The sequence below is a fragment of the Physcomitrium patens genome, chromosome 8, assembly GCF_059467195.1.
Source record: "Physcomitrium patens ecotype Gransden chromosome 8, ASM5946719v1, whole genome shotgun sequence".
NCBI classification, from domain to species: Eukaryota; Viridiplantae; Streptophyta; class Bryopsida; order Funariales; family Funariaceae; genus Physcomitrium; species Physcomitrium patens.
Genome location: NC_143417.1, coordinates 9,771,834 through 9,842,786, shown reverse-complemented (window position 1 = coordinate 9,842,786; position 70,953 = coordinate 9,771,834). Strand labels below are relative to the sequence as shown.

Here is a 70,953-nt window from a genome sequence, read left to right as displayed (position 1 = left end):
CATTACTCCTGATTCTAAAGACAAGTTCCATGAGGAGCGGTCTTCATATGTTGAGGAAGTTTAAGATGCGGTAAATTATATTTGCTACATACTCCGATCTTTGCTCTCTTTGAAGATGGTTGATAGGTCATCTCAACCATCTTTTGTGTCTCCTATCAGGGTGAGAAGATTACCTTGTTATTTAGTTATTGTTGAGGCTTTTGTAACTTCCTTCAAATAAAATATTTGGAACACCATCAGAAGTTGTTCCTACTTCTAATAAAATCACTAAACATCGAGAGTCTCTTCCAAGGTCGTGATATCAAACACATTGTATCTCACCATCTATTCAAGGAAGGATATGTCGTTCTTGAGGATCTTCATCTCGATTTCATCATCTTGAAGATTATGACAATTGCAATGTCTCGTCTGGTACGTCCACAAATGAAAGTTCTTGAGTTGAATCTGCTAGTTGTTGGTACTCCATCTCATTACAAATACACAGAAGCTACAATGAAAGATAGAAGGTAGAATGTTATTTTTCTTTAAACTTATTTCTTTTATAGTAAAGGTTTGCTATTCTTCATCTTGGTTTTAATGGATGTTGTTGATGAAAGACTTCAACTTTCTTTGCTGTATTTAGTAGATTCTTTGATGGCTCCCATGTGCGTTCACTAGTATCATATCTGCACCAATGAACAAGATATTCCAACCTATTTTGGCGCCACCTTGAATCTAAGACTTCTTCCACCTCAAACTCTTGGTTATTATCTACTTCTATAGGAGGAGGTGGCATTTGTCTTCTTCTCAAGATATTCACTGTCTTATATGGCTCCAAAAGAGACACGTGAAATATAGGATGGATCTTCATAAACTCCAGTAGATGTAATCGATAGGCAACATGATTGATTTGTTCACAAATAGAAAAAGGTCCCAGCCTACGATAATCTAGTTTATCACAAGGATGAGTAGTCTTGATATTATAACGAAGTAACCATGCCTTATCATCCATATTAGATTATGGTTGTTCCTTGTAATAGGCATCTGCATTCGTCTTTTGTCGTTCTTGAGCTTCCTTTAATTGTATCTTTATTGTTGTATGTAGCTCTGACAAGCGATTCGCTAAATCTTCTGCCATAAGTTTATCAATTTTTGAAAAGTCAAAAGTATCAAGATGTAGATGGTAATCATAATTGACAAAAAAGGTGATTGTTAAGTAAAAGAATGTATCGAATTATTATATGCAAACTCTGCCAATGACAAAAGAGTTGTCCAATCATCTTGATGACAATTGATGGTACATCTCAAATATTGCTCTAAAACTTGAATTATCCGTTTTGTTTGTCCATCAATTTGAGGATGAAAAATTGAAAAAAGCTTTATATCCACGTTTAGAATCTTGAATAGGGTTCTTCAAAATCTTGATACAAATTGAGTCTCCCTATTCGATATAATATCCTTTGATAATCCATGATAACAATAGATATTGTTAATGAAAAGCTTAGCTATTTCTTCACTTATGATAGATTTTGTACATGGTATAAAATATACCATCTTAGTAAAACGATCTACTATCATGAATATAGAGTCATAAGAACTTGAGATTGGAAGATCTATGATGAAATTCATAGAAACAAAAGACCATGGTTGTTTTGGAATGGATAACGAGTGAAGAAGTTCGTAAGGTCGATGACGAGGAGTTTTTGAACTTGAGCAAACATCATAAGATTGTACAAAATCTTTGACTGCCTTCCACATTTGTCACCACCAAAAATCCCTAGATATTAGTTTCAAAGTTTTATTGTATTCAAAATATCCTACTGCTGGAGAGTCATGACGAGCTTGAAGAACATGTAATCGAGCTTCACCTTCCGAAACATAGAAGCGTCTTTTGAAATGTAATAGATTATTTTTGAATTCAAACTTAGAAGTATCATGGGACTTAGAGGAAGTATCTTTGATATCTTAAGCAAGAGGATCAGAGGACATGCTTGATTGAATTTTCTTCACAAATATTGAATCAATAGTCAATATTGATTTTATAGCTCAAAGATGAAAATACTTGGACTTCAAGAAAATTGATCTTTGTTGATCAAAAGATGTATCTCTTTCTTTTGGTGCAAGATAAGAATGTCTAGAAAGAATATTCGATAGACCTTGTTATTTTTCGGGTCGATAATTGAACTTAAAATTGAATCTAGATACGACATGCTCCAACAAGCTTGACAACGATTGAAGATACATACTGATATGAAGTACTCGAGGTTCTTATGGTCTGTATATATGGTAATTGGACTTAAAGTACCTTCTAGATAATGATGCCATTCTTGAAATGAATCCACGATTGTAAGGAGCTCTTTGTCATGGATCTCATAATTAATCTTGGTTGCTGAAATTTTCTCTAATAAAAAGCTATTGGATGGAGTTTGTCATCTGTTCACATTTGTGACAACATGACACCTATAGCAAAATTTGACGCGTTTGTTTCCATAAAAAATGCCTTAGAGAAGTCAATACAATATAAGATTGGTGCAGAAATAAACTCGTTCTTTAAAGCATCAAATGATACTTTTGCTTCTTTATTCCACTCAAGTTTGTCTTTACAAATCAAATATATAAGTAGAGCTACAACTTGAAAAAAATTCTTGATCAAAATATGATAATAATTAGCAAAGGCCAAAAAGTATTGCACATCTCGTATTATTCTTGAAAACTTCCAATCTATGATAGTTTAACCTTCTTGGGATCTATCATAAGGCCTTCGTTGAAAATGATGTACTCTAAAAAGTCAACTTGAGTAGTGTGGAATATACACTTTTCTAACTTGGCATATAATTTTGCATCTCTAAGTTTCTATAATATGCGACGAACATGAAGTTCATATTCTTCTGTGTTCTTAGAGTAGATAAGAATGTCATCTAAATATCAAATAACAAAATCATCTAAAAACTCATGAAAAACATCATTCATAAGATGTTGAAAAGTGGCTCGTATATTTGTGAGTCTAAAAGGCATGACATTATATTCAAAATATCCATACCTAATTCAAAAAATAATCTTCCATTCATCTCCTTCTTTGATACGAACTAAGTTATATGTTCCTCATAGATTTATTTTGGTATAGATCTTTACTTGATTGAGTTGGTCAAGAAGTCCTGAAATCAAAGGCAAAGGATACCTATTTTTGATGGTGATCTTGTTGAATCTTTGATAATCTATACACATTTGTACAGATCCGTCTTTTTTCTTTATAAATAAGATAGGAGCCCCGGTTGGAAATTTAGAATGGCGTATGAAGTTCTTCGCCAAATTCTCATCAATGTACTCTTTTAATGCAACCAACTCATTATGTGATAAGCTATAGATTGGTCCGAATGGTGGTTGAGCTCCTTCTTACAGATCAATTGAACAATTATAAGGTCAATGCTCAAGAAGAATATCTGCATTCTTCTTTTCAAAAACATCTTAGAATTTTTGATATTAGTTAGGAATACCACTCGACATTATTTCACCATTAGAAATGAGTGTAGCATATATAGCAAAAGATGATCCTTCTTTTGCAGCATGCATAAAAGCTTTTCTACCTACTAATAAAAGTTTGGACATAGTGGACTTACGTACATCTATTTTACTAATATGATCTTGGATTATACTATCAAGAAAGTTAAGGTTACGAAAAATCCAATCTATTTGAGGGTTATATTTTTCTAGCCATGATAATCCTAAAATAACTAGATTAGAGGGAAATTTTATTATATTAAATATTACTATGCTATTATGATCTTTAATTGCTACATCTAAAGGAATAGTTTCATGGATAACATTTCCAGAAGACAATGAATGATCATCTATGACTTCTATATGTACGGATTTAACTTTCTTCACTAAAGGTATTTTTTGATTTTTGGCAAAATCTTCATCTATAAAATATGTTGAGGCTCTTAAATCTAACAAAGCGAAGACTTTGTGATTATTAGGTCCGAAATATACTTCTATTATAAAATAAGGTGAGGGATCTGAGAAGAGGATAGGACCTTTACTGGGTGTTACACATGATTCTAGTCGCTGTTGTGTTGTAATACAAATATATGGTAAAAGATGATAATATAGATCTTATAATAGAAGAGTCAAGTTAAAAGATAAAGTAGAAAAATATGGATAAAAGATAGGGAGGTAGTAAAACCTTTAGTAGTAATGCTTTTTTTTTTGAAAAGTGACTTCTATTTACTTCGTATGACTATAAATAAGGCAAAACAAAATAGATTGGAAAAATAAATGATATAAGCATCTTTAGAAAGAAGTTAAGAGTAAATTCTAGTAAAATTTACTTAGAAAAACTAGATATTGATATCCAAAGAAGACTGATTATAAACTAGAGTCGAAATTAGACCCTGAGGCACAAAATCAAGTCTTGACGACGATTCTAGGATTCTTTGGCAAATCAAAGAATGAGATTTGAGAGAAAACCGAATACAATTTCTACGAACATTAGTTTTGGACAATTTGGAGTTGTTATGACTTTGTAAGAACTTTACAAAGTCAAGATTGTTTTCGGATGACTTAGGTTTTATGAAATAAAATAGGATTGTTGTTTCTAGTAATTTTAAGAGTTTTGTAATAGATCTATGGGTAAAAATTTGTAGATTAATGTTCATTGTTGTGCTTAATATGTATTGTAAATCTTAGCTCGATCTAACGATTGAATTGTTGGATTATTGAGGTTTAAGTGAGTCAAGATCTCAGAAAGTAGAATTTTAGGTCTAGTGAGGATTTTTAAGATTTCTTGCAATTTACTAATTCAATTGGAGTGAAATTTATGTGAGAGGATATTAGACTTGTTTTTCTATGTGTATGAGAATTTTGAGATCAATCGAATGGTGAAAAGGAGAGATATTGGCTTTGAGAGATTAGCATCATAGTTAGAAAAGGAGGCCAGCCAATACCTAAGCACGTTTTTGAAGTTATTGTCTATTTTGTAATTCTGATTATTTTCAAAAAAAATTGTGCTTATAATTAATTTATTTTTAAAGAAGTATGCAAAATTTGAATTAAGTTTAACAGTTCATTCATTAGTTATTGAGGTTTAAATCTGTTATAGAAATTACTAGGGTTTGTTTTAGAATTAGGATTTTGTTTAGAATTTAGGATTTGATTTAGGGTTAGGATTTGGTTAGGATTTGTTTTAGAATTAGGATTTGATTTAGAATTAGGATTTGATTTAAGATTTAGGGTTTAGGATTTGATTTAGGGTTTAAGGTTTTCTTAGGATTTGATCAAGATTTGCTTTAGGATTTAGGATTTTATTTGAGTTTGTTTAGGATTTAAGATTTAATAAGTTTTTGGCCTAAAGTTTGAATGAAGTCCAATAAGATTTCAACTAAGATTAAATTAAGATTGAATTGAGATGTATTTGAGATATGTTTTTAATCATTTTAATATTTCTTTAAGATTTCTTATTATTTCTTTGGAACTCCTTTGAGGTTTCTTTGAATTTGATTAAAGCTTGTTTAACATTGTTAGCGTTTTATTAGAATTAAGATTTTGTTGTTGCAATTTCCATTCTACCTTCCACAGCCAGGTGCTCGGAGCATTTTCAAGTAAGACTTCACGTATTACAACATATTTGGTGAATCCGATGTGAAAAGCTTGAGGTGGAAGATATTTGATTATCTTGGATTATTTGAACTATGGAAAAAAAAAAAAAAAAAAAAAAAAAAAAAAAATGAAAGAAGAGCTTCGAGTGGTTCGTGAATTAGAGCTTTTGAATTTTTGGAGCTTTGGATACTATCTTAATATACAATGGCAATATTTGGATTATCATGAAGTATTATAAGGCTTTATAGATATGTTGGAGCATTCTCAAGTAAGATTTCATGTATTATGACACCGCATGGTCCCTATTATATTTAGAGAAATTCATTTTCCGACACATTATCTTCTTTGGTAATTGTGCTCCTTATTTTTTAATTACGTTGCTTCTTTAGACAATATTGAGTAGTGTGCTTAGCTTCTCTACAATATAAACACAACCCCTCTTAGCGACGTCGAATCTTTTCTTGCTTTGTGAGAGGTTTAAAATGTATCATATCAATTTGCATTGGTTCTAGTATTGACGAATATGTTTCAAAAAACTTGGAAGTTACTGCCATTACTTGACTTGTTCCTCTCCAACCAAATCTTTGTTCTTGATGCCTTTCAAATGAATGATTATCGCATGCAATGACTTGAGTAATAAATTATTCTAAAGATTCTACTTTTGGCATTGTTTATAATAAATCTTTAACGCTATCCTTTAATCCATATCAAAATTGGTTGATAAGTGCTTCATCGTTCCAATCCATACCACAAGCGAGGTTTTAGAATTTGGCACCATATATAGTGGCTGATCGTGATCCTTGCCATAAGGATAAAAACTTGGTCTCTATTACTTGTTCTCAATCACTTTCTCCAAATGTGGCTGTAAACACTTCTAGGAATGAATTCAAATCATAAAAGAATCGTGAATCTTTTTCCATTAAAGGTATAAATCAAGAGAGAGTACTTCTTGATAGTATTGTGCCTATGAATCCGACTTGGGTAAATCCATTAGGATATTGGAAATGATGCAACCTTAGATAGAGCTTGAGTTGTTGCAAAAATCGTCAAATTTTTTTATCTTGTTCCATCAAACTTCTCAGGCATACTAATCCTTGTCCCTGTCATACTTGTAAAAGCAAAACTCCCTGGATTTGGTTGTGATCTTGATCTACTTGCTTCTTTCAACTGCACAACTTCTTATCGCAGACTCTGAACTTCTTCCATAGGCATAGGCATAGTACTTCTATGATTATTGTTGGAAATACATGAGATTTCTACTCTTAGAGTATTGACAAGCTTATAAAGATCTGCCATAGGTGCAAATCTATTCTCACTTTCGTTGAGAGTAGCATCTATAATCTTTCCTTCCATAGACAACTCAAATAAATTCAAAAGTCAAATTAAAGGAGGATAATCTGCAACCTCTAAAAATAAATCCCACAAAGAGGGATAATCCACTCTCTTTAAGAAAAAGATCAGTGTTAGAAAACAAGATTTTTTGTTTAAAAGTGGATAGTCTACAACCTTCAAAATACAACAATAGAAGTAGGATAATCCACTCACTTTTGAAACAAGACAAAAACAATATGTTAGCACTCTTGTCAAACTGTCAAAGACATGAATCTCAAACAAAGAGAATCCTCAATACACTCTTCTATCACTAAAGAGAACTAAAAAGTCACTCAAAAGGTGATGTAATATTAACTAGATTGGCTATTGCCAAAAAATAAGAAGATTAGAAAGTCTTGAAATAAGACTAAGACTAGAAAGGCATTGACAAGAGTGAAGAAGGCTTCACTCTTGTCTCCATATATACTATCTAACTAAGAGCTACATGGCGATGTCCAATAGGACCTCCAACATGTGTTGACTTTACTAGCCACATGACTTATCTTGCAAGGCAAATTATCTATGTATGCGCCACATAGTTAGCTTGTTCCACAAGCTACTATATAGAGATTACTTGTTCCACAAGCTACTAATACATGGTTAGCTTTTTGACCAAGTTTCTAACCTACAAATACATCTAAAATCAAAACCACGTCAATGAAGCTTCTAGAAATCTTCTCTAGAAGATTTTATGAAATTATTCTATATTTACATACTTTTACTTAATCATATAAATAACTATTGAGATAAATGTATATGTCCATGACAGTGCATGTTACAATAAATCTATAGTATTTAACCTCTTTTCTTCTAGTAATGCTTTTTTAGGCTAAGAAAACCTTCATAACTATAAGAAAAAATATCCTAAGAAACTATTCTACGAACCAAAAGTGAAAAGAAGAACCTTAGACAATGTTGTAAATTCATTCTTATAATTAAAGGTGATTGAAGAAAATAATTCCAAAATTGAGTCAATAGACCTAAGCTTATTTAAAATGTAATGTCTCTCTTGTTACTACAATTTTTAAGCTCAAATTTAGAATGATAATAGCCAACTTGGTTGTGCATTTCATCTAATTTTTGATTTGGCAAAAATATTAATATTCTTTTAGATATGGCTTCTCAATTTTTTTTGTTTTATTAATTGACTTTGTTTTGAGAGTCAATGTATACATTCTGACATATGTTTGATTGTATTTTTTATATCTATTTTAAAATAAAAGCTTCCTCTACTAATATTATTTCTTACATAATAGTATGTTTGATGTCCATATAAAGTAGTTCTAGCAATGATTTAAATTCGTATTTATGTGGATATATCTAAAGAAATATATTTTGATTATATGACTAGACAAACAATTTATCTTTACTTATACAATGTCATTTATTTATATGGTCCTTGTTTTAATGTGAATAAAAAAGCCAACATAACTATGTGCATAACTTATAGGAGATGACTCACCTAGTAATAATTATATAGATTGCATCTTGTTTTTTTCTTCAAAAAGACATGAATACATAAGACATTGTTTTAACTTCTTCTAATGACGTTAGTATTATACTCTCCACATTAAAATGCTTATTCTTCACAAATATTTGACTATGTCTTCTTCCAATGTCATTAGCATTATACTCTCCATATTAAAACTCTTATTCTTCACAAATATTCGATTGTCTCTTCTTCCGAAAGTATATTTTTTCTCAATTTAAAGAAATACATACTCAAATAAAAAATTTAAATAATAAAATAATAAAAAAAATTTAACCACCACTTTAATTCTATATACACCACTTCTACTTTTGCACTAGTACTCTTACAATCAAGCAGATCTAAAGTAATTCTAGATTAAGCTAAAAATATCCCTACTTATTCAAATCTATAAAATATAGAATATTATACTTTTTTCTACTACAACTAATTTGTTTACTTTATCAATGAGTTGGATATTTTCAATTTTTGTGAATTTTCAAGAGTTTGTGAGTTAGTTTGGATGCAAGAGCTCAGAGAGATTGGATTTTTTTATTTTTTTCATATATTTTTATTTTTTTGTATAGTTAGGTAGAAGTTTTCTAAGTTTTATTTATAAAAGTGTCAATTAAGTGAATTACATGATCTTTATACTTTAAAGTCTACTTTAAAAAGCTATGATATAAAAGCCTTACTAAGGTCTCTACTATCTTAAGTAAAACACTTCTATAAAAATCTTATTCTTTGTATATTGTATAGAATGAAAAGAAGCTATGAAATTGACCAATTTTATTTTTACTAATAGTCTAGATATGTTAGCCTATATCTTGATTTTAACAATTATGAAAATATAAATTATTGTTTGTTATTTATTATATTTATGTTTATGAATTAATAATATAATTTTTTAGATTATTGTAAAGATTGATTCTTAAGGTGGATCTATTTCAAATCCTCAAAAATAACACTATTTACACTAGATAAAATAGAAGGTGCATTCTACCTCAAACTTTCTTCTTAAGATATTTAAATTGATTTTTTGAAGTAAAAAGACATCAAGTGACACTTTTCAATATGTACCTATCAAAGGATTTAAAAGTTGTCACCCCTCGTTGGCTTTTCTAAATATAAAGACTTTACATAAAAAGTATTTTCTACTATTTTAATAATTTTAAGACAAATGCATCAAACATACAATCCAAAACTATGTAAGAATCCAAAATTTAAATCATCTAATATAAGCACACACACACACACACACACACACATATATATATATATATCTGTATATATATACTTATAAATATAATTTTTACATGCATGTTTTTATTTATTTTATATTCTTTTTAATATCTACGAAAGAATTGGCCTTTAGGTTTTCTTATTGTATTTTTTTTTTATTTGAATGTTTTCAAAAATATTATTTAAAGACTACATCACAAAGAACGTTATTTATTTTAAATTTGCTTTAACAACATAATGTCCACCCATACAACATGGTTTGATGGTCACAAGCAAAGCCTGGTTTTCAAGCTTTCGTGTTCGAACGTGCACAAACACATAAAATAACCATGTGGAAATGGTTTGAATATGCAGTTTACAGAAATGAGAAATCCAGGAAACACCCAGTTTTTTCATGAACGGAGATCCAAAGTCATCTATGTATTAAGAGTGCGAATTCCTAGTGCAACACCAACAATAGTACAACCTGAGGAACTTGGTTTGAAAGCCAGTATTACGAACTGTAGTTCAGTAACTACAATTAGACAAGACAAGGCATACAGTTGGACGTACAAGCAATCCTGCAATGTGGTAGACATTCTGTGAACAATAGTATAATATATTGTGAATAAAATGCAGATGCCCAGAAGCAACACTGCAAATTCTACCAGCAGCGAGAATGATCCGTTAGCAAGAGTAAGCCAAGAGCTACCGTTAGATGAGATACATATTGACTAAGTGGTGCTCGAAGAACTGGAAACTGTAGTCAAGCAATACATATGAACAATGCCGTCTTGTCAGTCAGCTTTCATAGGTGAAGGTTCAGTGGAAGGAAAGGAAAAGCACGGATGAGGACTAGAAAGTTGAGCATTGCGAAGAAACCCAAAAAACTCTGGTTAAGTTGCACATTTGACCATGTTGCTATCAACTACAAGCCATGCAAAATCGAAGTCTTCAGATTGAACTTCGGCAGATTCAGACATGTCCTCTCACCATTCTAGAAGTTGTCAAACGTGCTCACTTCATGCAGATTGTGTACAGACCTGTGAGTAGGCATCTCATTCACGATTATGTGCATATGCACCCAGCACTTTCAGATTCCACGTCCTGATCCGGCATAGCATAGGGGGCGATCTCAAACTATTCGGGAACGGATGACTAATTGATACAGATATTTCGAATTAAGCCGTAGTGCTGTAGACAATCACGTGATCTTGCCTTGCAGAACAAGCGATGCCCGCGTTATAACACGTGCACAACGGAATATTTCATGCTGCACTGCCGCCCACTTCGCTGTGTTTGCAGTATCGTTGCTGCTTTCTGTGGCCTGGTGAAAAGCGTCCCAGATGCCTGGGAAAGAAAGCGACCCATAGTTGTTGTTTGCAACACGTCCATATACCTGAAAACAACATATAATGAATAAGATGCAGTCTTCGAAGTACAAATTTCCATTGCCCTGTCGAGAACTTCAATGACCAATTTCAGTAGTTAAGTGAACCCGTTCTCACTGCCAACATATGAAAATGTTACAGTCGTGGACCATTTAAGCCCATTCCATTCTAACTACTTCCTGAACACTTAGGTTCCAAGTGAGGAGGAATACCAGATGCTTGTACCAAGATGCACCAGAAAGTCCATCACTGTCGAGAAACGCACGCTCTGCCCGCAGTAAGCGGTCGTTGAGTCCGCGCCGACGATACAGAATCCCCGAAGACAGTCCTGATTGCATTTGCATCCCTTCCTGCTTTAAGGCCTACACAAAAGTAAAATGTCGTGATCAAAGCGTCGCACCTTCTGTGATACAATTTTACGAAACTACAACCCGGACACCGCACCATATCCAAAATATAGTTGTGTCTCTAACTACAAGGCATGAATGCAAAATTACCTCGACTTCCTGAGCCAATTGGTGAGTCGAGGCTTGTAGGCCCTTGATAGACGAGAAAAGAGGTGCAATAGAAACACTTTCTGGAGCATTCGAAGATAAAAACTCAGAGTTTATTTCAAGGGCATATGAATGAAGCTCTTTCGCATAAGCCTCATACTTCATAGGCAGGATTTCGTCATCCGCAAGCCGCAAGGCTAATAATCCCCACACACTTGTCACTGCATAATGAAAATGCCACACCAGCTTCCCAATCTCATTTTCATGTATAAACCCCGCAGTTAAAGTGAACCAAAAAGTACAATTTGCAAGAGTTGTTGAATCAAGCGTGTTGCCGATGATCTTAAATGCACCAAATAAAATGAAGGGAATTCTCTTACCAGCCACGTGACGATGAAACAATGGATCACCGAACTTGGTCATCCAATTGTAGTTGTCAAAGGTACTATGGTACACAGGATAATCTGCACGTTTACACAACACGGGCTAAAGCCCTAAGAACACTAAGACAGTAGGATCATGCCAAAACTTAGAACATGTGATTGTCCAGAAAAGAAGTGAGTTGAGATATATCACGGAATACGTTTCAAACTGAAGATACTTACCAGCAGCAAAGAAAATATCCGTAGATGGCACGCCTGCATGCTGTAAAAAGGCTGCAAAATCTGAGCCCCCGCCACCTAACCTATCAATCTGAAACACGCATCTTCTTGTCAGGCTTCACATTTCAAAAGAGAAACCGAGCTCTACTTCTGAGAACAAGGGTTTGTACCAAATTGCTTTTGTTCTGTGCAAGTACCAAGCTACAGATGGTAATGAAGAATGAAGCCACGGCAACAGGACCCCAAATCAGTAGTAATGAAAATGAGAGATCTTAAGTGGGAAGTACGATCAGGATCCTCTCATTATCAAAACATACATATTCTACCATCCCCATAGTATCTATGCCTCAGATTCAACATGAAGTAAACAATTAGAAATAACTCAGTAGAAATTCACGTACAAAGGGGTTACTCTTGTTGCTTGAGACCACCCATGACTCGTACAAGCTCTGGTCGTCGTCATCTGGGTCTGTCACCTGGCGAACCATATGATCACAAATTGATAAATATAAAGAATTTCAGAAACAAACCACAATGAAGTATATATTGTTGCACTAGAAACACCATGGACAATTTGAACATGACAATTACTGCTTTCACAGGTAGCAGGACAACGGATTGTGACAAGCTAAGTAATCCGACAAAACTCTGTGATGCTACCGCTGCAATAAACACTTTTCACCACATAAGCTATTCGGTTTCTCATTCAGTGCCGAGATCTGCAAGCAGGTATACACTGAAACGATCATCCATACTTTGCACAAACCTGCTTTGTAATTTCTATTAGTAGGTCGTCAAGCTGCGGAGAGGCTGCTGCATTAAAACCTGGCCCAGCCACAGCGCAATCTACATTCATGTATGCAACTGCGCTCGCATCGAGAACATCAATGTTTTGCTCCACCCATTCAGTTGACCCTATCTGTCGACACCGTTCAATCCTGGTCAAAATTTAGTTCAATATTGTTCACTATTTTTATGGATATTGAATGCTGATTCATAATATTATGAGGATGACAATAACGCAAATGCAAGGGACATGGTAGGTTTCAACAAGAGCAGGACAGTGCAGACCATGCTGTATTCTTCAGCATCCCAGCTGCACAGCACAATGCTCCTATGAGGACGCCAACCTTGCTCCATAAGCTTTCCAAATCCCCTGGCCAGCTGCACATATTTCACGCTACTGATAAGGCAAAAATTGCTTTATCTTAACTAACAGTGCAACACACTAGCATACAATACCCGTCCTTAGAGACAAACTCCAAACGTTAAGGGTCAGGTGTAATCTGAAACAATCATGCAACCATAGCATCTCACAACTGCGTGCATCCAACACGCGTCTGATAGAAGGGCTTACTCATTACCTCTAAGAGTGTCGCTGTGCCACTGTTCGGATCCACAGCTCCAAACGTCCATGCGTCGCGGTGATTACCGAGCAGTACCAACCTGAACCATCAAATACGGTTCTATCAACATCACTGCACCAACGAAAATTGACTGCAGACATTGCAGTTCAGTCATGAACCACCAGATTCGATATATAAGTCTAAAAGAAAAAAAACGAATTAAGTTAATATCTACAGCCCCACTGATATTTGTTTACCACGGGGAATGTTATGAAAGAGAGAAAATTGTGCACATTCAAGACCTGTCGGGCTCTTGTGACCCCACGATTGTAGCAAAAACATTACGAATGGGAGTCACCGTCTGGTTGGCCTGCATACAACAGCCGGCCCAATAGAACTAGTCGTATTCAGTGAATGCATACCACCTGGGAACTGAAAAAAGAATGATAAAGATTTCAAGAAAAAGTCATTGTCGTTGCATTAAATATGGTCTATAACTGCCCGCCGATTTCACGATATAGAGAAAAGTAAGAACAAGTTAAGATGGTGATTTCAAGTAAGGGATGATTCACATTGCAATACACGCGAGTACTTTACCACATACGAGAGGTCAAGTCTCCCTGGACCACGGCCCAACTTGTATTCTGATAACTCAAGACCTCCTTGCCACTCAATCGGAGCTACCGGACCACCCAAGGACCTTAAAATTGGGAGAGCATCTTCGGCAGAGATTGGCATTGATGGGATTCGAGGCAACTGGGCAGCAGGGTCATCCACAGATAATCTTTCAGCGCCTGATTCGCTCGCCCAACCTGGCGTCTGGGGGTCACCAATTCCTCTAAACACGGAGCCTCGCTGCACACCACTTGGAGGTAACCATTGCGAAGAAGGATAGTACCCTTGAGTAGCGTTGTTTCCATAATCCAGAGGATCAGAGTAAATCACAACTGCGACAGCTCCTGCTTGTGCTGCATTCTCAACAATGTCCCCGCGATATATCTTAGCATATTTCGCAATAACGATAGCCCCCTCAACCTTTAAACCGAGCTGGGCAAGTTTCTGGAAATCCTCTCGACGCCCGTAGTTGGCATACACGACCTCAGCGGAAGCATTTCCCGACGGGGCGTATGCATGAAAAGTTGGGATAATATTTGACCTATTGCTGTATGGATCACCAGCAACAGCTTTTTCTTTCAGAGAGAATTTAATTGGTTCATGGTCCGGCTGTGTGAGCACCAACAATCGATGCAAAGGGTAAGTCAATAGTACGTCGTAATCCTTGTGATGCGCATCCAGGCCATAGGCCTTAAAAGTATACTCTACATACTCAGCTGTCTTGAAATTCTCCGCAGTACCGGCCACATGAGGTTCCTTGGTGATTTCCTTCAAGTGATTACTGATGCTGTTGTTGTCAATGGACTGAACAAACATATGTTGCCAACTCTCCTTCTGCAACACACAGATCAGGACCACTAAGATTAACATTCTAACAATACAACTGATCACTTTCAAACACACACCAGTCGTCATATTTTGCAATTGTATCTTGTCCAAAAGAATTATACCTCGACACTGTCTCAACAAAGAGTTCTATTCCTAAACCTTTTAGGAAAACATGTATGGGAAACTGGATTCGGGTAGCTACCAAATGCCGCACAATTGAGAGGGCGCCGCAATCCACGCGGCCGACTGCCAAGATCTTCTTTTAACTATATGTAGGGCTGAAAGAGCTACTGTGGAGAATCTTTCGTATTGACCGATTACCAGACTACTGATGCTCATGCATCATGCCTTTCGACTTGACAGAAAGTTCATATCCTCGTCCGTCTATACCAGTATAGTACTGGTGCCAGAGAACGTCTACTCTCACATGTTTACTTATGATTAACAAAGATTGAAGTCATGGAATAAAAGGACTTACATGAGAAGGGGCTGGCCGGAAATCCAGGAATAAATGCATAACAAGGACGATAAGCACAGTCATTGCTAGGGCGGCCGCCAAACAGAAGGCTCCATTCCTGCAGGCTTTGAATGAACCGCACGTGGGAGGCGAGGGAGATCTGTCCGTCCGCAAAGGCGCCGCCTCTCCGCCATCGTCATCTTCACCTGATCCTGATGATCGACTCAACCGCTGCAGCGGTCCAGGCAGTGTCCGGAGCACCAAGCACTGCACCCACCAGCTGAGCGGCTGCATTGCGGTGGCCGATTTCAGGAGCCTTTACTTATGCACTTCAACCTAGAGGGTGGGCGCACACGAAAGAGAAGCTACTACGGAAAGCAATCGAAACTTTTAAATTCATGAGGCGATTTCGTGCTAAATTGACTCCTACTTCGCAGAATGAATTATCAAGAGGAATTCTTACGAGGATTGGACACACTCAGAGTGGAAAATTACAGGGGAAATATTTGCAAGCGCATTGGGCGCTGAAACTGTGCCAAGCTACAAGGAGCGGAACTACAATTTCACCAATTTCTGCTGGTCGGACCATCCACGATTAGACATCTCGAGTGAGGAGGAATTCGATAACAATCACTGAAGAGCCGAAATACCCCTAGGTACGTTAAGGTTGCTCCTCCTCCACCCACTGAAATCAGAAAGAAACATCCCTCGACCGCGAAAAGTCCTGGAAGAAAAAAGCAAAAAACACAAAAAACAAAAAAAAAAAAAAAAAAAAAAAAAAAAAAAAAAAGGTATTGGAGAGCTATTCAGAGGTGATGCAATAGGTTTACTCTGTTGTCATACTCCTCCCACGCGAAGTGGTAAGCCCCATGTCAGTTTAACACTCTTCGTTTCAAAAATGAACAGCTTTAGCAAAAAGAACGCAACCGACGCTGATCGTGGCGACCACCTTGATCAAAAGAAGCTACCGATAAACACACTTCACACAGACATAGCAGCACTACCAACACCGGATGGTTATCCACTAACTTCCTGGTACGAATCCAGAAACCAGTAAACCGCGTTGAAAATTCGCCCCAACATCTTCAGCAAGAATATCCACACCTCCAAAACAACTCCAAACTGCACCGACCACACACACGAACCGCATCGACGTTAACACCAATGCAGCTGGGGTAGCAGCAGCAGCAAGGAGCCGCTCTCGCCTAACACCGAAAGCGCAAAACAGTCCGCAAAATATGGCTAATTAAATCCACATGCTTCTCTGATCACCATTACGGCAACCTTGAAATGAATCACCTCGCTCGCCGTAACTCCAAAAGAGTGAAACACATGATCCTCCAGTGTAGTGTCGACATACGCAACTCCTAGCTGTCCATTGACGCCGTAGGACGACGATGACGACGATGACGACGATGCGATTGCGATTGACGATGCTTTGTTTTTCTCTCTCTCACTCATCCTCTCCCTCTCTCCCAATCACTCTTCTTGTTGGGCATGGAGACAGACGCGCACCTCACCATCCTCCCCTTTCACTTTCTATTTTTGTAATCCTTTACCCCCTCGTCGATTCTTCCAATTCTCCAGAACTCCCTGAAACTTTCGAAATTTCGGTAAAAACAAATCCGCCAAGATGACGGGGGGCCCAGCTTTTCTTCCGCAGAGACGGGACCCACTGACGCCTCCAGAGAGAAGAAAAACAAAAAAACTACGAAAATTAAAAACACAAAAACAAAAACAAAACAAAGTCCTGAGAAATTCACCACAACGCCTGCGCAGCAACGGAGATCGTTCTGCAGGCTAGGACACAGAGAATCGTGAGGGGATTCCCCTCCAGTAGCATTCGGCACCGAAATGGGCACGGCCTTCAATAGCAGCCAAACTGGGGGCGATTCAGTTAGGAGTTATGAGTGGCACAGATTTGACTTGGACACTGTAAAATATCATACAAATGGGCTGCGATCATGTCAGAGATTATGCTGCTGGCTTGGCAAAGACGGCAATTTAACAGCTTTCGGCACTGAAGTGGCCCCCCCCCCCCCCCCGCCTCAATTCCATCTAACTAAGCTTGTGCCCTCTCGTCGATCCGTCTTATCCCTCCTCGCCTACGCCCCCCCTCGTATATATATATTGTTTTGTTACTATGTCTCAAAGTTGACGTGCTTATTTACTTTTAAGTATCTTGCACTTATAAGTATATTGTAGTAGAATAATGTTTATGAGGTTTTTGCTTTTGATATCTGTAATGTAAACCTTGTGACATAGCCTTTTAAAACAGTTGTTGAAATCTTTATTCTAACATCTCTAAGTCCTAAATAAAAATCACGTTATGTACTTTCTTTGTACCACTTATATTTATATGTATGTCTTCAAAATATTTTATTAAGGGTAAGAGCCCTAATTTGGAAAGTAATTTGTATTTTATATCTATAAGGAAAATATCATGGTTGCATAAGCATATGTAAAGACTATTCTGATTATTACTTTTTTCTTTACCTCACCAAAAAAATAATATCAATTTCATTTTAAGAAATAAGTCATTTTAAAAGAATCCACAAATTTCTCCTTCTTTTTCCTTCTTTCTTTATTCCTTTTTTTAAAATAAAAAATTGTATAATTTTATATCAAACATATCTTATTGTAGTTTTCTTTGCAATTGTTTGAATATCCTTTTCGGTGCCTTAAAAGTGATTTTAAAACTTTACTATTCTCTCCTTTGATAACAAGGCCTTACATAGCTTACTACAATGTGTAAAAAGTTTATAAAAGGTCTACATGGGATATAGTTCCATTAAGATCTTTATAGCAAGAATTTTTCCAAGACATTTGGAGTCTCAAATCATTAGCAAACCTTGGCCCGTTTTGAGGAATTTAAGGAAGAAAGAATCTTCTTGTAAATTTTTGAAAAGGATTTGATTGCTCATTCCAATATTCTAGAGAAATCCCAAGGGAATATATATATATATATATATATTGTGTGGACAAGCAATCCAAATGTATAAACTCTAATCATTACTCACTCACATAAAAAAACATCTCACATAAACTTAAATTAGAAATATAATACAATGAATTGAAGATAAAAATGCAATCTTGACTTTTAAAAGGACTTGTTTGGGTATACAATTCATCATTTTTATTATTTTTCTCATACATAACATCCAACCTTTTTACATGCACAAATACAACAAAATGCTTTACACAATAATGGTTGATTAAATATAAATCGTCTACAATTGAACTTTATCAATTCTAAACCCATGTCATTACAAAAGAAATAATATTGTATCGATTATGAAAATAATAATAACATCAATAATAATAATAATAATAATAATAATTTGATAGTGCATTCACATTGCGCATTGTACATAGATGGGATGCACACAAAAAGGAGGCCATTTTCTTAGGTGCCAAAATCACAACGTAATATTGTTCGAGCTTACCAAGTTGCCTTGTCACGCACATCCAAATACAGACCCATCCATTCGCACATTCATCCACATTTATTCATCCATAAATGTCCTTCCGAGGAATCATTGGAAGCATGTGTGCGTGGGAGCATATCCATCTGGGGATGGGGCCTTTCAAATAGTGTGGGGAGCTGCTGTGTTAGGGTACAATGGGTACCACCATGTTAGCGCACTCTAGTTGGCTCCCTTGTCCAGCCCATCCATAAATATGCTCAATTCTCGCTTCCAACAATGATCCAACACATGGAACACATAATTGTTGTACAATTTGTTAATAAAATAAAAGAGGTGGCTCCTTTGAGTGTATCGTTAGTATTTGTTAGGTAACACTAATTCTTTTAAAGTAAAGAATGAAAGTAAGAAAGTAAGAAAGTTGGAATTGACTATGGTTGCTTGCAACCCAACTACGTCATGAGAGTGGGTATTTGATTCAGAAGAATAAACAGCATTTTGCTTCATTTCAAAAGTGAAAAATTCATGGAGGTTTTTGATAGAGTATGGTAAAACAAAAAAAAAGTTTTTAATAAAGAGAAATAAAAATACTAGTTGCATTGAACATTTCACAATCCAACCAAGATTCAACTAAAGGTCCAATTGTCATATGATTTTGTTGCCATTATTCTTTTTCTTATTCTTTTTCTTATTCTGTACCTGTATTGGCAATTAATGACCAATTAATGGTTTATTTATTGATTTATTTTAAGTTTCTGAAATAGCACAAATGCATTTGTGAATAATTTTGTTTTTCTATAATTTAAAATGGATTACAGATTGCAGATATTTTAACAAAATTAAATTCTCTAACTGAATAAGAAGTAATCCAATTTCAACAAATATCTAGTTATCTAATATCATATCATTTTGTTTTCCATCCCCCACTTGACTAAACAACCAAGTGATAAAAATTCTTTTGCTTTTCAAATGACTTCTTAGCAGTAAAAAATGTGACACAAAGTAATTTTATATTTAAGATTGATTGTTAAGTAATTGTGTCTATAATAGAATATTTAATTTAAAAAATTGTAAAAACCCTTACTAAAAAAAACCTTTGAAATTCTCCCTCTTATGTCACTTTTACAATCTCTTGCTTCAAAATATGCTCACTAATCTAGCACATTTCTTTGTTGTGTGTAATTAAAACTTTGGGTGGTGTAAAATTTTGAGTTTGTGATATATATATCTATATATATATATATATATATATAATTGGAAGTAGTTATGGTATACAAGTCTTTAACAATCTAAAAAGCCAACAAATTTCTTTAAATTTAATTTTTGCATTTGTTTTTGAAGAGTTAATTATTATTCATTTTGTATGTATAATTTTTGTTAAACATATTTTAATTAAAAAGTTAAGTATGATTTTTAAAAGAGGACAAAGACGCAATTAAATAATATTAACAATTCTAGATATTAGCACAATGAATATTTTGGAATTAGTGTAGAGACTTTGCTGGAGACACTTTGAGAGATAGTTAGGAATTAAGTGTTAAGAATATTTTGGAATATTTTGGACCAACTTCAAAGTGTTTTGTTAGTCAATGTTGCTTGTGACAAATAGCTAAAGATCTTATTAACAATGTCACATGGTAGATGTGATCTTAATTTTAAAATACATTGAATTCAATCATTTAATTTTATGTCCTAACATTGATAAATTTCTTCACTTACTGATTTGTTTTGACTATTGACTATTATGGATAAAAAATTAAAAATAACATTTTGTAATTAAAAAGATAACTATTGTGTATAATAGCAAATTTTGTTCTACATTAGTATATACGATTTTTTTTTCTTTTCATTTTTTATAGTTTTATACTTTTATTGTGGACAAAAATAATATCATATTATTTTTATATACAATAATATGGCTAAATATTCAATATAGTATCAAACATAGGAAATTGTAACTTAATGTTTGTGTGTTGTTTTGAAAAGGTATGTAAGGCTAGAATTATTTACTATTGCTTCCTATGCAATTTTCTTATTTTAATATCTATAGAGTTATATTTTATACCAAAAACATTATTTTTTTAATTTTAAGATACAATTATTTTAAAATTTTGAAATGTACTTGTGTATATTAACAAAATTTGTTTTAAAGAAATAAAGAATTTTTTACCTTAATAGAAAATCAATTACAATGTATTATAAAAAATCATATTACATAATAAATAGTTATTTTTTTCTTAAAGTAGAATTTTTGACAAGTCAAGTATGTAATTATATCTAAGAAAAATACTTTTAAAAATTTCTCTAATGGCAATAAAAGTTTATCATAAAATTTATAAATTAGGTTGCTACAACATATGACTAAATTATAATAATGGTATTGAAAAAATCCATTTAAAATAATTATATATGCATAAGATGATATATATATATATATATATATATATATATATATATATATATAATATTATCTACAATTAATAGACCTAGTAGTCATATATAATAAAAATTATTCTTTATGACTATAAGATTAGTATTCTAACTACAAAACTAAACATACATTTATTTTGTTGATGATTGTAAAAATACTTTTCGATGTCTTTGAACTGAATAAAGATTTTTTTTTTCTTCTTGAATCTTTGTTGTGAAAACAAATCTATATGATTGACATGTTTTAATAGTTTGTATATTCCAATTGTGCTTATATAAGCAATGCATAGACATTAATAGTATTAATGTTGGTCTTATAACTATGTAAATTATTATTGTTTGTCTCTTATGCATCTTTGTTGTATATAATATGGAAAAATGGCCTAAAATTATGAATTTTTTCCTAAGTATATATTTTGAATAAAAATGAATACACTTGGTCATATAAAAATTACTATTATTATTATTATTATTATTATTATTATTTTAATGCTAGTCCATGCTAAGCCTACTAATAAATCTTTTGTAATTTTAAAACTCTATTTTGTAACTTAATTAATTATTTTTTAATTATTATTGAAGTTATAGCTTATAAGATAAATTTAAAAATTAAATTCTTTATATAAATGATTTAACAAGTCAATCAATAGGTTTCTATATCTTAACATTGTACAATAGAAACTTATTTGTACCAATATAATTATTTTTTTAGAAGAATTATTTAATATTATTTAAATATTTATTTAACTTTCATATTTTTTTTTCTAGGAATTCTAAAATTTCGTGAGATTTTTTTTTTAAATATAGAAGTCATGTTAATAGAATATCATTTTTATATCTTTTATGCTTAGTTTAATGAATTTACTCTTAAAAATAATACTCTAGGCTATATTAGAAACTATGTTTGTATAAATTGAAAAAGTATATATTGATAAGCAATTTAATTTTATTATCATCCTAATATCAAATATCTAAATACCAAAAAAGATCTTTATAATATATGATATAACTTAAATATAACTATGTTGCATAAATTCTAAATTTAAGATATGATATCTTCAATGTTAAAAGACCAAATTCAAGAATATTACTATTAATAGTTCATTATTATCTTTTCAGTAAAATAATTCTTAAATGTTTGAATTAGTGTGTTTATGTGGTGTATGCACAATAAAAGCATTAAATATCAAACTTAGGTCACTATACATCAAGGTCAATTTTAAAGTCAATGATATCAAGTATTAAACATTGAAGGATATTGACAATGTTTTCAGGATAATAAAAAGAATATTTTTTTTTTCTTGTGGTTAATTTTTATGTACATTCATTTAGAATTATTATCTAATTTTGATTAATCAACTAAGGTTACTGTCCTAAATCTTATAGAATTTATATAATTATATTTGGATAATTTATTAATCACACAATGAAGTCTTTTATGCTTCTTATTACTTATAGATTACATCATTAATGAATATTATAGCTAATATGTATTAAAAGGCTATTTATGTATGTATGTATGTATGTATGTATGTATGTATGTATATATATAAACCATATATATATATATATATATATATATATATATATAAATAAACCATGTATATATACCATTTTAAAGTTATAAATGTGAAATATTATTTTACTTGTATTACAATTTTAATGGGTTTGTTTAGTAGTCTTTTACATGTTTATAAGCTTTAGATTTTAAAAACATTTCTAATAAGTTTATACAAGTTCTTTTAAATAAATACAATGCTAGCATTAGTTTGGTAAATTATTGCTATCAAAGAGTCCATAGAAGTTTCATCTAGCTAACTTACTAGGTTTGAAGCTAAGTTTACCAAATCAATAAGCACCATAATAGGTAAGACACTTCATCTTATATATCAAAAAAGAAGAAATCACAAGTATATTTGGAATAATATAATAATGTAATCGAAAAAATAAAATAAAAATAACTACAAAAATTTATATCATAAGTAAAATACTTGGAGATACTAAAAATATTTTTAAAATTTTTAATAATAGAATTGATAAAGAAAATGAATAAATTCACATTTCAAGTGAAAAACTTGAAGATGGGTGATAAAATGCCAAATTTGTTTAAAAGACAACACTTTCTTGTTTTGTCAATAGTGATGTTTTGATGGGAATCCAATAATTTACACAATACACCAACTGATTTCTATCAAAACTACTTTAAATATAGTATTATCTTGTACTAAGTCCTATTCTATGTCCAAAGTGCTTAAGCCTTTGGTTGAATATATTATATAGTTGTTTTATTGTAAATCCATGCTCCATCTTTTGAAACAATGAAGCTCAAACCATTCTAGACCTACCTAGCACAAGCACCATGCACAAATAGAAGCGACCTTTATGTGAAGTGTTTACCATAAAGCAGTTACAGTCAATGATTGAAGGGGCAAAATTAACCCCAATATAGACACATCATGTCCATTCTACCCCAATACCCTAGAGACTGTCTTGTATAGGTTCTGTGATTGTCTAAAGGCAATGCATACATGGCAGTGGTGTGGCTTTCTTCTTCAAGCTTTAGAAAGGAAGCCAAGTACTCCAGTGAATCCATTCACATTTGGTTAGCGGCAATGCTTATTCTCCAAATCTCTACCTAAATGATTTGGAGAATTTAATATCATTTGGATATTATTACAAGGGATTATCTTGTAGGAGCTTTGGCTTGAATGAAACATAATGGTCTTTAACACCAAAGAATGGTCTTTGGAAGAAACTACATTCAGGATATGACAACATCTATAGGATTATAATTCCATTGAATGGAATCAATTAATCATAGTGACGAAGTTCCACCAGAATTCATTTTTGAACACTTTAATGACACATGGGGAAAAAACCAAGACACGTGGCACAAGTTGAACTTTTGCTGAATTATAGTTGCAACTCTTGAAAATTGAAACTAGCAGTTCCGTAAACAGAAAGAGAACTTATAGAGTGTGTGCATGAAATCTATTAGTGGGACCTGTGGTTGGGTCGCTTGGGCCCAGTTTCAGTGAACTATCTGGCACAGATTCCTATACCTCTCTATAGATCCTACACTACAACTTGGACAAAAAAATTGAAAAGAACACATCGGACCAAGTTGATTCATTCAAACCAAGGGCACAAAATTTGAAGAACGATACTGGTAGATATTCTACTTGAAGGTAGATATAGGTGCCACTATGGTGTGAGAATCAGTTCATCCCACCAGTCCAGTCACTAGAGTACAACATTCTCGGAGCACATCAACTGAAGGACTACAGAAGAAAGGGACTTCGCGGTGGAAATCTTGTCCTCTCATATCATTCTAGAAGAATTCAATGTAAATGTACGTAGACAAATCGAGAATCACAAATCCCTATCTCAGTATTGACCACAAGATTATGTACAATTGCGAGTCATGAACCGAAAGATTCGAAGTTATACAAGGGGGCTTTTGGCAGCAGAAACATTCCTTGGTTAACCCAGAAGGAATACTGGTGTAAATATAGCCTCAGTAATGGAACCATGACCCCTTCAATGGAAGTATTTACATAGCTTTAGCGTTAAGGTTTAGCCTTTCAGAATGTTAAAACACTGCTAAAAAGGGCCCGAAGGTGCCTTCCTTGACACACTCAAATTTGGTGCTTTGCATTAAACCTGGGCCAGGCATATTGTACCTTTCCTGAGTTAACTGCACAGTGTACTAGGTACATTACAACTTGACAACCTCTTCCAGAAACAAAGTAGATTTCGATGGGAGCACAAATAACTGCATCTGGTCTGCTGTTGATTCTACATCATGAATGTGAGGTTTGAGACATGCGCGTCTCTGCAATGGCAAGTGCCGATTGCCCCCTCTCCACAAGTGCTTGTAGCGATCGAATACGATCCACCAATGGCCTAGTTTCCTTTTGGGCGGTTGAAATCAACTGGTTCGCTGTTTGAAGCACATTGCTCAACTGGAACAATATTCACCGATAAAAAAACACTCATCAGATTCATGAACGATTCACATAAGAATTTATCAAGTGCGGCAAATAATGTGTTATCAAGAAAAACCAACAGCTCACAATGTGTAACGTAGGAGGCTCTGCGTCCCGCCATACCTCATCATCCTTGGTACGATAACCGTGGCACCAATTTGTGCGAACCAAGTATAGTAAGATAGAGTGGCAGAAAAACACGCTCAGGTTAAGAAAATGTCTTACTCAAAACAAAATTCATATTTCTAAGAAACATTGATTTACAGAAAACAGCACCTAAATCACAACATACAATCCGTTAGTTCATGTGCGTGCACCTGTTCGGAGAAGCCAATCCACTCATTTCCTCCTTCAGACAGTGCCTTAATCAGATCAGCGTAAGCTTTCTGCACAAGGAAGAAGAAGGATGAATTAATAACCCCATGGCGATCTCTGGTCTCAAAACACGTCATACTCCAATTGCGTGTACCAAGCGAGTAATATTTGTCCACATGTACACCAATGACTTCATTTTAGACAATCACAATGTCATAGAAAAAGCTATCCAAGGTCAAAAAAATACTACTCTTGCAAAACCTTTACAAATTAATAACACTCTGAGCGACAGACTCTGCAACAAGAAAGAGTGCATCTGAGCAGTAGTTAAGGAAACAAGTTGACCTCAAAGGCATCCACCAGATTAAGATTTTCGAACTGAGTCGAGCCCGTGCCTGAAGGCCACACAACATTTGAAGAATTACAGGGAGAAGTGGCGCAAGACACACAAACTCATACAACGTTTATTCTTGTACGAGTCAAGTGTCTCTAAAGCATATTGGTGAGATTAGAAGGCGACAACACTGTTTTTTGTCAACTTGTTGAGTGACACGAGAAAACTTAAATCAATTGTTACCAAACTGCAAAACTTTAGTCCTAACCATTCAATTCTGGAAACACTTTGCTGTCCTTGAAAGTGATTGCAAATGGTGAGACCTATAAGAAATTAAGAAATCCTCGATGAAACCCACAAATAACAACAAGGAAAAACATTGTTAAAACCCACAAATAACAACAAGGAAAATAAACGAAGACATCATTTTATCTAAAGCAGAAAAAGGATCATAGGAGTACCTAATCCCCTAGATGGAGACCCCGCCTTGGTTGACAACAGGGGATCACTCAAATAGAACAACCGTCGTAACTGTGCGATTTTTTTCCGCTTAATCGTAGTTGGAGAATCAGGCTCCTCAGCGTCTGGCGGTGGCGCAGGCCGCCGATCTGATAGATCTCGTAACATGTCTCCAAATGATAGTATCGGCTTCCCGGAGGCGGGTACCAGAGCTGCCATTGCCTACACTAGCAAACCATAGTCAGTCTAATCCCTCCACATTCCAATTGTATCGTCACAATTGACACAGAATCAGAGACCCAATCGTAAGTGGACAGTGCAACAATCACAAGAGAGATTTGTGTTTACAAGTATCTGCTTAACCAACACTCCTTCTACAACACCCATTCTCAATCAAAATACCCACAACACGAAAAACCCACAAATTCATTCAAAACCTCTGCGAGAAACTGAAAAAGAATTCGGCAAAAGAAAGAATATGGAGCAGCAACCTTCACATACCTGAGAAACTCAACAGAAATCCACAAACCCTAATTGTGAAAAATCATACAGACCCAATTCAGGTGCTGATTGACAAGCACTGTACAATAGGGCACATGTTTGTTTATGTGCGGGCGCTTGTGCACGTGTTTTTGCAATGGGAGAAATATGTGTGTGGGGGTGTATATATATATATATATATATACAGCCATGGCTGTTCTTGTTGAAAGTCTTGGTCTTAATGAGTTTTTTTTCAATATCTTCATTGCAAAAATTTGCACCACATTGAATTGAATTGAATTGAATTGTATTTTTTTTCTTTTTCTTTTTCTTTTTCTTTCTGTTTGATAATAAATTGGTTAATGTTTTCAAGATTGATGTTGAAGAATGGTACAAATTGACAAATTCACTTGTACTTAGTTGAAGAAAATGTGCAAAAGTTGATGATTGATTTCTTTTTTATTAGTTGAAGGATATATGACCAAATTTTGGAGTTGACACTGTCATTTTTGGCATTTTAAGAGGTGAATGAATGTACAAAATGGTAACCCACTTGCATGCAAGTGTAGAATTTGAGATTATTTTGAAGATTGGCTTAAGTTTGCTTCTTATCAAATATATTTTAAGGACCATTTTCAAAAGATTAATGTTTTTTGATTGAAGCCTAGCATCTCCTTTGCATGATTCAATTTATATAATTTAAAAAATAAATTGTATTTTTTAAAAATAAAGTAATGCTAGGTGGTATATTTAGTTGCTATGGACTTTATTTTTGGTAATCGAAATACTCTAGATCTATTGGTTTAAAAAAAATTATAGTATTTATAATTAAGGGTTTTATTAGATTTAATTTTTGCTAGTTTTACTTGTTTTACTCAATATTGTTGTTGCACCTCAACATCTAATATAATAATTAAAAGTTGTTTAAGAACATGTAATTATTTTATATATGAAACACATGACAATAAGCAATAAAAAATCACATTTGTAAAGGAATTTAAGTATATGTATATATATATATATATATATATATATATATAATGACTATAACTCAAACTTTGAAATTTGTTAAAAAAATATTAAAAATATAAATCCATATAACAATTAATGAATTAGGTTGATTGTTCATTCAATTTAAATAAATAAAAAATTATTCAAATTCTCCTAAACAAGTAAATTAAATTAAATTCCATTTAAAAAAAATCTCAACTTTGCTGAAATTGTTTTGTATGTTTGTTTTGAAGCTATTAATTGGCACTTGTATACATATTTAAATTAAAACAATACAAACTACAAATATAAAACTCAAATTATAATAATCAAATCATAACAATCTAGGCTTGAAGTGGGATTAGAAATATTTTGAGTTTTAACAATTAGTTAAGATATATTTGCATTGTCAATGATAGAAAACCAAGTGTTCCCAATTAGCAAGCTCCCAATCTTACAACAAAATCTTAAAAGTCATTTGCAAACAAATTTATTTTATGCAGCTACTCTAAAGTTTTGTATCAATGGGGTCTATCCAAAAACTAAGACAAACCTAACTAGCTATTTTTTTAGTAGTGGAGAGCAACCGAACTTTCTCTTTGCCGAATTCAAGAGTTTCTTGATCACCATCATCATAGTCCACACAGAATTGTGTAGAAAATACAGCCACTATGGTACCTTTGTACCTGAAAAACTCAAACAAATAATGTGTTGACTAATTAGAATAAATTTAGTGTAGAAAAAATGGTGCCAGTACTGTTGGGCGAGAATGGAAATAAAATTATAACCTTTCTATGCGACAATGAACAATGACGCACTAGATCTAAACCTTGAACTAGCTAAGCATGCATCAAGATACCAACACTTGATGATTTAAACATCTAAACCAAAATCTAACCATGTAAAAACACATACCAAATATTGTCAATGGGCCAAAAAACTTCAACACGCTTTGAAATTGCATCTGTGCCTAGACGTTGTAAAATCCAACTGTCGTCATCGGTGGCATCTCCAATCGCAAGTCGCCTTTGTGTGGAACCTTCGGCATTTCTTTGTGGTGTTGCAGTGCGCTTTTTCTTCGAAGTCTGATGGGCCTTTATTGCTAACTCTCCATCATGTTCACTTGCCTTGTTATCTTTGCTTGTTGTAGGTATGACAACCTCCCTAGCAGGTTGTTTCTTAATTTTTAATCGTAAACGCCTTGTAACGGGACTATCACTTCCTGGAGAGCTATGCAAGAGCAAACCTTCTGACTTCTTCTCTGGTAAATCCGTCACTTTAAGTCGCTTTCGAGGAGCCTCTGAAAGATCATCATTATCAATATTGTCTTCTACATCACGTGACTTTTCTTGGTGCACTGTTTGAAAATCTGTAGACGGTATTATTGAATTGTGAGGAAGAATTTGACGAACAAAAGAGAGCCCATATTGCAATGTTGAGCAATGACGACTCTTACATTAAACTTAAGCCCGAGGATTTTCCATGTTCTTTACACAAAAAAACCTGTACACATTTAAAGAGATCATAAAGATAATTCAAATTGCATCTGTAATACCGGGAACAGATGAAATGATTTGAGCGAGTGTGTTACCTTCAGAAGTTTGCACTTTGTTAGAAGTTTGAGCAATCTCTGGTACAGGATTTTGTGCAGAGGAAAGATCCTTATTCATGCGTCCATGACGCCACGCACTAGTGTCCATATCACGATATTTAGAGCTTGGTATACGCCGCCTCCGGACACTATCAGAGTGTCCAACCCAATGCAATGGAGAACTACCTGTTGATTCACAATGCAATATTCAAAAAATTAATAAGAGCTAAACGACTATACAGCGACATTTGCTACAACCAAAACTGAAAATTACTTTTTAAATCAATAAAAGAATAAAAAAGAGAGATGAAATTTGTGAAGTAATGCAAGTTGAACCCACATTGGCCTGGTTGAGACTCTTGAGCATCCTCAGAGTTATCTGTAGCACCAACTTCAAGTTGAGGCTCCAGCCTGCTGGCTGCTTCTAAGCATAACCACCATGACCCCATTGTAAGTTAAAACCAAGAACTTATTTGTGAAGGTTCTACTAAACAAAGACACCTCCACACGTGCCAGACGCATGCTAGTCTCCTTTTTGCATATGTTAAATGTAAAAGTTATGAATGTTGATCCTCTAGCCCCCCTTAAATTTCAGTCAATAAAAATTTCAAACAAAACTACAATAAGTTGTCAGATTCCACACCTTGTTATCAAATAATTCATTTTTTTAGAGCAATAGTAGAATCAACAACTTGTTTGTAATTTTCTGTATAACATTTAAGAGATAAAATAATAATTATTAAAATATAATGTTATATGTATCCATATGAGTGGTATATGACAGCCATATTCATGTCGCATGGAAATATTTAGAGCAGATTAATCGCTTTTAGATATTAAAATATTGGATAACATCGCTTTCGTGCTTTCCTCTAAAAACCAATTACTCAAACATCATCATATTTAAACTACATGAATTTTCAATGAACTCATCCCAAATCTTATATTAATGTGGAACAAGGAGTAGTCAAGATGGCACTAGTCAAACTTTATCTGATGAGTTATCAATTCCAAAACCCTCTTTCGTTAAATTTCTTAGTATAAGCGATACCTTTCAACATACAGTAGCAATCTACAGTAGCAATATACATACAACTTCATTTTTTTTTTTCTTTTTTAGTTTTAATTAGATATAGTATATACAAACAAACGTGATTTTGGTTTGCAAATACAGTGATGACTAAGAAGTTTGGTTCCTTCATGTTGTAATCTTTAATCCCATGTTTTCTTATGTAATTAACTGTTCTCAATAAGTGTTACAAACTTACAACTCTATACGATTGTTGTGACTCTTTATCTATTATGAGAATTCTTTACTCCCGCACATTGCGAAGGTTTACATTTACTAAGGTCATGGAAAGGCTAAAACGGCAAGATGCACGCTTGGTATGCATTCGAGTACCTTCAATCCTTGCCAACTTTGAATCGAGGTCGGCCTCTATCCTTGCCACTTTGATAGATGCGCGTTCTCTTGTACTCTTGCCATTAAATACATGAAAACCTTCTTGCGCCAAAGGTATCTCGGTGCTAGTAGTTGGAACTTCGCTTTTATCTTCTCTACCAGCGACCTCTTGACCATTTGATATTTTCACCTTCTTAGCCTTCCCTGAATCATCCTGTATAGTAAGATTCTTGGCACTGTCCAGATCACCAGCTTTTGAACTCCGTCTCCTTTTGGTGGAGGAGCTTTTCTCCTTTGAACTGTCGCTCTTCCTCTTCTTATCTTTGAGAGACTCCAACCCAATGTGAACATCAGGGGGAGGAACCATTTTCTTCATCTCATCTGCGTCCTTGTCCTCAGCACTTAAGGTGGACACAAGATCTTTGTTTGGGAGTGTCTTCTCTAGTCCATCTCCACCTACGCCAAAACACTCCAATGTGAGCTCATTAATTGATCAAGAACCACCACTCCAGGCAGACGAGGAAGAAACAATCTCGAGCTCCAAGTCATAAAAAACGCCAGCCTCTAGTATTTGAGAAGAATCAACATCTTACTAGTGGAACCCTTCTTGAACTTCTTCGTGAGGATAGTGGTTTTTTTTGAATCTACAGCTGACAGAGTAAGGATCGGTTTGTCAGACACTCCATCCACTTTACTTGGTGTACTCTTGGGTTTTGAGCCATCTTTGATTGCTGCCCTTTTTGGCGTTTTATTGTTCTTAGTCAGACTCTCAGTTCCAAGTGGCGCCTTCTTTACTTTCTTCTTGGCTGATCTTTTCGAAGCTTCTTCTACTTCACTACTATCACGCTCACGATCCTCTTCGTCAGAAGATGGATAAGCCTTCAATATTTCCTCTGGAGACGGTAAACCTGCAGCAGCTCGAATTTCTGCTATTTGTGTAGCATCTCTGATATCCTTTCTTCTCCAAATCTCTACTGCAGCATCGTCTAAATCTGCGACCTAAACGTTTATAATTATAAATTAAAAGTTATAACATCCACGTCTTTGCAGGTAAAAAAACAAATAAGCATGATTCACATGATAGCATATGCAATTAAACAGATTTTTATCAAAGTATTTTGACAAAAGCTAATGTCTAGTAATGATGATTTGGTTATATCTTCTAGTAAGGCCGAACATATTAGACAGAGAGAACAAACCTTGTAACATTCACCCCGACAAGAAGCACATTTGTAACGAAGTTGAGAATTCACTTGAAATTCTTGGTACTTTTCATCACTGTCAGCATACAAAAGCAAGGATAATTATTTGTTTGGATCCAGCACCTACATATGCTGGCCTTTACAAAGGCCACACTCAAATTCTAAGAGCCACCAACAGGATAATAACAATAACAGTTGACACTACTCGCTTGATGGAAAGTTACGACGATCCACACCAAATACTTTTAGAGATATGATGTGATGGCCCCTTGGCAATGCATTCCTATTGTCTTCATAATAACATAACAGCTTAGATTGAAAATCACCAGGCAAACCAGTTCTAATGCTAGTCATAGTGATAAGTGAAATAGATTAAGTAAAGCACAAAAAGAGAATATTTCACCTGATCCCATCACACTCACAGTGTACCCAATGTTCACAAACATCACAACAGACCATAGGTGCTGGTTCTGAATCCCGGTAAACCTGTTCACAGAAAGTACACCGTCATAATCAGTTTATAATGAGTATCAGAGACATTTTTGCTGATGCGTGTACCATAAGCCATGCACAAACACGATTAGTCTCACAATTTTGGTGTCATGTGCCCATTGCTGTAGCACATAAGAAGTGATAAAAGTAAGAACCTAAGTACTAACTATTCTCTTTTCTCTTCCATGCGGGTGCAGGGTAAGTAAGAGTACAACGGAATATCACACAGATATTGCCAAGAAAAGGTTTCATCTGGACAGAAAGTTAGCAAACAAAACAGTACACAATTAACAATCACGAAGACGTCAAAAAATTAAACTATCGTCTCATTAGCACTCGGAAAGCAGAGCCTGCCAAACACTGAACTTATTCTCACTCAAGGCCCACCTAAGAGGTTGGCCAGAGAGCTTCATTGAGAAGCTCACCTTTAAGCAAATCGGGCAATATTTTCCTCTTGTAAAGAGTCTTCCACATGCATCGCATAAGGAATAAGACAAGAACCACCTGGCACATCACAAGCCAGCCAAATGAGGTTCTAAAAATGGTGCAATGCTCCATACCACAGTAGTAAACCATGCTATGGAGAACACACTCGATTATCAGAATCAGAAGTGAGCATTCTGCCTAGGACGTCCAATTCATGTTGAGGTAACACCTATGGGAAAATCTATGAGCTCTGAGCTACTTCATAATGCGAGTGCTAGAAAGAGCGTGTGAGAAATCTAATTAATAGCTCACTTAGAACTCACGCCGCCTCCAGGCACGGTGGTGTTGCAACTTGTGCATCGGACATGTTTGGGGCAAACAAAGGGCCCTTTTGGGACATGCTGCAATCACCAATGTGAGTGAGAATGAGATTAAAATCATACCTTGACAGCTTGAGTAGAATACCATTCATAATGTGAAGCGAGGAAGATAACTCAGCATTAGAGCAAACGTACTCTTGCTTTCCTAGAGCGATTTAGTTGTTTTTAGTAACAAAGATATAAATACAAAGAAAGATCGAGAAGTTTTTCGCACCATAATACCTTGAGAGGAGGGTGCAAGCAACTGGAATGGTATGCATGATCACATCTCTTACAGAACATTAACTTGTTTGAGTCTCCTGATCGCAAACAAACCTGCGGAAAGGGTTGATCGCGAACAAACCCGCAGGGTTTATCAAGACAAATTGCAAGATAACTAGCAACCACATTTCATAAAAAAAAAAAAATGATACTAAGTAAGGACAGAGCATAATGATTTCACCTCGCAAGAATGTGGCCAAGAACAAATAACCAACAGTCAACGGATGTAGAACGTAAAAACGTAAAAACGCCACAATAACAGTTATTTACCCCGTTCACAATATCCAAAAGCCAGTCTCCATGCTCACCTCACAGACGCGACAGGAACCACACATCCATGAAGCCCAGTTGAATAGATCTGACAGCCAAACCACACAAAGAACAAATTATGGATCCTCTAAAAGGATAACTCTAAACGAAAAATACTAAATGTGTGAGGATAAATACACAAGGATAATAACTCTATATTTATCGCTTAAGAGCGTTTCGAAAATGGCGTATATTACTAGAACGATTCTACAAACAACACACGGCTCACCCCTATGTTCAGCCCAATACTTAGTGCATTTGCGGTGATATTGTTTCCTACATGCCTGGCATGATAACATGCGCCCTGCCTTATCACTGCCAATAGCTTCACCACAACCGCAAAGTCCACACACAACCTGTGGGAACAATGACTCGAAATGCCCCTCCTCATTGAATTCTTCATCTGAGCCACCACGTACTGGCATTCCAGCCCGTTCTCGGTCCGCCCAACCATTGGCTGATGCCTCTCTAGATGCATGCTGCCGCACTTGTTGTCAGGATAAATTTGTGAGGACGACTTGAAAGTAAGGAGGTGTTACGCATAAATAACGCCATAAGAATCAAACATATTTGAACACAAGTGGAGTTGAAAATCAGTTTTTAAAATAAATAAAAATAGGCCCGCTTAAGCCTCAACACAGCGACAGTACCTTTCACACAATTTGAATTGTGAAAGTAAGAGCGTACCTGTCGCGATGCATACTTAGCAGCTTCAAGCTTCTTACTGTGGCTGCCTTTTATAGAAGAGTCTGCCGGACCAACTATGGAAAATGTCGCCTTTCTACGAGTGCCAGCGCGTTTAGTTACGCCATCATCCCCACTATCATCAAGTTGCTCAATCGTTGGCTCCTCTAAGTTCTTCTTAGGTTGGTTGGGCAAGGGTGGAACCGTAATTTCAACGTACTCCGGACCTCCGCCAAGCATAAGACGAGGATTTGAGACAAGCTTCTGCAGGGCTGCTGTTCTTCGCAGAAACTCATTCTGACCGCTCTGTGCCCGCAGCGGCGCCGGCGTCCCCAAAGTGCAGTAACATATTTTTCGACTGCAACACAGACGAAGCAACAAAAACGGCTACTCGTGTTGGAAATTCTTATCATGTTGCAGAGCCTTTTACAAAGATGATATCTGCTAGTTACTAATTGCTTTTCCACCGCGCATTATAAAAACTCGTTCAATTGTATGTTGTATCAAAACAGAATAAACCACATCTATAATTAACAAAAAAAAAAAAAAAAAAAAAAAAAAAAAAAAAAAAAAAACATTCGATTATCCACTACAAAACATGCCTCATTACTGAAGCCTAAAAACAACAATGCGAGAGACCGTCACTACGAAACTATGAAAAATTGTCGAAACGGCAACCGATCCTAGGTATGCATTACATCCTGTCCACACAAAGCCACTGTTCGCAACTCGTTTCCTCATTACATGGACCTAAGAAACATCGACAAACCTAACCTAACCACACAGTCCTACGCTCCCACGCGAAAATTCAATCAAAGCGCGGTGGACACTCACCACGTAAACAGGCAAGCCGTGTGAAACGCCATTATTCTTGCCACTAGCGACTTGCCCTTCACCGACTTGCCATCAGCTTACGACTTCAACTCCTCCTTCGCAAAAACTCACACCAATGCACCATGCAACGATCGTCCAGGGAATAGCGCGTCAAACCTTTGTGGCCACGAAAACAATAAAATCAAATCACAAAACCTCTCAAGCTCCACCCGAACGATCACCCTCGCAGCAGAAGCTCTACCTACGCTCACAAATCACAATTGATACAGGGTGTTGTAAAACCTAATTAAGGTCACGTAACTAACTACATGTGATGGAAACACGGCTTAACAGATGCTGTGGTGTGGTGCGATCTCTGATAAGTAAAGAAGGGATTCCTGCAACTCACATCGATGTGATTCAGTTCTTCTTCTTCTTCTTCTTCCTGTTCGCGAATTACCACATTTAATAATATAAATACGAGAGAGTGACTCCCCCTCCCCGCTCCGAAGTAGTCGTAGTGGTGGAACGAGCGAGCTCTGATCCGGGCAGCACGAAATTTCTTCCCCTTCTGCCCCTGCCCCAAGCGTTGTTTAGTAAATTATTTAGTAATGGCGAATAATATATTCACGAAGAAATGGAGAGAAAAAGAAGCTAGGCTTGGGTATTGTTTTTTTTTAATATCTTTGGTATGAATAGATATTTTATAGTGTTGTTTTTCTTGTGTGAAGGGTAGTGGAAGAAGACAATGGATTGAAGAACTTTTTTTGAGGAGAATTTATTAGTATATTGGATCATGTTCCTTCCTAATACAACGAAATATTAGTGGATTAAGAGTTTGGAAGTGATCAACTTATGTTTAGCAAAGTATGAATGTTCTATAACATGGGTTTTCATTCTTTAATAAAAATAAAAAGATATGCACCAATAGTAATATATGTTTTTTGTTTTGTTTTGTTATTAAATGTCTTAAGTTTTGTTTTTTATACTTTTTTATTTCTGATAATTGGTTTCTTAAAACATTTTAAAAAGGGGTTTATTACACCAACTTTAAGGAAGAAGAAAAATAATTTTTTGTTGCATGTAAAAACATGTGAACGATTTTATATCCTACAAGATATAAATATTATTAATTCTTTAGAAACACCTTTGAAATTGTGGAAAAAATTAATTAAAAAGAAATAAAAACTTAAAAATCAAAACTAAAATAATGATTAGATGATCATCAAATAATTTAAATAGATATTATTTTGGTTTAATTAAATACCAAATTGGACTATATAAAATATTTTGACGTGGTGTTTAAAAAATAACAAAATATTTTTTTTTTAATAAGTAGAAGAATGAATTAAAAAAAATAAAATAAGATTCATTGATAATATTTTATTTGATGAAAAGAGAATGTGATATATATATATATACAGTAAATAGCATAAAACAATTAAATAATAAAACAACTATTGTGTAATTTAATAAAAAAAAAAAATCATATCCAGATTAGATTGATGTTGATGTAAATGCTAAAAATATTCCTTTGTAATATTACATTAGTTGATAATAAGCAATATCATTTAGTCTTGTATAAAATTAAAGTGCATATACTTAGAATTGAAAAAAACTCCTATAAATTTTGACAAAAGAAAAAAAAAAATAAAGAACCAAGACATAAAATAAAGCTTTTAATCAATCTAAAACAAGAAAGAATTTAAGAAATTAAATTAAAAAATTACATATTCAGATACAAGCAAACCTAAGTCTATGTATAAAATATTAATCATAGACTATTACTATCAAAAAAATTAAAATCATACTTTTATTTATTGTTAGATGTGCAAGAAAAAAAATCCTAGAATTTCAATCAATAAGGAAATATTTACTAATCATAATTTATAAAAACATATTTTTCATATGATTATTAAATTAAAAAAATAGATATTTCTTACTAAAAGCAAAAAAAATTCAAGCACCTATTGATGATTTCATCAAAACCAGGTTATAACATTATTATAAATTTTATTGTAAACCTTCCTAAATTCCAGTACTACAACATTATTCTGGTCATTTATAACCTCTTTAGCGAATTGAATCAAATTTCTATTCCAGAAATCATAAAACCTCCAAAATTACAAAAATCAATATTGATAAGTAGTGAAAATATTATAAATCATTTAGAATTATTGCATCGCATTCAAATTTATACTTTACTGTAAAAACTTATATATAAAAAAAGTAAAAATTGCACCAAGGAATATATAAGATACTAACATTAAAATATTATCCATGTACATCTTGGTTTTCATTATGTCTATTCTTGCCAATAAGCTTTTAAAGTATTTGAATGTTGCAAAATAACTTTTCATATAAACCTAAGAGAGATGAATAAAATTCCATTATTATGATACTACACCAATCAAATTTTGTCATTACCCATCCATTTAATGCACAAGTCAACAAATTAAAACATATCTAAAAAATATTTAATGATCTAAGATTCAAAAAGTTGTATACAATTGATCTTATTAAGATTTGAAATGTAAACAATAAATAAGTAAATATTCATATAGTTATATAGATAGAAGGCATTGCTATTGCTACCTTCATTCAAAACATTTCAAATCAATCATATTTTCTTTGTTCAACACCTTTAAATTATTAGATTGAACAATTTTTTTTTATTAATTTTTTTAAAAAAAAATAATAAAAATATTGAATTGGTGGCAAGTTGTGGTGGCAATAACAAAAACTAAGATGAAATTAGATATATATATATATATATATATATATATATATATATATATTACAACAACCTTATCTTTGTATTGATTATTATTAAAAATATTCTTTAAATAATTAGACTTTAATATTAAAGAAATACAACAAGCAAGATATAAGTAAATAGAAATAAAAAATTTTACACACAAGAGAAGTATAGAATGAGATGCCTCTCACTTCCAACACCTTTTACTTATAGGAGGAATTTGCATCTATTGTATTTGAACTTCATCGATAACCATCTTCATCCTTCTTTCCTTCATCCAACTAAATCTTTAATTTTTCTTAACCTAGCTACGACTTAAAATCCTAGGCCACTACATTAATAACTTATCTTCATCATTTTGCTATTCTTTGACCATTAACAACTTATATAAGCTAATATCTTTTACATAATATCTTATTACTACTTTAATACTCTTACTTTACTATTGATTAAAGACTTTTAAACATAATATCTTTTTTAGCTTCTAATCCCTATCTTTTACTTGTACTTTTGTTAGCAAATTAGCAAGCATATCTTTCATTGTAAAATATTTCATGTCAATTACTTCCATTTCAATTTTTTTTCTTGTGGAGTAATGTTGAATGTCAATGAACTTAGCTCTTGATTGATGCTTTAGATTCTTTACAAAAGCAAGACATCTTTGGTTACTATACTTCATTGAAGTTGCTTCTAATTGCATAAGTTTAATATCTTCTAAAACTTGTTTTAACCAAATTGCATCCATTGCACCATGACTTACTACCATACATTTTGTTTTTATTGTCGACCTTGCCATTGTTGGTTGTTTTTTGCAATTTCATGAAATTGCTCCCATTCCAACAAAAAACACATATGCCATTGTTGTCCTTCTATCATTTGCATCTACACTCCAATCCACATGACAATAACCATGTAATGTAATATTATTTTGTCCAAGTAACAACTTGAAGTTCCAAGTGCCTTTCAAGTACCTCATAATCTTCTTAATGGTTGTCTAATAGATTGGTCTAGCTTTTTCCATGTGCTGACTCACATCACTTACCACATATGCAAGTTCTATTCTTATGCCAACTATTGGATACATAATTGAGCCTATTGTTGCTTTGTATGAAACATCTTTCATTTCATCTTCAACTTCATCAACTTCAAATTCTAATGGACTTCTACTCATCCATGTTGAATTGTTTTAATAATTCTTCAATGTACTTGATTTGGTTCATTGTAATAATCTTGTTACCATAATTTCTTATGAATTCTATTCCTAAATAATAGTAGAACTCTTTCAAATCACTCATCTCATATTCTTTCTTTAACTTTGCTTTCAACCAATATATCTTTTTTTATAGTATTACTCAATATGATTAAATCATCAACATAGAAGATGATAATCAATATGAACTCGTTTGATTTCATTATATATAAGAAATGATCAGCCTCACTCCTTACAAATCTTTTATGCATAAAGAATGTATCAATATGTTAGTATCATATTCTTACTGATTATTTTAATCTATACAAGGATATTTTCAACTTACAAATAAGGTATTGTTTGTCTTTTTCAACAAATCCTTAAATTTGATCCATATAAATATCTTCTTCCAACTTTTTATTTTAAAAAACTATTTTTACATCTATTTAATGCATCTCAAAATCCATTAATGCCTCAATTGGCACAATGGTTCTAATGGTGGTGAATTTGGCCATATAAACAAATACCTCATTGAAATCAATAACAACAATTTGTAAGTGACTTTTGGCAATTAATCTTGTCTTATATCTCATAATTTTATCTATTGTATCTCTTTTGGTTCTAAACACTCACTTACAATCAATTTGAAGATCAATTTGGTAGAAGTTGAGTCCATTCCCATGTTCTATTGTCTATGAGTGATTTTTCTTCTTTTTCTATGGTCTTCTTTTACTTCATAGCATTTGTAGCCTTTATTATATTACACAAATTCATAAAATCAACAAAAAATATAACATTAGCATATTCTTCACTTACTTGAAGAAAGATGTGGTTCTTCTACCATTCACCATGATATCTTCTTTTTCTCAAAGGATATCTCCTTTCATTTGAAGAAGATTCATCTTGTTGTACTCTATGCTCTCTTCCAAGCTTCTTCTCACTTAAAACTTGTCTTTTCTCATTCAAAGATTGGTACTCCTCATCATCATCAATATCTTTAATATCTTTATTATTGGTTCTAAGAATTGTAGAGACCTTTTTCTTCATCTTTTATGCCTCTTCATCTTCATTCATACCTCGACCATCTTCATTATCTTTATATTTTTTTATGTTTTTATATTTTTATATTTTTATGTTTTTATGTTATATATATATATATATATATATATATATATATTTGAATTTAAAAATATGTCCACAAATATACCATTATTCCTACTTAGACATATTTTCAAGTGCTTATAAGCATTCTTATGCTCCAAAAAGTCAACATCATGACTTTTGATGATCTTCTTGATATCCAAACACATTATCTTATAGGCTCATGGACATACATTGGAAGATTCTTCGAATATTCTTCTAGAATATTCTCTAAAGATTCCTTTAGAAGGTTCTAGAAGATTCTTAGAATATTCCCTAAAGATTCTCTTAGAAGATTCTAGAATATTCTGATAGATTCTAGGAAGTTGCTCGAGAAGTTTCCTAATTAGTAGAAGTTGTTGGAGAAGCGTCCTAGTTAGCGGAAGTAGCTCGAGAAGCTTCCTATTCAGTAGTATATATAGGAGTCGAGGCTGAAGGGTTCTTCAGTCTCGACAACACATCTCTTGGAGTTCTAGCTCACCTTTCTGGTGTTGTTCTTGTACTCATCTGATTAATCCAGTTCTTCTTGAACTTCTTGTCTAGTTTTCTTGTCTATATTTTGTATCCGTGACAGTTTGTCGAGACTGCATTTTCACTGGTATCAGAGCTAGTTCCTTCTTGTTAGAGAGTGGATTACCCCTCTTCTTGAAGGTGTTCTAGTGTTTTAGAGGTTGCGGATTACCCTCCTCTAAACTGATATCTCTTCTTTCTCAATATTGGAGCCTTATTCTTTTTGGAGAGAGTGGATTACCCCTCATCTTGGAGTCTTAAGGCGTTTTAGAGGTTGCGGAGTACTCTCCTCTGAACCAATATTGTCCTCTTGTCAAAACTCTTTTTTCTTCTTTCTGAAGGTTAGCCGAAGGTTAAGACGTTAAAATGGCTGAAAGTTTGGAATCCAAACTAGACGCCATCATAAATGCTCTTGCCTCGTTGTCACATAGGACAACAGAGATCGAAGGAGTCATGGTAGGACTCCATAACAATGGAGCATCTGGGATAGCGCCATCTAAAGCATATCAGCCTCAAACTTCTGCGCCAGAAGAAGCAGTTCTATCTCCATTTCAACAAGATCGAGTAGTCCTACAACGAAAAGAGCCTCGAGTTAGTCTTCCGGATAAGTTTGATGGAACTCGTTCCAAGTTTCGAGGTTTTATCAACCAAATCAGGTTGATAACAATTTTACAGCCCGAACGTTATCCGACGGAGGAAGCGCGTGTTGGGCTTGTTGGAACCTTGCTTACAGCACAAGCTCTGTCTTGGTTTACTCCCTTGTTCGAGAAGCGATCGCCAATCCTGAGCAACTTTGAAACGTTCTTGGAGGCGTTTGCAGAAGCATTTGGCGAGCATGATAAAGTTCGATGGGCTACAACAAAGATCCGATCGCTACGACAAGGAACACGCTCTGCATCAGTCTATGCCTCGGATTTCAGACAATTGGCAAGTGACATTAATTGGGGTGAAGAGGCGTTGGTGAGTCAATTTTATTGGGGCTTGAAGGATGATGTGAAGGACTTGCTGTTATCTCTTCCTGATCCTCAAACGCTCAACGAAGCTATTAGCCAAGCTGTAAAGTGTGACAACCGCCTATTCCAGCGTCGCCAAGACCAACGTCCAAGACACCAAATGACTCGTTACGACGTGACTATGTCTGCAAATAGCTTAAACTCACATTCAGAGGCAACAGACATGCAAATCGACACGGCGCGTGTCCGATCTCTTACTCTAACAAAGAAGAAACGGCGTATGGAGGAAGGGTTATGTTTGTACTGTGGAGAAGAAGGTCACAAGGTTGGAAATTGCCCAAAGAAGCAAAATTGGCACCCTGTCAAGACTAGAAGTGCGATGATTCCGGAAAATGACGACGCCCAGCCACAGTAGGAACCGTGCGGCTGGACAATCTAATATCACGACAACAATCAGGTTCCTCCTTCTCTGTCCAACCTGCCCGTTGTTTTACAATTCCTTTGTTTTTAGGCCCTCAAAAACAAAAAACTTTAGCTTTATTGGATTCGGAGGCATCTACTTGTTTTTTAGATGAAGAGTTTGCTAAACGCCACAAGATCCGTTTAGTACAGAAGTCCAAACCTGTTCACGTAGAGGTGATAGATGGACGACCCTTATTGTCAGGCAACGTTACCCACGAATCAGAACCTATAGAAGTGGTGTTTAAGGACCATAGTAGTCACGTTATTTTTAATATTATTAGAACCCCATCAAGTCCTGTTATCCTTGGTCTTTCTTGGTTAGAAGATCATAATCCGTCCATTGATTGGAGGCTACGAAGGATAACATTTCCTAAAAAAAATAATAATAAACCTGTTGGTAGAACCTACATGAAGAAATCCATGTTTATTGGAGCGAGAGCGTTCCTAAGATCGTCCAAGGAAGGCGCACCATTTGTCATTTATGCAGCTCCAACTAGCGGCAAGAATATCTCAACATCGAATATACCAGAGCAATATAGGGATTTTGAAGACGTATTTCAGAAGAAGAACGCCGATATACTGCCGGAACATCGACCATATGATTGCGCCATAGACTTAGAGGAAGGAGCACAACCACCTTTTGGTCCAATATACAACCTATCGCAGACGGAGTTGGCAGAATTGCGGAAGTACATCGATGAGAATCTAGCCAAGAATTTTATTCGACATTCAAAGTCGCCAGCTGGAGCACCAATCCTATTCGTGAAGAAAAAGGATGGCTCACTGCGGATGTGCGTGGACTACCGAGGACTCAACAAGGTGACCAAGAAAAATCGCTATCCCTTACCTTTGATCTCCGGCCTCTTAGATCAACTTGGACGTGCAAGGATTTTTACAAAGATTGATTTAAGAGGAGCCTACAACCTTGTGCGAATCAAAGAAGGAGATGAATGGAAGACAGCCTTTCGTACAAGGTATGGCCATTTTGAGTACAATGTCATGCCTTTTGGTCTTACCAATGCTCCAGCGGTCTTTCAGCATATGATGAACGACATCTTTCGAGAGTACCTCGATGACTTTGTTGTCATCTATCTGGATGATATTTTGATATTTTCCAAGAATGAAGAAGAACATGAGAAGCACGTTTGTTTGGTTCTTGAAAAACTATGCGAATGAGGACTCTACGCCAAGTTGGAGAAGTGTCAATTTTACCAGAATGAGATGGAATTTTTGGGCTTCATTGCGACTATAGAGGGCTTGAAGATGGATCCAAAAAAGGTAGAAGCAATTATATCTTGGGAAGTTCCGAAGACGGTTAGAGATGTTCAGTGTTTTCTTGGATTTGCTAACTTCTATCGGATCTTCATCAAGAATTATTCTCAAGTTGCTGCACCACTCACGCGTCTAACAAGCAAAGACAAGCTCGAATGGGGATCACAAGCAGCAAAAGCATTTCAAGATCTCAAGACGGCATTCACTACGGCTCCAATCTTGGTACACCCTGACTTTGCAAAGGCTTTCTATTTAGAGACCGATGCTTCAGATTTTGCTTTGGGAGCTGTGCTTTCACAGATGGGCATAGACAAGAAGCTTCACTCAGTTGCGTTCTATTCACAAAAGTTCTCTGCTGCTGAGATCAACTACGAGATCCACGACAAAGAGCTGCTTGCTATAGTGGATGCCTTTCAAGAGTGGCGTCACTTCCTCGAAGGAGCTGCACATCCAGTGACTGTTTATACGGACCACAAGAATTTGGAGTACTTCATGACAGCTCGAATTTTGAATCGTCGTCAAGCTCGATGGAATATGTCTCTATCACGATTTGACTTTATTATCACCTACCGCCCTGGAAAACAGCAAGGATTATCTGACGCATTATCGAGGAGATCGTATCTTGCGCCAAAGGCTGGAGAAGCAGCGTTTGATCAACAATGTACAACATTGTTGAAACCAGAAAAATTCAGGATTTTTGCTACTGTTGCAACTATCGATGACGGCTTCCTCAGCGAGGTACGTACTGCGACCATTGAGGATTCTATAGCTCTTGACAACAAACAACGTGTCGATAATGACAAGTTTAAGGTGGAGGGAGATCTTCTGTATTTTGAGGAGCGGTTGTATATCCCGAAAGGACCAACTCGACTCCGAGTACTTCAATCTCGCCACGACTTTCCAGCTGCGGGACATTTTGGATTCAACAAGACTTAGGAGCTCATTTCACGAGATTTTTGGTGGCCCCAAATGTGGAAGGATGTGAAGGAATTTGTCCTTTCTTGTGATGTTTGTTCAAGATCCAAGATCCCTCGACATCGTCCGTATGGACTTCTCCAGCCATTGCCTATTTCGCACCGACCATGGTCTTCAATTTCTATGGACTTCATTACGGACCTACCGCCATCGAATTCATTTGACAGCATCTTTGTTGTGGTGGATCGATTTACAAAGATGGCGCATTTCGTACCTTGCAAGAAAACATCGTCAAGTGAAGACACCGCAAGACTCTTTCTTGATAACATATATCGTTATCATGGCCTACCAGATGATATCGTGTCGGATCGAGGTACTCAGTTTGTATCCAAGTTTTGGAGGTCTCTCTTTGAGATATTGAAGGTGGATATTAAGCTCTCTTCGGCTTTTCATCCTCAAACTGACGGTCAAACGGAGCGGGTGAATCAAGTTTTGGAGCAATATTTATGATGCAGCATCAACTATCAACAAGATGATTGGACTGCATATCTACCGCTTGCTGAGTTCGCATACAACAACACTCTTCATGCGTCAACTCAACAAACACCATTCTTCTCCAACTACGGATACCACCCCAAGCTCGATTTATTGAGTTCTTCAGCAAATAACAACCCAGCAGCTGAAGGATTTGTGAAGCAACTATCGGAGGTTCAAGCGACGTTGAAGCTTCAATTGCAATCTGCCCAAGAGAGTTACAAGGCATCTGCAGATAAATATCGAAATGAAGGGCCTACTTTTAAAGTTGGAAGTAAAGTATGGCTTCTTCGACGGAATATCAAGACCAAGCGGCCATATGACAAATTGGACTATCGGAGATTAGGGCCATTTGTTATCGAGAAGCAGATCAATCCGGTGGCATATCGTCTGGAGTTACCAGCTACTATGAAGGTACATCCAGTCTTTCATGTGTCTTTGTTGGAACCTTATCGAGAGTCAGCTTTTCCCCAAAGAGTACAAAGTCCGCCACCAAGTATCGAAATTGAAAACCATGAGGAATACGAGGTGGAAAAGATACTAGATTCACGGCGTAATAGGAGAAAATTGGAGTATTTAGTGCATTGGAGTGGATACGACATCAATGAACAAACGTGTGAGCGTGCCGAAAATCTTGCCAATGCACCAAAAAAGGTACAAGAATTTCATCAACGATATCCTCATAAACCTAAGCCGATTCAACGATAGCTTCTTGCTGAAGCTTGCTCATCAAGTAGCATAAAAAGAGGGGAGGGCACCTCCAAAACCCATAGTTCGATAGTGTAGAACTTTGTTAGCAACTATAGTTTGCTCTCATCATTTTAGCCTTTGGACATGGATAGTCAAGATACTACACTTGTTATGTCATCTCAAGCGACTACCTCACGAAGACGATCGCGAGATGAAGAGCCACCTGCACCACGACGACGTCGGAGGATACCGAGCAACAGATCGCTAGTAATTGTATTTGAGGTCGAGCCTGCCTACGACGGTCAGCCAGAAGGTGTGTTTGGAGGACAGTTTCACAATGAAGACACAGAAGTCCACGCTTGGTCAGAGGTTGAAGGTGTTGGTCACTACCGTTGGCTCCAAGGGCCGATGAATCATTTGCCTCGCGAACAACAATTGGAATTCATAGCGGATATGATGCGACAGATTTTCATTTTCTTGCGTTGGTATTGACTGATAAAAACATTGCTTCTTGGAGACCTCGAAGTTAGAAGAGGAGGTGATGTCATGGACATACATTGGAAGATTCTTCGAATATTCTTCTAGAATATTCTCTAAAGATTCTCTTAGAAGGTTCTAGAATATTCTGATAGATTCTAGGAAGTTGCTCGAGAAGTTTCCTAATTAGTAGAAGTTGTTGGAGAAGCATCCTAGTTAGCGGAAGTAGCTCGAGAAGCTTTCTATTCAGTAGTATATATAGGAGTCGAGGGTGAAGGGTTCTTCAGTCTCGACAACACATCTTTTGGAGTTCTAGCTCACCTTTCTGGTGTTGTTCTTGTACTCATCTGTTTAATCTAGTTCTGCCACTTCTTCTTGAACTTCTTGTTAGATTTCAAGTCTGTATTTTGTGTCCGTGACACTCTGGTATCTTCATAATATTCAATAAATAAAATTTTATAACTCTTGCATCAAGTTCAGACCTCATACAATTTGATATCTTTGCATAAGCAATGCATTAAAAATTCCTCATGTATAAAATATAAGATTTATTTCTATTCTATGTTTTTTTTTGAAAACATTAATGTAAGTGCGCTTGTAAGAGAATTATTTCTTTTATACACCGCATTTACTACAATTTTTGTCTAAAATGCATATCTAAGATACTAAGCATATAGCATATTCTTTGCCATTTCTACAATGATTTGATTTACACTTTTAGCAACTCTATTTTGTTGTGAAATATAATGAATGGAGGTTTGTTTTGCAATATCTTGAATCTTTAAGAAATCATCAAAATACTTTGATAAGTATTTATTTCTATTTTTTATATGCAATTCATTAATCTTATATTCACATTGTCTTATTACAAGTGCCTTGAATTTCTTAAACCTTGAAAAATACTTACTCTTGGATTTGAAGATGAAAATCCATATCTTTCTTAAAAAATCATCAATTAATATGAAAAAAGACCTTAATGCTTCAATTGATGGCATTCTCATTGGTCTACAAATATTTGAATGCACAATCTTTAATAATTTGCTTGCCTGGGTTGCAACTCCATTTTGAAATGAGGCTCTTTGTTGATTACTTTAGATACAATCTTTACAAGTAAGAAGCATGGCATTGTTGTATGATTATCTAAGATTCAAGCCATTTACTATGGATTGGAATTCTTTCATGCTTTTAGCATTCAAATGACCAAGTCATCAATATTAAATATCAAATTTATCTTGATTATGTGAAAACTCAACAAATATAATTATTTCAATTCCGTTCACCTTTTTAAACTTGATGAAGTAAAAGTTGCCCTCTCTAAAGCCCTTGGCAACATCATTCCTACCCAATATCTTTACAAAGTAACCATTCTTATCAAATTGCACCTCACAACTATATGAAATTTATTTATTTATTAAAAATAGTTTTTTTTTTTTTTTTTTTTTTTTTTTTTTTTAATTTTGGATATATGCAAGTTATCCTTCAATCCAATCCTCTTGGTTTGTCTTTTCACAACAATCTCTACTACAATAGAACCCATTTCAATAGCTTATATCATGTCATTGTCTTCTATAAAAAAAAAATTGTACCAAAATTTCTTCATACGTATTAAATGAATACTTGTATGGAATCATATACTTGGTGGTACCCAAATCAATAATCCACTTAGATATGGCAGCCATAGACATACCTTCACTTTCCATGAATGCAAAATTATTTTTTCTAAATTATTCATGTACATTGTTGGCACTTTTTCTATTTTATTTATTTATTTATTTATAGTAATTTTGTACAAAATGACTTGGTTTTTTACAAATAAAGCAATTTTTCATGTTGATTAGAATAACTTTTCTTGCCTCATCTTAAAAAGAGAGCCAAATCTTCACTTTGACATTCTTTTTCTTTCTTCTTTGTTATTTTATGGACAAATCTTACCATCACATAGTGCAATGTAAGTTCTTTTAACTTGATGGACTTCAATACCATAATGAGATAGTTGTAAGACTCGAGAAGGCTCATAAGTAAAGTCATGACAATATCACATTTTTTTAAAAGCTTGTCAACAATTGCTAGTTGCTTTGCAAGAATCTTTATATTATTAACATGTACCATGAGGTATTCACCTTCTTCCATCTTGCAAGTAAAGAATTTCCTCTTTATGAAGATGATGTTGGATAAGTTCTTGCTTTCATATATATTATAAAGAGTCTTCTATGCTTCTATTGGTCTTTTACAAGAAATGATATGAAAAAAGTTGGCTTCATTCAAATTGGTGGAAATTATGCCAAAAACCTTCTTTTCATATCTTTTGAATTCCTTCCTCTTTTTAGCATTTGTATGTATATTTTGAGATTCTTCACTTTCATCTACAATGTCTCAAAGATCCAAAGATGCCAATAAAAGCTCCATTTTTACCTTTCAATGGTAAAAATTGTCCTCTCTAAACTTTTCAATCACTTTTAAACCTTCATCCTTGCTAAAAGCCATATCTAAGAAGAGCTCTATCAAAAAATATCAAAAAAAGGAGTCTCTATGTACTCAAAATCACCAAAATGATTTTATATTAGCAAAATCTCAAAATACCCTTTTTTAAATAATTGAGTGTTTTATCACTCAAAACACTCTCAATTTAAGTTTTGAAGCTTCTAACAAGTACATACACTCCAATAAACCTTACTATCAAGATCTTTCACTCTTTTAAACCAATTATTTTACAATACATACAAGATAAGTGAAATAACTTCAACAATACAAAAAAATACTATTAAGGTTTTTTTATAAGGTCTTAAACTCACAATCCTAGGAGTTAAGAACCTATAAAGCAATGATAGAGATATATAAGACCAAAATTAGCACTTCTTCATGCCAAATCTTACCAATCCTAATATCTGTATACACTATAAGATCTATTCCATACAAATACAACCATTAGAGAATGACATCAATTTACTTGAATGGCACAACAAAGTGTGTGTGGATTCTTAATTTTTTGAAGAACTACAAAAAACAAGATACAAGTAAGTAGAAATTAGAAATATTGCGCACAAGAGAAGTGTGGAATGAGATGCCTTTTACTTCCAACATCCTTTACTTATAAGAGGATTTTACATCTATTATAGTTAAACTTCATCTATAATTATTTTCATCCATCTTTGCTTCATTCAACTAAATCATAGATTTTTCTTAACCTAACTACCATTTGAAATCCTAGACACCACATTAATAATATATCTTCATCCTTTTGCTATTCTTTAACCATCAGCAACTTACTTAAGGTAATATCTTATTCTTACTTTAACATTATGTAGGGTCCAAAATATGCAATTTATGATACATGATTTTGTGTGCTCTTTATGTCCAAAAAATAACACCTGCACCAAAAAACAACAATATAACAAATATAACAACAACAGCAACAACAACAATATAGCACAATTAAATCCCCCCTCCCCCCCCAAAAAAGGACAAACAAACAAACAAACAAAAATATACACAGTGTTTTGCAAACTCAATACCTTGAATGAATAAAAGTGGCAATGAAAGAATGGAGACTTTATCCAGTATTAGTAGGTTATTATGCAGATGCTGAGAATTTTGTCAGACTCTAAGCAAAGCACCCTATCTTTCTATGGAGGGAGCGAGGGAGGGCACTGAGCTGATCTAAGGATGCGAAGAATCTGCAAAGCATGGTGCCATCATCCTACAAAATCCTATTTTTTAGTCCGCCCGCGAACTAACAAACGTAACCAAGGAGGTCTAGATTGCCACGGCACTGCTTGAGGGAGGAAGGGCCATGGCGTGTCTTCGTGTGTTGCGTGCCTACGCCAATTTTGACACTACCCGCATGCTCTTGTCGAAGTCATCACGTTGTTGTTCTCCCTCTCCGACCGCACTTGTGTGTGGTAGAGTTTTGGAACCAGATAGGATATCTAGGTTTGTTACGTTAGTTTCGGGTGCCAGAAGCAGTGTGAGAGCTGGCTTGAAGCGGAGTTCGGGTGGAGTCGTTGGAAGCTGGGATCTCTTTGTCTCTCCCAAATTGGATGCTGTTCGATCGAAGGTCTCTGTTGGTGACAAGCACCTTGCAAGCAGTGGAGTGCGCCATGTTTCTGGGATCGGAAGAAGTTGCGCAGAGCATGGAGAGATGGGGTCAACTTCAGCGGTTGCTGCAAATGGTGGTGTCGAGACTGCAGCCAAGCCCCGCCGTTACGCAGTCCTAACTACAGGTGCGATTGTTCACTCACTTGAATTGCTGGACTTGTAGATTTCTGCAGCGTGTGAAACTGCATTTTTATTTGTTCGTGTTCGTGTTTGTGTTTGGGTTTTTATTATTTTGGGTCACGTTGCTTCGAAGAGGATTTCTTGTTTTAGGCGTAATTGTGCAACAATTTGAGTTGAAGGCGTTGAATTCCAACTTTGAGCCCTAGTTTCGTCCGTGTCAGGGATGTGGGTAGTCTTGTAGTTTCCCTCACCTGGTTGCATTCCATATACGTCTGTGAAGGCTGGTGGTATCAGGATATGGTGGAGGGATAGTGAAGAGCATATTGGTGGATTGCTGTGCTATAGTTAGAAAGAAGGTTGATGTGAAATTCAAGTGGTGCCTTTAGTGCCATTTTAATCAATGCAACTCTTAGGTTTAATTTTTGTTCTTAAATTCTTTGTAGCTTCTAGGTGCTTCGAAAATCTACAGTCTACGTTGGTGTCAATCTTGGGCTTCTGTAGAATATGTTTGCAATGCTAGCTGAGGAAACGTTGGTATACTCGAGCCATGGTGTAATAGTGCGTGCTTCAACGGTCGGAACATATAAATTCTCCTGCCGATTGCACTCCATCATTGCTGTGTTCGAAAATTGGGCATCTCCCTATTGGATCCCTTTAGCTATAAAAAAAAAACGAGCTTTCACTATTTCTATGCCGTACCTAAGTCTTAGAGGTGGGCTTGCGTACGTATCAGCAGTAGTAGACTTCTTGAGGTTAACATTGAGAACGTCTTTTTTTTCTGAAGATTGATGTTGATGTTGTCACGAGGTTTTCATGGCACGGCTAGAGAGTCCCGATTTATAGCTCTATGCTTCTAGCGTACTTAACAATCAAATTTGTAGACTCAATTCTTGAATTGGAAGTCTGAATGCATCTACGAGCTCACAAATGTACGATTAGTTCTATACTTTTCATATGAGCTGGTCTTGCAATAGGTCATGCGCCCCCGTATTGCGTAGACTCATACGGTGGTTATGGCCCGATGTTCATCGCGATGCTTAGCGAACCTGGAGAAGTATGGGATGAGTATTTTGTTTTGGAAGGTCAATTCCCAAGCCCTGAAGAGCTGCAGATGTACGATGGATTTGTGGTTACTGGGAGTCGGCATGACGCTCATGGTGACGAGGAGTGGATAGAGAAACTATGCGGAGTTCTTCGACACATAAATTACATGCGGAAAAAATCCTTATGTGTGTGCTTTGGCCACCAGGTATTAATTCAAGTCAATGTCAATTTTTCGTTATGTATTGAATAGTCGAGTTGGGTAAAATATCGTGTGGGGTTTCACGCAACCTGCAGGAACGTTTTGCTTTTTTCGCTCACGATGCGATTCTTTTTGGATCGTGTGGCTCTCAAACGTATTAAATTCACTCCCACAGGCTGGGCTGCTGTGTATATGCCTGATTCCAACGACCAGAAACAGCACGACCCGGAAAGACAGCAATTGAACTTGTGCATTTCTCCTCTCTATCTGAAGACATCATGGAGGTTGGCACTGCGGGTTTCATGCCTCGGATGCTATCAATACCTTCAGAATTGGATAACACACGTGAACGTCAAGCCGCAGGTGCTTGCAATGGAGATGCTTGATGGGTTTAATAAATTCCTTGTTGTGTACAGGTTTTGAGTCGTGCTTTAGGAGGAAAGACGGGGAGAGCACCCATAGGTTGGGAGGTGGGATTGAGGGAGATAAGCCTTACGAATGCATTTTTCTCCAAATCATATGCAGCTGGGGTCCCACCTAAATTGAAAGTATTGGAAGTGCATAGAGACCAGGTATGGCAACGATTTAGTTCTTTTTTCCGAGGGTTTCAGTTGGATCCATAGGTGTGCTATGCTGAAGCATTTTTTTTTGAAGCATTAAGAGTATTTATTTATTTATTTGTGGAGTATGAAAAGTGGTTACGTGTTACAAATGGGTGCTAAGGAAATAGATAACACTTTCACAGGTTATGGAGATACCTCCAGGAGCAGAGCTTCTGGCATCATCAGGAAGAACAGGAATAGAGATGTTTGCGATGGGAGAGCATGCACTGGCTATTCAAGGCCATCCTGAGTTCTTTGAAGATGTCGTCGTTGACCTCCTTGAGGGGCGCCTTGCTCCAATGATGACAGTAAGAGTCGCTCACAACCTTTTCTTTTGAATCTTGAGATACTGTTCACTATGTCGCCTCTCATTATGCACGAGGAGACACACCATTCTAGATACATATAAAAGTGGAAATAGAATAATGAGCATTATCGTCTTGTCTCATAGTAAGCCCTGGTGGTGAGGGTATTGTGCAGGAAGCGGAGAAAAAGTTAGCCGAAGAGTCCTTGAGCAAAGGGAAGCCAGACCAGAAGACATGGTATCAATTGTGCAAAACATTTCTGAAAGGGCGCAATGAATAATACTGGTGCCAAGGGTATTCCACAATCCCGAGTCTCAAATTCATGGAGGTACAATCATTTGTGGTCAATATCTATGCAGACTCTTACTGTCATCATTGGGCGCAATGAATAATACTTCTACCATCTAGAATGTTGCACATCTTAATTTTTTAGGGGATCTTCTAGACGCAGCGTTCCACAGAGGTTGGTGCGATTGTCTGGTATGTTGCAACTAATTAGTGTAAGGACTATCAATAGGACTAGGTTGGCTTATATCTGTAGACCTTTGATGCGTCTGTTACTGAAATTGATCGGCATTTGGTTCCGAACTTGAAAGATTTCCAGGGTGGAACGGAGATCAATCTATCAAGTTATTCAGTTATGAACTAGGCTAGATAACAGCATATCTATCTATATATATATATATATATATATATAAGTCCACAATCAGGTACTCAGTCCTTCGACAGTATAACAATGACAGCTTCAACAGAGTGTATCACTACAGTAAATCCGCCGGGTGCATTTTATGTTGTTTGTGTGATCTACCTGTTCCATCGCCCAACCCACCTGCTGATCATCAGGTAATACTCAAATTTCAATGCAACTTTTATTGGAAAATTGCTAGGGACTATTGTTCCGATGGTCTAGTTGACGGTGGTTGTTAGCAGTGTATCGACAGAAAACTTGAAATATCATATCCAACAGTGAAAACTTCAATCTTTTCATATCCTAGTAGGAAGATACTAATGCGTTTCAAATGACTCATTAATGGAGTGGCAATCCTTTTTTGACAATTAGATGGTAGAAGAGGTGGATTTTGTGACATTTCAACCTCAATTCTTATCATATGCATTATGCTTCATACCCAATGCATCATTCATTGATTTCATTGTATGAATTGTAAGCAGTTGTATTAATAAATCAAATTTTCATCGTATTTCATTATTCATGTGAAGTTATATGTTCCTTTAACTAATTTTATTTGTTAGATTTTTTTTTTTTTTATCCATATCTTTTATCCACATATAATATAATAAACACCAAAGGGTTTTTTAGAAATGAGATATGAAAAGTTATCTCATACCAGAAATAAGATTGATATTATATCATACTAACATTTGAAAGAACTAACATGTGACATTCTAAAATCTATATGTCACGTTACATTCTTCAAAGTACTGATGTAGGGACCGATTGACAATTATCTGTTGTCAACAAAACATCCATTAAATGGAGGTTTCTGAACCAAGTAAAGCTAGAGCAACTTTTCAATATCGCCCACAATACAATGATTCTTTTTACAAAATGAATCCAACTCCAGCACAAATGTGCTATCCATCACAAAACATCAAATTGTCTTGTGCGAAGTTTGAAGATATAGGTATGTATACTACCCACTATGCTAATTTATCAGAAGTAAAACCTGCGGGGTATAATTTTGAGAAGACACCATTTCTTACTTACGATTTGGCACCAACTGATCCAAATTTAAGAGCACTAATTAAAAGTGATGCATATAAAAAATGGAGTAAAAATGAGGTTGCTCGATCTTCCAAAGCACATTGGCTTACAAGAGACCAAAGACGAAAAACTATCGGAGGGCATACTCGTTTGTACAAAGGCCCTTCAATAAATAGGGATCAAGCAAAACAATTTCCAAATACTTACGTACATAAATTTAGGTGATGACCAAAGCAAAAGTAAGAGGAATAATCACATACAAAAATAAAGTTAGTTACGTAGGAAGAATGAGAGGAAACCTAAGTAGAAGATAGAGAAAAAAAAAACCAATCTACATTTATAAACATATATTACAATAAAAATTTGAAATATATAATAGAGGACTTCTTTATCATGTAGAAAAAGTAAAGAAATAAGTTAGCTTTATAGGGTTTGATAATAAAAAACTATTTCATATATACATATATATTTTCCATTATTAAACAATATTTTTTTATCAAGTGATAATTAATAATTATGTAATTCCGATATTGATAGAGAGTGTAATTTTCTTTAATCATTTACAATTTTGTTCAAATAATACATCAAATATGAGTCATATATTTTAAAATGTAATATTTAATATTCAAATTTTAAATAACACAATGGTTTGACTTAATTATTATATTGCCTTTATTATCATTGTTACATATTAAGTCAAACCATTGTGTTATTTAAAATTTGAATTTACATAACATATATATTATATAAAATCAACATTGCTAAGTTCTTTGAAAAAAGAAAATTATAAAATAATAAAACCAAAGAAGGCATTATTTATTTATTATTTTTCTTAGTTTTAGAATCAAAAATTATTTTTCCAGCATTTGATGATTCATGTTTAAAAGTCGAAAAAAAATAAAAATTATAATTCTTGCTTTTTATTTTTTACTTTTTTACATGTTTATTATTTTTATGAATATCTGTTTTTTTAAATTCAATTTTAAAATATTATAAAAGTTTCTCAAATGTAAAAATAGTAAGTTTTATCATTAAAAATATAGTATTTTTTGATATAACTATTCATTTTAAAATTAAATTAAAAATCGTATTACTAGAATTATACATATATTTTTAGATTGTATTTTAAATTATGATTTTAATAATGGTATTTGTAAAAAATCATAATATGAAATTTTGTTAAAAGTTATTCTATATTTATATTTTAACAACATAAAAACCTGTATTCTTGGGATCTTTGACAAGATATAGGAGGTAGTGTGGTTTGATCTTAGTCTTCTCTTTTGTGCCATTGCTTATTATCTTTATATTTTATGTATTTTTTTAAATAATCATCTAATTAAATTTGGATTATTTAGGTAAATTTTTATTCAATTTTTGCAATGTTTTCACAAAATAATGTAATTATTTTTTTGTTTAGGTCTTGTTTATATTAGTTATAGAATGCCTTAATTTATGGTTTTATTTGGTTAAAAGAATTCACCTTGATTGCTTATAGTTTACCTATTATGTTGAGAAATTTAAATAATTCTTCTTTTGTCTCATATATATATTTTTCTTTTATTTAATTAAATTAGTAATATATGATAATAATAGAAAGTATTTTTATTTATTTATATAGAACTAGATTTATTTACCAACCTTATTTTTTCAAAGTTCATTTGGCCCCCTACTTCTTCTAATTGTTTATATTTTTTTTGTTTGAATGTTTGAAACTTATTTATTTATCTTTTTCAATGTGATCATCTAATATAGCTAGATTATGATTATTTATAAATCTTATAGAAGCTTTTAGAGGAGGTATTGATAACTATGGTGTATTTTCCAAGTTTTAGAGATTTTATAACAATATTACTTATAGTTGATAATGGTGGTTGTGTCTCTTTTTTCTTGTGTAGTTTTAGAATAATTTGTATATGGTCAAATAGAAAATGATGAATGTGCTACACCTTGTTGCCTTCAATTGTGGTGCTAATTTCTTATTTTATTATTTGGCTTCTTTTTCTTTTCTTTAACTTTAATTAAGGATATTTATTGGATCTTTTTACTATTTTTGCATATGATAGATTGCATCTTTTTGTATTGCCTTTTGTTTTTGAAGCTTTTATATTACTTAAGCTTGTCTCTAGATATCAAATCTTATTTTTAAAGATCTCTTTATTGTTAAGAAACAATTTTTAAAGAAAAAATCTTTTATTATTTGTAATTTAATTATATAGATTATTATGAATTGCATCTTTAAATTACATAGCATTAATAAAATTCAATGAACATTACTAAAAATGCATTTGGTTGCAACAATTATTTAAATAAAAAACTGATTAATATATAAAAATTAATCGGAAAAGATTATTAGCTCTATTAGATTGTAAGGTGAATCTTATATTTTTCCATATTTTTAATCTTCATGCCTATGTTTGTTTTGCACTCAAACCTAACATTGGTAGTAACACATCCTATATTTTTGTATCTTTTGTAACTAGAATTGTTTTAGAATGAGAACAGATGTAACATTGATGCTTCTTGTAAACTCTATTATAATAAACATAATGAATGTAAATAATTCACAATAAAATGAAACTTCTAGTACTTTAAAATTATCTAAAAATTTTCAGATATTTATTTTATTTCCTTTGAGTCTTTAGATACATCTTGAAACTTGAAAAACCATCTGTAAGATTTTAGAATTTTATACAGCAATTTATATAACTCCAGTCTTCTTCAACCATCCTAGATTTTTCATAATTTTTTTTGAATTTTTCAAAAAAATTCTCTAAACTTGGAAAATAGACCATATTTATCAATACCTCCCCTAAAAGCTTCTATAAGATTTAGCTGCAAAATAAAAAAGAAAAATAAACATTGCCTTAATCTTACCAATACAAGTTTTGGAATAATTCAAATATTGTTTTATCTTTAATCTTCTATCTAATATAATTGCTAATTTTCACATGAATTCTAAAAACAAAATTTCACATTATCCTGACACTAAAATATCCTTGTTCTATATTAAGATTTAAGGGACTATTTTTGGAGATCAGTTCATAACTTTTGCAAATATTGCTATCATAAAACCCAATAACCTTCACAAGATTTAGACCACCAGCTGACACTGTTAGCTACAATACAGAAAACAAGGTGTACCAGTTCCCTTGTGCATGTTCTTGCTTGTTGAATTCTTTGACTTGAAAAGAGTTTTTAAAAGGCCTGATTACAATAATCCTTACATGATTATGATCCCGACATTTCAGAAGAAGACATTTAATCACATACAAATCTTTAAGAAAAGAAATTCATGAGTCTGTTCATCATTAATACAATAGTTTCAAAATTTCACAGAACTGATGAAACAAATGAATATATAAACTTGTAATATCAACCTTGTAAAGAACTCCGCCTTTTAAAATAACTTGCATCAAAGAGCCTTTTAAAATGCTAGCTGAGGTCGCTAATCCTTTGCTCGTCTCTGCATCATAGAAATGCAATCACTAACACAACCACAAAACTTGCACACAACCACAAAACTGTAAAACAGAGATTGGCGACTTTTATTCTTGGTTAACCGAGAAACCTCATCCTTACCACAAACTTTGCAATAACTATTCTAAGACAATTCACGTCAAATTCTGAACTATGCTTGTAACTTTGTAAAAAGAAAGTACTTTGAAGTATGATAGAATGAATAATCCACGAACGAAACCGACACCAAAATCTACTCTAGTTTGAACCAAGTGAAACGCACTTCGAGCACTCACTGTGAAAATAAGACCATAGAAAAAAAAATGTTTCTAACCACATGAGGAAGACTATGCGCAGATGTGTATTATCCTCCAACTAGAAGACAACATTCTGGCATGCTCTGGTGAGACACATTCAATTAAAGATTTCTTTCGTACCTGCATGCCTTCTTGATCAATTTGACGACATGATAGTAAAGAAATCCTTTACCGAAGGACAGTGCTATGTCAAGTGGAGTGTTTCCAGCCTGTATTGAAAAAAGTTACAATTTATTTTAGAAAGAACTAACACACCCAACAATAAACTCAAAGTTTATCTCAGAAAAAAATTGAAAGGCAGGATTTCACATAGGAATAAGTCTGTCACGGTCAAGGGATTAACCTTATTTTGTATACTTGTGTCAGCACCCCTAGTGAGAAGAAGTTTGATTATGTCTAACCGTCCACTCTGTACAGCTATGTGAAGAGGCGTCCATCCTTCCTGCAGGCTCGAATACAAACTCGTCAGCTAAACCGACTACTCTGAGTTCATAACGGCTGAAACAAAGCCGATTGCGCTGATCATAATTGTGTAGGTTTAGATTACACAGTATTATTGATCGACATTTTTTTTAAATGTATCAAATTGCATTCTTAGTAATGGTGATAAACCATATAGACTAATAATATTCTCCTATCAATATACACAGGTAAAACAGACTGCTAATACATGACACTCTACATTTAGTCCAATGCCAAGTAGAGAAACCCACGCTATCACATGCGTTGATGCTGGCATTTTGACGCAGCACGGCTTTCACAGCAAAAATGTTGCCACTCCGTGTTGCATAATGCAAAACACTAGCCCCATCCTGCAATCCAAAGACCAAATTCACTCAAATTGGAGCAAGCTTAAGTTATTACTGCTGATATTCCTAATTAAAGTAGATGTACAAGCTTCAGAAAAAATTCAGGAAGAGTGCTTAAACACTATTTGAATACAAAGTTCATGAGTTACACACTCGGAACAGAATTTTATCCCAGACTGAGAAGTAGAATAACGAAGAATTTTCAGAATATTTACGAGTCATAGAAGAACAAACGTAGACTGCGGTATTGAAGTCTAAAACTGCTGGTAGAACCATGCACTCTTTAGAAGTACTTACCTTATCAATAGCTTTGACGTCAGCACCAGATTTTAGCAAATAACGAATTATTCTATCCCGGCCGCAAATGATAGCCCAGTGAAGCTCCGTGAATCCGTTCTAGATCGATCGAAAATCCCAATATCGTCTCATTAGCAACCTCAAATCTTCCCGGTAACAAACTTACTGAAAAAAATCACTAGGAAGAAGCAGTCATCGGAAAAATTACAGCTGAAGAAGGAGATTTCTAATTTTAGACTCCTCTCTGAACTGATGTAGAAACTGAAACCCAAGATTCATAAACATCCTTTAGCATATATCCTAGTTCTGAAACTCGACTAAATTATGAACTGTAACAAAATTTTGAGTTGGATAAAAAGAGGGTGGAATCTGGTTTGCCTTATAGAGTAAGCCTACCGTGTCTCTGGTATTTACATCAACACCACGCCTTAACAGCAAGTCCACATGGTTGATCTGGCCTGATGCCGCAAATGTATGTAGCGGATGCCACTTTTTCTACCACATCCCAGCATCAGCATTAAATGGTAGTTTGAGCATGTTCTTAGTGGAACTATAACTAGTAAACAAACAACCTGACAGGTTAGACACGTCTATACAATGAATCACTATCAAGGTTCGAAACCAGATCAGATCATTGACAATAGTTAGAAAGAGCAGTTACACCGAAGCAGGTATGTACTAGGGTGTGAGCATGATCCTACGTAAACCTCACTAAATCTGAGCATGCATTTCTCTGAGCCCGATTCCAGATAAATGTCTTTTTATTTAATGTGTAGGCTTGGTTCAATATATGATTCTTACCAACCAAACAGTACAAATAGCTGAAACAAGCATGCACACGCACACGCACACAAACGTGTATGTATATATATATATATATATATATATATATGTATGCGACTTTCAGACATGGTGTGTAACCAAATATTCCAAAAGAAAATAAACTCTCCAAAAACATTAAATAAAAAGATCCTGAAAGGTAACTAGATGCTCACAGAGGTGATTACGGAGAAGTCAAGTATGTTACTGTTGAAACGACGCCTTTCCTCCTCGTTCATTAATTTAAATGCCTCCTGAATCCAACACATTACGATAACGGACATAAATTTATTGAACAATGTAATCTCGAAGGTCACAAACGTTTGTTTAACCAAAATGGGAAGAGCTCTGCATTCTCATAACATATCTTAAATCACAAACACATATTTTGGGAGCGCTCAAATCTCAACCATCCACAATCGAAAGGGTAACATTAATAAGATGCGCGGAACCTCCTACAGAAAGCACATATACCTTCATTTAAACTATAAAAAACAAATAAAATTTTTGCTAAGTTAAGCTTCACAAGCATGAGAGTATGACAGTTGTAGGACCTCCAAAATTTACCTGATTTTCAACACTGATGCCTTCTAGACTTGGTTCTGCTAATCGTGGCAGCTCAACGGGCCCGTTGATCGAGAGTTTAAACGCCGTCCCCTGGAACAGAATTACATTCGAGGCTGAGGAAATTTTTGACTTCCCATAAGGTTCACATAATCAAAAAAAATACATCTGCGTAGGAAATAGCCACCAAAAGAACAGAAATAATTCCAACTCAATATAATCATGGATATTATATATTCCAATGCAATATATCGTACTTTCATAACCAAAAACATAAGCAGAAGCTAACATACCTTCGTGCCGTTTTTCAGTAATTTGAAAACTTCATAGAATCTGAACTCATGACCAAATGATAGTGCCAAATCTAGAGGAGTATTTCCATCCTGGTTTTTCAACATGCAAGTCCGTCATGTTCATGACTTGTCTTTTTGAATGAAATAACTATAATGACAAAAGGTTAGAAAACAAAAAGAATACAAAAAACCATCCAAGGAAGCATGTGCATAAAGTGAGAATAGGTGTTATGGTGTACTACCCTGTTTTGAATAGTAGTATCAGCACCTCGAGCAATGAGGAGGTTAACTATATCTGTGCGTCCACTCTGTACAGCTACATGAAGCGGAGTCCACCCTTCCTGCAGATCCATACGTAAGTTTGATTAACCACCCGAAAGGTGCATCCTTCCAACATTCAAGTGAAGTTGACATGAACATATGTCACGAGACAATAGATGATTGCAACAGACTCAATGGTGACTGGATCCCTCATTATTTATTTATAAAAATGTTAGACTAAAACCGGACTTATGATTACGGACATTTAAGAAAGACTCACAGAGTCGCAAGCATTTATATCAGCATCGTGACGAAGCATGGCCTTGATTGCGAACGAGTTGGCATTACGTGCTGCAAAATGCAATACAGTGGCACCATCCTGCACAGAAGAAGCCATACTTAAGTTGAGACAAGCCATGCATATCCCAATACATGGCAATGCAGAACACAGACGGTCAGCTGGTAAGACAAATCCCATAATAGTCCTGACTAATAACCATCATAGTTACGAGCTTTCATGCCACCTTAGACACGTAAAAAAATTGTACAGTTTAATGGACTCTTGTATAGTTGAATAAAACTGGCAAATAGTCACTGACAGTTACAGTACAGCAAGGACATATTCGTCAATCTAGGGGATCTAAACTTTGCTTCTACAAACTAAACAGACAAATCATGCATAATATTCGACGAAATGTCATGCTTTACAGAACCTGAAAGTGCAACACGTGACGTTTAAATGATACAACGCTAACCTTGTCTGTAACAGTTGTATGAGCAGCAGATTTCAATATATACCGAAATATGGCATCTCGTGAGCCACTGCAAATTGCAGCCCAGTGCAGCGCCGTCCATCCGTCCTGACACAGAATGCAGTAGGCATATAATTTTATGACAGGCTTATCTGGATACAAATTCATTGTTCTTTGTTCACGGTAGCTGTTGATCAATCAAAGGTCCATTTATGGTAAACAAATCGTTTTCATACCATGTCTTGCGTATTGATACTACTGCCTCGCCTCAAGAGCAGGTCCAACTGGTTGATTTGACCTGATATAGCAAATGTGTGCAATGGATCCCATTTCCTCTGCAAAGCATCCAAAATGGTTCATCGTTAAAGCTGCCAGCACACATGTTTGCAACAACCATCTGTTAGTAGTAACTATGAACTTCTAGTAAACTAATTACATGAGTTTAATAACAATATTTGACATTACTCGTGCAAATTAAGAACAATTTTGCAAAACCAAATGCATACAATATAGTATACGGTAGATACGCGCTTACAGAAGTAACTTTAGTAAAATCAACTTCATTTATTTTAAGCATAGCCTTCTCCTCTGTTGTAAGAAGTTTCGAGCCAGACACCTCCTGCACCACCGACAAAGATAGGATCAGATCGAGAAAAGCATCTCGGTTACAGATATTGAACCAAAAAGTATTAGATCCTTTAGTATACAATCTAGATGAACCCATTTGTTTACGGTGACTGAAGAATAAATGACATTTCTTTCAAGAAGCAAGAACCTTCCGGGCACAATCTTCTAAGCTGAAGCCATGGAAAATAGCAGGCATAGCAAGCACAGTATCTAGCACCTGAAATCTTACCATGTTCTCTACATCATTTGATTTTTTGGATGCTTCTGCTGGTGGCTCTCGCTCATCAAACTTCCCGGCTGATAGCATCCTGGCCATGTCTTCGAAAGTTGCATTACCAAGAACCAAGCGAGGATTCTTAGGTGTCGCCCGCTTCACAGGCACAGCATCTTCAGCATCTCGGTGAACACTTTCACCATGTCAACATAACGTATAATGTTGGCTTCAACTTCCCAAAATTCCAAACAATCTCAAATCACTCACTACATAATGTACTACTTTCAAAAAAGTTAGACATCTTTGGAATGGCATCGATCAGAACAACATGTACTACATGCCTGCAGAAACTCAGTGAGAATTTTGTTGAGATAGAAAGATTCTTCAAGCAGAACACAAACAATGATGAACCACCTCATGCTAAGTCAGAAAATAGATCATTATCAAGAAGGAAAGAATCACAAACCTTTAATAATAACCTATTTGCTTCGAAGAAATGGTAAAAGTATAAAGAGTTGATAGAAAATAAAAAATAAACAGTAAAAGGATCTGTCAGCCTACCCGCATGGTGCAGGCTATTTCATAATTCAAGAAATCTCGCAAAACCTGGTATGACTTTGTTATGCTATTATAGAATTTTCAATAGTTGTTGAAAAGTGTGCCTAACCTATGGGTAACAAACGACACCGTCCTCAAAATGAAGAGCATTTTAACCACTCACTTTAAAGACGGTCCGCTACAATTCTGAAGGTGAATTTGATTATAACATACACCAATTCACTCAGGATTAGGAAAACTTACCAGTGACTTCATTGAATTCGGAATTCGGAAACAAGTAACCATCCTCATCATCAGAGACTTCGGTAGTCACACTCTCCGGGAAAGTCCGAGGAAAGAACTTCTCATTGTACTCCTCTCTACCAGCTATTTGCTTCCTAAGAAGCATCCGCTCTCGTTGCTCCCTTTCTTTAGCCTTTCTTTCAAGAGAATCGAGCAACTCCCGCTTCTTCTGCTTCTTTGTCTTAGCCAGCTCTTCCTTAACTGATCTCCACTCTTGTGGAACTAATCCTAAAGAATTAGCTCCATCATCATTTGTTATAGGGTCAACTTCCGACAATGTTGACGCTGGAGAGGGCTTCTCAAATACATCTTCATCCAAGGTGAACATCCCGTATACGTCATCCTCAAAACCTGGCACACTGATTTCCACAAAAACGCCAGAAGTAAGGAGTAGCACATTTGCACCTTAATAATTGGACCCAAATCCTCTAGCTAATCGGAACTCAGTAGGTGATTCAGGATCACAAATAAGAGGCACAAGCACAAAGGTTTTTCCTCGCGATTTCACTTCTAATAAAAGATGTGAAAAACTGCAATGCTCAAACCAACTTCACCAGCGTCAAACAGAATTTAAGATTCAAAATTCGTAATCGAACACAGCATCAATTCCTACACGACACAAAACAAACAATAACAACAAAACAAAGGGGGACAATGAGAAGACGCGGGAAGGTAAGTGTGGAACTGTAAGAATATCAAGAAAGACCGAAGATATTGTTTCAGTTGTAAACCACATATTTACAAGTTGTGTAAAATAAACCTCTCTACAGAAACCCATACACGTCTAAAAGTCAGAATTCAACCAACTCCTCAATAAAAATTCCGGGAAAACTCCGCGATGGCATCATGGCTCAAAACACGCAAGTTCAGTGCCAACAGACGCCGAAATCCATCAATTGCGGCTCACTCACCCGGCATTAGAAGACGAGGTGGCAACACGCGTAGCAGCAGACAAATGCCTCGCCCGTGCAACCGACACTCCTGAAAGAAATTGAGGAAAAGAGACGGAGACAGCGGTAGATGTTGAGGCGATGGTGAAGGAAGACGCAGGGCGGGCGGTATGGAAGGCGGGCGCAGCCGTCATGGCCATGACGGTAGAAGGCGAGGTTACGCAAGATGAGTCGAAGTTTGTGTCTACTGAAGCACACACGACCTTAAAAAACCACCGAGGGTTCAGAAGAACTGCCGATAAACCTCGCTTGGTGGACAGGACCACGGCCGACAGCGAACACTCATCCTGCCAGGTTGGATATTGCCACGTTGGATCCTGCCACGTTGGATCTAAGACGGAGGACCGAAAAATCTTCAGCCTTCACACGGCATGTGGTTCATCCATATGTATGGTGGCGTGCCTACTCCTTGCCATCTTCACTACTACTGAAGGAATCTAGAAAGCTAACTATGTAGAAGGCAAGATAGTACTTGGATTTAGCACAATTTTTGCTTTCTTATGATTAAACTTTAGGAATAGTTCCTTGAGCAACTTCAACTATTGTTTTGTTATGTTTTGTTTTGTTTTGTTTTTTTTTTTTTTTTTGCATATTTTTTGTGACAAAGGCATCCATTCATCTAATATATTTGAATGGACAAATAATCATTATTACATGATTCAAGTAGTACATATTCAATCTAAGATTTTAGGATAGACAATAAGGAATTTGATTAGTACACATATAGGCTATGTGATAGATCTAACTTAGTTTCACAAACATACATATTTACTAAAGTAAGAAGTGTTAGGTAGAAGGTAATGTGAGTAGATTTAATAATATCTTGTAACAAAGCTTCTTAAAAGCTAAAATTGAAGTAGATTTGACTTTAGATGTGTTTGCAGATGAATAATGGTTTAGAAACTTATTCAACAAGTTAACCTTATGTCTCATGTATTAGTAGCTTGTAGTACAAGCTAACTATATAGCACACATATAAGAAATTTGTTTTATAACTTAGACATGTATCTTTTTAGTTGTACATATGTTGGAGATCCTATAGAATATTATCATGTAGCTCCTAGTTAGATAGTATATATAGAGGCAAAAATAAAGCGTTCTTTACTCTTGTCAATGCCTTTCTTGTCAATGATATAAGAGTGTATCGATCATTTTGATTTATGAGATTCATGTCTTTTATACTTAATTTCTATAAAATTCTTTTATCTCTTCTTTCACCATATAATCCTACTTAGAATGCACACGCCATGGTTGGAGGTGCTTATAACTTCAACTTATCAATTGAAAAGATTATTTCTAAAAACCCTATATATTAAGTCAAAAATTCTAGCAAGAAAGTTTAATGAAAAAATGTGCATAGTCTTATTATTGTATAGTAATATAGTCATTAGATTATATATATATATATATATATATATAATTGAAAATAAAAGAACCTAATATAAAGATATAGTAGAAAGATAAGAATAAATAATAGAAAGGTAATAAAAAAATTAGTTTTAATACTATTTTTTTATAGAAGAGACTTCTATTTGCTTTGTAAGAGTATAAATGAACCAAATTAAATTAAATGAGATAAACATTTGATATAGGCATATTTAAGAGAAGATTAAGAATTATCAAGGACAAGAACATGATAAAGACAAATAAACAAGTGAGACTTCTCTCAAAGAAAGATGATAAAATAGAAATAACTTGATATATATATATATATATATATATATATATATATATAAGAAAGAAACTGAAATGGCTATTGCCAAAAGCCAAGAAAATTAGACATCCTTGAAACTAGATTAGAAGCAATAAAAGAGTTGACAAGAGTGAAGAAGGCTTCACTTTTGTCTCTATATATACTATCTAACTAGGGACTATATGGCGACGTTCTATAAGACCTCCAATATGTGTTGATTTTGTAGGACACATGCCTTAACTCATAAGGTAAGTTTTTCTACATATGGGCCACATAGTTAGCTTGGTCTTCAAGCTAACAACATGTGTGGCACATGGCCAACTTATTGACTACGTTTCTAATCCCAAAAAGTCAATTAAAGACACCTATAAAGTCAAAGCAGCATCTATAGAGCTTCTAAGAAGCTTCTATACCAAATACTATAGAATTAACTTACTTTTATCTATTTTTACTTACTTCTATCTATTTATACATGTAATTATTGGCTTATATGTGTATGTCCGTGACATTATCCCTCCTTTTAGGGACGAGTTCCACGAAGAGCAGTAATCATATGTTAAAGAAATCTATGATGCGACGAATTGTATTCGCCACATACTCTGATCTTTGTTCTCTTCAAAGATGATGATAGGGCTTCTCAACCATCGGTAGTGTCCCATACTATAGTAGAAAGACCACCAAATTATTTGATCATTGTTGAGGCGTTTATAACTTCCTTTGAATAAAATATTTGAAACACCATCAAGAGTTGTTCCTACCTCTAGTAAAATCACCAAACATCAGGAGTCCCTTCTAAGGTCATGATACCAAACGCGTTGTATTTCGCCATCTATTCAAGGAAAAATATCTTGTTCTTGAAGATCTTCATCTTGATTGCATCATCTTGAAGGTTGTGACAATCATAATGTCTCATTCGACAAGTCAGCAAATGAAGGCTCTTGAGTCGAATGCGCTGGTTGTTGATTCTCCATCTCTTTAGCATCACAACTACAAAGAAGCTAAAAACAAGGATTAAAAGTAGAATGTTATCTTGCCTAGATCTTGTTTCTTTTATAAAAAAGGTTTTCATCTTGATTTTAATCGATGTCATCGATGAAAAGTCTCCACCGCCTTTGTTGCATTTGCAAGATTCTTTACTAGCTCCCATGTGCATTCACTAATATCATATCCATGTCAATGGATAAGATATTCTAATTTATTTCGACGCCACCTTGAATCTTAGACTTCTTCCACTTCAAAGTCTTGATTATTGTCCACTTCTATAAGAAGAGGTGAAGCTTATCTTCTTCATGGTATGTCCACTGTCTTGTATGATTCAAGAAGAGACACATGGAATATTGGATGGATTTTCATTGTCTTTGGTAGATATAAACGATATGAAATTGGATTGATTTGTATAGAAATAAAAAATGGTCCAAGCCTTCGATAGTCGAACTTGTCACAAGAATGAGTGGTCTTGATATTGCGACAAAGTAACCATACCTTATCACCCATGTGGAATGGTGGTTGTTCCTTTCAATAGATATCCGTATTGACCTTTTGTTGTTCTTGAGCTTCTTTTAACTGTGCCTTCATCGTTGCATGTAGCTTTGACAAATGAATTGTTAAATCTTTTGCAGCAGGATTATCAACTTTTGAAAAGTTAAAAGTATCAAGTCATAGATGATAACCATAATTAGCAAAAAAAAGTGTTTGTTTTGTAGAAGAATGTACCATGTTATTGTTAGCAAACTCTGTCAATGGCAAAAGAGTTGTCTAATCATCTTGTTGGTACTTAATGGTATATCTTAAATACTCATCTAAAACTTGATTAACACACTCTGTTTGTCCATCAGTTTGAAGATGGAATGTCGAAGATAGTTTTATATCTACTTTTAGAATCTTGAAAAGAATCCGTCAAAATCTTGATACAAATTGAGTTTTCATATCTGATATAATATCCTTGAGTAATCCATGATAGCGATAGATATTGTCAAGAAAGAGCTTAGCTATTTCTTCACCTGTGATAGAGTTTGTACATGGTACAAAATGTGTCATCTTGATAAAACGATCTACTATCATGAATATAGAGTCATAAGAACCTGATATTAAAAGATTTGTGATGAAATCCATAGAAATAGAAGACCATGGTTGTTTTGGAATGGATAATGGCTGAAGAAGTCTGTAAGGTCGATGACGAGGAGTTTTTGATCTCGAGCAACCATCATAAAATTGTACAAAATCTTTGACTGCTTTCCACATTTGTGGGTACCAAAAGTCCTTACATATTAATTCTACAGTTTTATTGTATCCAAAATGTCCTGCTACTGGAAAGTCATGATGAGCTTGAAGAATACGTAATCGAGCTTCATCTTCTGGAATATATAGGCGTTCCTCAAAATGTAGTAGATTCTTCTTGAATTCAAACTTGGAAGTATCATGAGACTTTGAAGGATTTCCCTTAATTTCACGAATAAGAGGATCAAAAGACATACTTGACTGAACTTGCTTAATGAAAGTTGAATCAACACTTAGTGTTGATTTCATTGCTCGATGATGAAGATGCTCTGGCTTCAAGAGAATTGTTTGTTGTTGATTAAAAGCAGCATCTCCTTCCTTTGGTACAAGATAAGATTGTCTAGAGAGTATATCTGACAAACCTTATTGTTTTCCTAGTCAATAAGTGATCTTGAATTCGAATCTTAACAAAGACATACTTCAACGGGCTTGGCGACAATTCAAAATATGTGCTGACATAAAATATTAAAATTTCTTGTGATCCGTATACATTGTGATTGGGATAGAAGTATCTTATAGATAATGGTGCCATTCTTGAATCGAATCCATGATTGCAAGAAGTTCTTTGTCGTGGATCTCGTAATTGATCTCAGTTGCTGAAAATTTTCTAGAATGAAAAGCTATTAGGTGAAGTTTATCATTTGTTCCCATTTGTGACAATACGGCACCCAAAGCAAAATTTGATGTGTTTGTTTCTATAAAAAATGGCTTAGAAAAATCGACGTGATACAAGATTGGTGTAGAAACAAAGGTTGTGTTCAAAGCTTCAAATATTACTTCTGCTTCTTCATTCCATTGAAGTTTGTCTTTACAAGTCAAACGTGTAAGTAGAGCTGCAACTTGACAGAAGTCTTTCATAAAGATCCGATAGTAGTTGGCAATTCCCAAAAAGTATTGGACATCTTTTACCATTTTTAGAATCTTCCAATTCATAATAGTTTGAACTTTCTTAGGATCTATCATAAGTCCAACATTTGAAATGATGTATCTTAAGAAGTCGACTTGAGTAGTGTGAAATATATACTTTTCTATCTTGGCATGGAGTCATGCATCTTTTAATTTTTGTAATACTTGACAAATATGAAGTTCATATTCTTCTGGGTTCTTAGAATAGATTAAGATGTCGTCTAGGTAACAGACAACAAAATCATCTAAAAACTCTCAAAAGACATCATTCATTAGATGTTGGAATGCTGTTGGTGCATTTGTAAGTCCAAAAGGCATGACATTGTATTTGAAATGTCCATACCTTGTTTGAAACACAGTCTTCCATTCATCTCCTTCTTTGATGCTTATCAAATTGTATGCTCTCCATAGATCTATTTTTGTATAGATCTTAGCTTGATTCAACTGATCAAGAAATCCAAATATCAAAGGTAGAGGGTACCTATTTTTTATAGTAATTTTCTTGAGTCCTTGATAATCAACTTACATCCGTAATGATTTATCTTTTTTCTTCACGAATAAAATTGGAGCTCCTGTTGGAGATTTGGAATGACATATGAAGTTCTTGGCCAAATTCTCTTCAATATATTCTTTGAGTTCAGCCAACTCATTTTGAAGTAAATTGTAGATTGGTCCAAATGGCGGTTGTGCTCCTTCTTGAAGGTCAATTGAGCAATCATAAGAACGATGTTTTGGAAGAATATCCACATTCTTTTTCTAAAATACATCTTAAAAATCTTGATATTGGCTTGAAATACCACTTGAAGTCTTTCTATCAGTAGAAATATGTGTGGTATAAATGTTACAAGGTGATCCTTCTTTTGCAGCATGCAAGAAAACACTTGCACCTATAAATATAGGTTAATTATACTAAACTTATGACTTTCTACTTAATTAACTACACTCTTAATTATACTTTGAGAAAAATCAAGACTACTAGAAGTCCAATCTATTTTAGGGTTATATTTTTCTAGCCATGATAAACCTAAAATAACTCGATTAGAAGGAGATCTAATGATATTAAATATTATAAGGCTACTATAATCATTAGTTGTTATTTCTATAAGAAAGGTTTCATGAGTAACATCTTTTGAAGACAACGGACGACCATCTATGACTTCTATATGAACATGTTTAGTTTTCTTTACTAAAAATATGCTATGTCTTTTAGCAAATTTTTCATCTAAGAAACATGCTGAGGCTCCTGAATCTAACAAAGCAGAGGCTTTGAGATGTTTAGGTCCTAGAATAACATTTATCATAAAACATGGAGAGGGTTTTGAGGAGAGGATAGGACCTTCATTAGGCATTGTATAAGGTTCCAACCGCACAGTCCCTATTGTACCTAGTCAAATTTGTTTTCCAACATGTTATCTCTTTTAATTGTCGTATTCCTCATTTTATGGTTGCGTTGCTTCTTTGGGCAATGTTGAGCAATGTGCTTAGGTTCTCCATAATATAAGTACAATCCTTTTCGACAACGACGAGTCTTTTCTTGC

The 70,953-nt window shown here is 34.7% G+C and overlaps 5 protein-coding genes and 1 long non-coding RNA gene across 16 annotated transcripts; 1 reads left to right on the top strand and 5 right to left on the bottom strand.

The window, feature by feature from the left end:
* Window positions 1-10,232: 10,232 nt before the first annotated feature.
* On the bottom strand, window positions 10,233-16,202 carry LOC112285880 (putative glutamate carboxypeptidase LAMP1). Its single transcript, XM_024527204.3, has 12 exons — window positions 15,389-16,202; window positions 14,065-14,916; window positions 13,770-13,837; window positions 13,486-13,567; window positions 13,193-13,285; window positions 12,888-13,040; window positions 12,523-12,597; window positions 12,125-12,212; window positions 11,900-11,983; window positions 11,523-11,740; window positions 11,238-11,387; window positions 10,233-11,033 (listed from the first exon to the last, which is right to left on the bottom strand). Exons 1-12 carry the CDS (start codon window positions 15,659-15,661, stop codon window positions 10,839-10,841), a joined length of 2,331 nt encoding a protein of 776 aa, XP_024382972.1. The 5' UTR covers window positions 15,662-16,202; the 3' UTR covers window positions 10,233-10,838.
* LOC149988462 (uncharacterized) lies at window positions 16,099-16,965 on the bottom strand. 2 transcript variants are annotated; one of them, XR_016504474.1, is made up of 2 exons: window positions 16,667-16,965; window positions 16,099-16,489 (listed from the first exon to the last, which is right to left on the bottom strand). It is a non-coding gene; the product is annotated as an uncharacterized LOC149988462 (long non-coding RNA). The 2 variants fall into 2 exon arrangements; XR_016504473.1 differs by having other exon boundaries at window positions 16,181-16,489; window positions 16,652-16,965.
* A 7,679-nt stretch (window positions 16,966-24,644) lies between these two features.
* Window positions 24,645-26,984, bottom strand: LOC112285303 (uncharacterized). 4 transcript variants are annotated; one of them, XM_073535999.1, is made up of 6 exons: window positions 26,668-26,801; window positions 26,322-26,541; window positions 25,872-25,921; window positions 25,529-25,597; window positions 25,299-25,318; window positions 25,047-25,187 (listed from the first exon to the last, which is right to left on the bottom strand). In XM_073535999.1, the coding sequence occupies exons 1-6, from the start codon at window positions 26,704-26,706 to the stop codon at window positions 25,184-25,186; spliced, it is 402 nt and encodes a 133-aa protein (XP_073392100.1). In that variant the 5' UTR covers window positions 26,707-26,801; the 3' UTR covers window positions 25,047-25,183. The 4 variants fall into 4 exon arrangements, with proteins under 4 accessions (XP_073392099.1, XP_073392101.1, XP_073392098.1 ...); XM_073535998.2 differs by lacking the exons at window positions 25,299-25,318; window positions 26,668-26,801 and adding an exon at window positions 26,821-26,984 and having other exon boundaries at window positions 24,645-25,187; XM_073536000.2 differs by lacking the exon at window positions 25,299-25,318 and having other exon boundaries at window positions 24,645-25,165; window positions 26,668-26,794.
* Window positions 26,985-28,139: 1,155 nt separating this feature from the next.
* On the bottom strand, window positions 28,140-35,845 carry LOC112286113 (uncharacterized). 5 transcript variants are annotated; one of them, XM_024527711.3, is made up of 16 exons: window positions 35,759-35,845; window positions 35,371-35,526; window positions 34,540-34,894; window positions 34,082-34,331; window positions 33,852-33,901; window positions 33,505-33,597; window positions 33,215-33,303; window positions 32,902-32,980; window positions 32,388-32,470; window positions 31,982-32,060; window positions 31,376-31,781; window positions 30,783-31,238; window positions 29,721-29,804; window positions 29,381-29,566; window positions 28,705-29,158; window positions 28,140-28,475 (listed from the first exon to the last, which is right to left on the bottom strand). In XM_024527711.3, exons 2-16 carry the CDS (start codon window positions 35,400-35,402, stop codon window positions 28,343-28,345), a joined length of 2,829 nt encoding a protein of 942 aa, XP_024383479.1. In that variant the 5' UTR covers window positions 35,403-35,526; window positions 35,759-35,845; the 3' UTR covers window positions 28,140-28,342. The 5 variants fall into 5 exon arrangements, with proteins under 5 accessions (XP_024383479.1, XP_024383482.1, XP_024383478.1 ...); XM_024527714.3 differs by having other exon boundaries at window positions 34,082-34,339; window positions 35,759-35,823; XM_024527710.3 differs by lacking the exon at window positions 35,759-35,845 and having other exon boundaries at window positions 35,371-35,746.
* Window positions 35,846-49,798: 13,953 nt separating this feature from the next.
* Window positions 49,799-53,410, top strand: LOC112285930 (gamma-glutamyl peptidase 5). 2 transcript variants are annotated; one of them, XM_073535855.2, is made up of 5 exons: window positions 49,799-50,469; window positions 51,439-51,713; window positions 52,124-52,279; window positions 52,453-52,617; window positions 52,790-53,410. In XM_073535855.2, exons 1-5 carry the CDS (start codon window positions 50,040-50,042, stop codon window positions 52,892-52,894), a joined length of 1,131 nt encoding a protein of 376 aa, XP_073391956.1. In that variant the 5' UTR covers window positions 49,799-50,039; the 3' UTR covers window positions 52,895-53,410. The 2 variants fall into 2 exon arrangements, with proteins under 2 accessions (XP_073391956.1, XP_024383093.1); XM_024527325.3 differs by having other exon boundaries at window positions 49,966-50,469; window positions 51,547-51,713.
* Window positions 53,411-57,171: 3,761 nt separating this feature from the next.
* On the bottom strand, window positions 57,172-64,733 carry LOC112285914 (uncharacterized). 2 transcript variants are annotated; one of them, XR_016504472.1, is made up of 18 exons: window positions 64,501-64,733; window positions 63,551-63,948; window positions 62,765-62,922; window positions 62,444-62,527; window positions 62,145-62,243; window positions 61,912-62,016; window positions 61,437-61,535; window positions 61,138-61,236; window positions 60,896-60,985; window positions 60,606-60,695; window positions 60,215-60,292; window positions 59,616-59,714; window positions 59,220-59,318; window positions 58,827-58,925; window positions 58,457-58,555; window positions 58,234-58,322; window positions 57,718-57,803; window positions 57,172-57,544 (listed from the first exon to the last, which is right to left on the bottom strand). XR_016504472.1 is itself a non-coding variant. In XM_024527294.3 (17 exons), exons 1-17 carry the CDS (start codon window positions 64,677-64,679, stop codon window positions 57,773-57,775), a joined length of 1,995 nt encoding a protein of 664 aa, XP_024383062.1. In that variant the 5' UTR covers window positions 64,680-64,733; the 3' UTR covers window positions 57,616-57,772. The 2 variants fall into 2 exon arrangements, 1 of the variants encoding a protein (XP_024383062.1); XM_024527294.3 differs by lacking the exon at window positions 57,172-57,544 and having other exon boundaries at window positions 57,616-57,803.
* Between the last annotated feature and the right edge of the window lie 6,220 nt (window positions 64,734-70,953).

What these genes read in the sequence shown, in the direction of transcription:
- LOC112285880 (XM_024527204.3), bottom strand. Translation starts at nt 15,661, where the DNA reads ATGCAGCCGCTCAGCTGGTGGGTGCAGTGCTTGGTGCTCCGGACACTG. An exon ending in TCCGGCCAGCCCCTTCTCAT is followed by an intron (nt 14,917 to 15,388) that starts GTAAGTCCTTTT and finishes TGTGTGTTGCAG; the next exon opens with AAGGAGAGTTGGCAACATAT. An exon ending in GCACAGCGACACTCTTAGAG is followed by an intron (nt 13,286 to 13,485) that starts GTAATGAGTAAG and finishes AAATATGTGCAG; the next exon opens with CTGGCCAGGGGATTTGGAAA.
- LOC112285303 (XM_073535997.2), bottom strand. Translation starts at nt 26,706, where the DNA reads ATGGGTGTTGTAGAAGGAGTGTTGGTTAAGCAGATACTT. An exon ending in GTCTCCATCTAGGGGATTAG is followed by an intron (nt 25,922 to 26,321) that starts GTACTCCTATGA and finishes TGTGGCCTTCAG; the next exon opens with GCACGGGCTCGACTCAGTTC. An exon ending in GGATTGGCTTCTCCGAACAG is followed by an intron (nt 25,188 to 25,528) that starts GTGCACGCACAT and finishes ATATTGTTCCAG; the next exon opens with TTGAGCAATGTGCTTCAAAC.
- LOC112286113 (XM_024527711.3), bottom strand. Translation starts at nt 35,402, where the DNA reads ATGGCGTTTCACACGGCTTGCCTGTTTACGTG. An exon ending in GTTCCTGTCGCGTCTGTGAG is followed by an intron (nt 33,598 to 33,851) that starts GTGAGCATGGAG and finishes CCCTTTCCGCAG; the next exon opens with GTTTGTTTGCGATCAGGAGA. An exon ending in ATTGCCCGATTTGCTTAAAG is followed by an intron (nt 32,471 to 32,901) that starts GTGAGCTTCTCA and finishes TTCTGTGAACAG; the next exon opens with GTTTACCGGGATTCAGAACC.
- LOC112285930 (XM_073535855.2), top strand. Translation starts at nt 50,040, where the DNA reads ATGGCGTGTCTTCGTGTGTTGCGTGCCTACGCCAATTTTGACACTACC. An exon ending in TTACGCAGTCCTAACTACAG is followed by an intron (nt 50,470 to 51,438) that starts GTGCGATTGTTC and finishes GTCTTGCAATAG; the next exon opens with GTCATGCGCCCCCGTATTGC. An exon ending in GCCTTGCTCCAATGATGACA is followed by an intron (nt 52,618 to 52,789) that starts GTAAGAGTCGCT and finishes GGTATTGTGCAG; the next exon opens with GAAGCGGAGAAAAAGTTAGC.
- LOC112285914 (XM_024527294.3), bottom strand. Translation starts at nt 64,679, where the DNA reads ATGGCCATGACGGCTGCGCCCGCCTTCCATACCGCCCGCCCTGCGTCT. An exon ending in GCATCAACGCATGTGATAGC is followed by an intron (nt 58,556 to 58,826) that starts GTGGGTTTCTCT and finishes TCGAGCCTGCAG; the next exon opens with GAAGGATGGACGCCTCTTCA. An exon ending in ACACAAGTATACAAAATAAG is followed by an intron (nt 58,323 to 58,456) that starts GTTAATCCCTTG and finishes TTTTCAATACAG; the next exon opens with GCTGGAAACACTCCACTTGA.